Below are 72089 nucleotides of genomic sequence, written 5' to 3'. Positions count from 1 at the left end.
GGATAGTGAGAGAGACAGAAAGGTCTTCCTTTGCCGTTGGTTCACCCTCCAATGGCCGGCACACCGCGCTGATCCGATGGCAGGAGCCAGGTGCTTCTCCTGGTCTCCCATGGGGTGCAGGGCCCAAGCACTTGGGCCATCCTCCACTGCACTCCCTGGCCACAGCAGGGAGCTGGCCTGGAAGAGGGGCAACCAGGACAGAATCCGGCGCCCGGACCGGGACTAGAACCCGGTGTGCCAGCACTGCAAGGCAGAGGATTAGCCTAGTGAGCCGCGGCGCCGGCGAGTTGTCTGCTTTTATGAACTCATTTGTCTCCTCATTGCCCCTTAAAGCAGGCAGGTGTATGGAGCATTTGGGAAAGGAATGCTGGCTGGGTTCCAAGAGCTTGGAATTCAGCCACCGGCCTCAGCCTCAGACTGCTGTGTGGCTTAGAGGGGGCCACGTGGCAAGAAGCAAGTGTGTGTGAGCGGGTGGCAGTGTCACAGCCAACATCAAGAGAAAGCGGTGCTCTGTCCAGCCCATTTGTAGGAAGACCTCCAATTCACCCAGGAGTCCTCGTGGGGTCCACTGTGGTCATGTTTTCTGTTTGCTCAGCCTCCCTCTGTGGAACTAGTTCCCTTCACTCTTGGTCCATATGACTCAGGTAGGGGATGGGCAGGTGACCCAGACCAGGCCAATCAGAATAGTCTATGTTCCTGGACACATGACTCTGGTTGGACCAATCAGAATTCATCTAGGACTTTTATGAGGTTTTGGGGCTGTTGAGCTGGTGGAGTGTAAGTTACCTTTGCCATCATTTGGTGAAAGCTTGCCTGGGAATACCACCAACGCAGAAGAAGGCAGGTCTACAATTCTGAGAGATGGAATCCCCGGATCACATGGCTCCAGTACCTAAGCCAAGGCCACTCTTCCCTCTACTCCAACTTGGTTTTAATTTCTATAACTTAGAAGGATTCTATTCCATAACTGAAGTGTATAACCTTGGACAAGCTATATTTTTCAGACTCAATTTCCTCATAGGTGAAATGAGATAAAACATGCCCCACCAACAGCTATTAAGATAGCCAGTCATCTGACCAAAGATATGGTATTTCCTGGGTTGCACTAATCATGTTTGCATCCTAGTTTCCTCCTGTAAAAACAGGGCTAACAGAGCTGCTTAACTGGGGGCCAGCGCTGAGGTGTAGTGGGTTAAGCCACTGCCTGCAGTGCCAGCATCCCATATGGGATGGGTTGGGTCCTGGCTGCTCCACTTCCAATCCCACCCCCTGGGAAAGCAGCAGAGGATGGCCCAAGTGCTTGGGCCCCTGCACCCAAGTGGGAGACCTGGAAGAAGCTCCTGGCTCTGGCCATTGCCGTTGTTGCCATTAGGAGAATGGACGGAAGATCTCTCTCTCTCTCTTTCTCTGTAACTTTCAAAAAAAAAAAAAAAACAGGCCGGCGCCGTGGCTCAATAGGCTAATCCTCCACCTTGCGGCGCCGGCACACCGGGTTCTAGTCCCGGTCGGGGCGCCGGATTCTGTCCCGGTTGCCCCTCTTCCAGGCCAGCTCTCTGCTATGGCCAGGGAGTGCAGTGGAGGATGGCCCAGGTGCTTGGGCCCTGCACCCCATGGGAGACCAGGAAAAGCACCTGGCTCCTGGCTCCTGCCATCGGATCAGCGCGGTGCGCCGGCTGCAGCGGCGGCCATTGGAGGGTGAACCAACGGCAAAGGAAGACCTTTCTCTCTCTGTCTCTCTCTCTCACTGTCCTCTCTGTCAAAAAAAAAAAAAAAAAAAAAACCTTTAAAAAATCTGCTTGGGGCCAGTGCTGTGGCATAGCAGATAAAGCCACCACCTGCAGTGCCAACATCCCATATGGAAGCCGGTTTGTGTCCCGGCTGCTCCACTTCTGATCCAGCTCTCTGCTATGGCCCGGGAAAGCAGAAGATGGCCCAGGCCCTTGGGCCCCTGTCCCCATGTGGGAGACCTGGAAGAAGCTCCTGGCTCCTGGCTTTGGATCGGTGCAGCTCCAGCTGTTGCAGCCAATTGGGGAGTGAACCATTGGATGGAAGACCTCTCTCCCCCCCCCCCACCCTGTGTAAATCTGACTTTCAAATAAATAAAAAAATCTTTTTAAAAAAATCTGCTTATCTTCCTAGGAATGGGAACAATTGGGAACAATTAAGACAATGATGTGGAAATAGATCTGAGCAGTTACATAGGAACTCTTCTCTGCAAGTGCAACTGTACTTTTACAAAAGCTTTTGAGATGACTATATATTCACACGCAGGGATATGAAGCAGTACAGAAAGTTCTCGTACACCCTGCACTCAGTTTCCCCCAGTAGTAGCTGTCGCTACCCCATTCGTGGAGGAACGACACAGGACCCTGTGCTGTTCTTTCGTCTGCTCGGCCCTTCCCGGGTTAGCTGCCGTTCCCTCATTCGTGGAGGAACGACGCTGTCCCGGGTTAGCTGCCGGCCCCTCCACCTCGTGCAGGGGCGGCACCCCCCGCCGCTTTCCCCGCTTCCGCGGAGGAGCGGCACACCGCCGGCCGGCTCTTCTCGGGGGCTGCACAGATGTTATCCGGGTGTTCCTGGTGCATGTTGTTTCTCTCCTCCTTTATAGTCCTCTTCCACCAATCCCAACTCTGCTACCCACACGCCGAGTACACTGCTCTCCTCCAATCAGGAGCAGGATCAGCTCCTGCAGGTTACTGGTTGAACTGGAGGCAGCTGTGTAAAAGTTGTTTACTCCTCTCCCAGCGCCATATTGTGGGAGAGCAGAGGCATAGAATAAGTCTTAATTCCAGTAACTTAGTCTAGTCTCAGTTGCTCCCCACAGTAGCATCTTGAGTAACCATAGTATAATAGCACAATCAAGAAATTGGCATTGATGCAATACAGTGAGCTTATTCAAATTTTTTCACATTTACACACACAGTTGTGTGTATGTGTGTATGTATACTTACACAATGCACAGTGAGTTCATAACAAAGTTCTCTTGTGTCATCCTTTTGAAGCCACAAACAACCCCCACCCCACCCCATGCGGGCCCCCTGACAGCTGCTGACCTGCTCTCCCCATCTACAATTTCATCATTTCAAAAACATCCTGTAAATGGAACCCTAAGGTATGTGATTCTGAGGCTGGCCCTTCTCAGAGTCACTCCACCGAGATCCGTCCAACTTCCGCGGATATACTAGTGTGTTTGACCACAGCTAAAGGAAGTCTCGAGTCTCTACAGTGTTTTTGTTTTTTTGGCCATAACAAAGTCTCTATGAACATCGTGTGTAAGTTTTCACAGGAACACAAGTTTTCATTTCATTGGGATAAATGCTCAAGAGTGTAATTAGTAAGTACATTTTTAGTTTCACTTTATTCAGGTAATTAATTTTTCCATTCCCTCTTTCTTTAAAGATGTATTTATTTATTTGAAAGGCAAAGTCACACACACACACACACACACACTAAGGGTGGGGGGAAAGACAGAAAGAGCGAGAGAGACAGACGTAGAAAGAGACAGAGATCTTCCATCCTCTAGTTTACTCCTGAAATAGCCACAATGGCCAGGACAGGGCCAGGCTGAAGCCAGAAGCCAGGAGCTTCTTCTGGGTCTTCCACATGGGTGGCAGGGACCCAAGTACTTGGGCCATCCTCTGCTGCTTTCCCAGGTGCCTTAGCAGGGAGCTGGATCAGAAGCAGAGCAGCTTTTGGTCTTCCTGTTGCCTTACATTTCTTCATTTTCCCCACTTTATATTTATTTTTCTTGACTTTTTCAAAAGTACCTTTTAAAGTTAGTGGTTTTGGTTCTAGAGATGAGTCACTTGATGAGTCTCCTGTTTCAACAATTTCAGGTAAATGAACAACTTCTCTAATTGGCTTTCTTTGCCTCTGTTAGGTGAGGAAGGAACACACTGAATTTTAAATATGCTGCTACTGTTAGGTAGGAAGTCAGTTATGAGCTTATGTGTGTGTGACATGAAGGCCTAGAGAGAAGACATCTATGTCCAGCATACGCTGCATCTCCAAGTCATCCTGATGGTGTTTCAGGGGCAGCCCAGTATTCACATCCTGCCCTGCCCTGACCCCTTCTACCTGATAACTCTCAGGTGCAGCCCAGTATCTGCATCTCAAACACCCTGCTCCCTTCCTCTGGTCTGATAACATTTGCATCCATAAAGTCCTTTGTTTCAGACCTTCCAGAGAAAGCTCAGGGAGAAGTTTCTTAACATTTGCATCCAAAAAGCCCTTTGTTCCAAGAGGAGCAGAGGTGGGGGAAGCAAGACCCATCTCCTTAAAAACCCCCAGCCTCAACCGGACTGTGCGCTCAGCCCTCTGCCTCTCTGCTGGGCCACCCGCCTGGTCTGGTCAGGTGTAATCTCTCCACTCAACCTTACTCCCCATGCCCCCACCCCCACCCCAGTCCCAGCAACTGCACTTTCTCTCAGGTCCTGTCTGGAGAGGTGCCCATCCATTCTTGCAGATGTCCCTACCCTAATAAACTTTGCTACTTCTACTTTCCACTACTCTGTCTCACGCCTGAATTCTTTCTTGCGCGAAGACAAGAACCATCCAATTTCTCCGGGAACACTACCAGATGACATCACTTTGATTTTCAACTTCCATAGCTGCATTAGATGTCATGCAGTCAAGAGAAACCATTTCTGATTTGTCCATCACTTACTCTTGGCCTTAAGCACTTTTCTTCTCCAACCTTGTGACCTTGATACTAGGTGGGTGGAAACCTCCGGTAACTCCTTGGCTCCTGCTGGGAGGAGACCAGAGCTGGGAGTGCCATCTTGATCCCCTGAGGGCTTCTTTGATTTTTCTCATCAGCATTTTGAAACTTCTTAAGGTGTGCTTTGTCAGACTTAGAACTAAGTATTTAATTTTGTTTCAAGCAATTAAAAATTGTGTTGACTTTTTTATTTCAGTTTCCCCTCTATTCATTGTCAGTCCCTAGAAATGGTAAATAAATCTTTGTGTGTTGATTTTGTAGTCCTGAAACCTCACCAACTCAGTGATTAGTTCTAGGAGGATTTTGTTAGATTCCTTGGGATTTTCCATCGTGGTTGTACACCAACAAAAACGCTTTGATTTCTTCCTTTCCACTCTAAATGCTTTCTGTTTCTCTCTCTTGCTTTATTGCAATGATGAGAACTTCTAGTGCTATTCTGAATCAGAATAGTGACTGCAAACAGCCTTGTTTTGTTCCCAGTCTTAGAAAAACAGCAACCAGTCTTTCACCAGCAAGTATGACCTTGGTATTAAGTTTTTCACTGATGTTCTGTATAAGCTCAAGGGAGTTGCTTTCAATTGCATATATACTGAGAGATTTTTTCATGGATTAGAGGTGACGTTTGTCAAATGTTTTTCTGTGCTAATTAATATGATCAGACTTTCCTTCTTTAGCCTATTGACATGATGGATTTTACTGGCTGATTACCAAACGTTGACCCTGTCGTGTATATTTGGAATAAATCCAATGACCACACTGCTGACTTCAATTATGTAAAATTTTATTGAGAATTTTTTTTTTTTGACAGGCAGAGTGGACAGTGAGAGAGAGAGAGACAGAGAGAAAGGTCTTCCTTTGCCGTTGGTTCACCCTCCAATGGCCACCGCGGCCGGCGCACCGCGCTGATCCGATGGCAGGAGCCAGGAGCCAGGTGCTTTTCCTGGTCTCCCATGGGGTGCAGGGCCCAAGCACCTGGGCCATCCTCCACTGCATTCCCTGGCCACAGCAGAGAGCTGGCCTGGAAGAGGGGCAACCGGGACAGAATCCGGCGCCCCAACCGGGACTAGAACCCGGTGTGCCGGCGCCGCTAGGCGGAGGATTAGCCTAGTGAGCCGCGGCGCCGGCCCTATTGAGAATTTTTGTCCATTTTCTAACTGGGTTTTTCTTGCACTGTTGAATTTTGTAAACTTCGCATATTCTAGATACAAGTTCTCTGTCAGATATTTGGTTTGCAAATATTTTCTCCCAGTCTGGAGGGCTTGTCTTTTCAACTTCTTTATAAGGTCTTTTGCTAAGCAAAAGTTTAAATTTAAGTAATTAATTAAACATTTTATTTATTTTATGGGCTGGTATTGAGGCATAGCAGGTAAAAAAAATATTTGTTTACTTGAAAGTTGGAGTTACAGATAGAGGGAAGGAGAGAAAAAGAGATCTTCCATCCTCTGATTCACTCCCCAAATGGCCGCAATGGCTAGGGCTAGGCCAGGCTGAAGCCAGGAGTCAGGATCTTTCTCCATGTCTCCCACATGGGTGCAGGAGCCCAAGGACTTGGGCCGTGCTCAGCTGCTTTCCTAGGCATATAAGCAGGGAGCTGGATGGGAAGTGAAGCAGCCAGGTCTTAAACTGGTACCCATATGGGATGTAAGTGTTGCAGGCAGCAGCTTAACCTGGTGCACCACAACACGGGGCCCCTAATTGATTAATTTTAAAACTTACTATTAAGTTAATTTAAAGAAGGCCTAATGCATTTTCTGCTGTGGACTGAACTGTGTCCCTCTCCAAATTCCTTCAGTTGGAGTTTGCAATACTAACTTGCAGTATGGCTGTATGTGTAGACGGGGCATGTGAAGAGGTGACAGAGGTTAACTGAAACCGAAAGGATGGGGCCCTGTATGCATGAGGGCCGATGCCTTCTCACGAGCGAGGTACTCTAGATCTCTGCCGTGTGAGGACACAGGGAGAACGCGGCTGACTCCAGGCCGGGAGGAGAGCCCTCACCAGAAACTGAACCCTGGCAGGCCTTGATCTTGGTACTTCCAGTCTGCAGAGCTGTGAGAAAATGAACTGTTGTTGAAGCCCGTCCCTGCCCCGCCCCCAAGCCAGGGTATTCTGTGTTGGCGGCCTGAGCTGATGAATGCATAATCGTTCCTTTTATGGGCTGAGATTTTGGTGCCAAAAATCCACGGTTTGAGACTAGGAAGACTGCAAGTTTTGGGGTCACAGAGAAATCAACCTCTAATTCGGTAGTTTCAGGCTTGTAGGAAGGACGTCCTGTATCAGAATAGGGGTCCCTTCGCACCCCAAGTCACCCCTTACTGATTCTGTCAGCCACCTGCGTAAGTGAAGGCTGTGTGGAGCCCACAGTGATACAAGAGGAGTTGGATGCAGTCCAATGTTGGTATAAACGCTCCAAGTGGGAGAAAGTGACTCCAATCATTGCAGCTGTCCCTAGGGAAGATGATTCCCTTCTAGGTCCTTCCACATCCATTTTCTCAACTGGTCCTCATTCCTTTGAGTTGAAGAGATGTTGATAGCCCATTTTATGGAGGGGTAGACTGGAGCCCCAGTAGGTTAATGGAAACAGGAAGTGACTTTCAACCAAGAATTGTCTATAGGAATTAGCCACTGCTTTTAGAAATAATCAAAAGAATTATTCAACTCAACCAGCTAGCACCCAAGAGGGATCTTTAGTGCCACACCCTGAGATAACTGATGGGTTCCAAGGGGGGTTCTCCTGGGTCTCACAGGGGAAAGAACCTGTGCCACAGGGGCACCTGTCTTTCTTGTGCCGGCCTGCGGCACAATGAACTGGGTTTCCTGAAACAGAGAGTGGGAATGCGGGGACAAGGACGCAAAAAATGGAGCCAAGACAAGTCCTGATCAAGGCTCGTTTATTGAATAAATCCAGTAGTATTTAAATATGGCCAATTGTTTACAAGAAGGAGCACAAAAGATTTACATATCAAAAAGGCTCTTAAGGTTACAAAGAGTTCCCAATAAGGTTCTTAATTATTGATTACAAGGGTACAATAAAACACTTAGGGGATAAATGCAGGTTACAGGTGTGACTGATTATCTGTATCATCTCTTGTGAAAGGTTTAGGTTCTTCCTGTCTCTTCCCGGAATCTCCCTAGCCCAATTGTCTGTGCCGGGAAGTCTCCATTCATATGTTTAAGTGTAAACAAAGGGAGTGACTACCTGTGGCTGCCCACACTTTCTCTCCTCTTCTCTGCTCCATTCGCTGGGCCTCTCACACAGGATCCACCTTGGTGCCCCAGGCTTAGCTGTAGAGCAGAGCTCATCTGAAGCAGTTCCGTGTGCCTTCCTGAGGAAGTATGATTGGCCCAGAGCCTTGGCCATGGGTGGCAGAGGTGAACTCAGCAGAGCTTCTGTCATAGCAGTGGAACTGGAGAATGGAACTGAACTGAAGTGAATGAAACCGAACACATCTGCCCCATTTTACAGAGGCAGGTGCAGAAGTCTCGGAATTCAGTGCATTGCTCCCCAAAGCCCACATTAGTCGAATTGCAGCTTACTCAGCAGAGCAAGTGAATGACGTCAGGTCGTTCTGTTTGCAGCCAAGACGGTCTCATGCTGGCCCTGGCATGCTTGATTGACTTCAGGGAAGAATTCCTCATATGGAATCTTTTTGGGTAAGGGTAACGGCTTATGCTCAGCCTGTTGCAATTGGCCAGTACATTTACAATGGCGCTGTGTACAGGGTTTTTGGCTGGAAGCAAAAGTTCTAGTGAAAAGAGAGAGCACCAATTAAAGAATGTTTTTCAATGTATTTTGGGCACAGATAAGTAAAGCCAAACGCAAATTGGTTTACTGGAAAATACAGAGGAAGCCAAGGTGCACCTGACTCCAGCCACAATGGAGAGAAAAGATGCAAAGAATCTTGTAGAAGCCCTCTCACTCCATCTCTCCATTTTTCTTCATCTTTATTAGCCACAGGCTCTGCTCACACGGGAACAATGGGGGTCACAGCTCTCAGTTTACACTGTCTTCAAAGCTACTGTACCCCATGATACAAGGGCTCAAGTAGAAGCCCCAAGCTGGGACGCGAACAGCCCAGCTCAGGCCTAAGCCTTTCCTGCACCAATCATTGCATTGCAGAGAAGCAGCAGAGATAACCTAATTGATCAGGCTAGGGGACGCTTCATTGGTTTGGGGGGCAGTGTCAGCCCTACCCAAACTACCTGAATGCTTTCCTCCCAAGAACACAGAACACGCCGACATGTCTCAGCGCATGAGCACAGTCCCCGAGCACCTCAAGTGATTCTATTGTGAAGGTGGGTTAAGAAGATCAGGATTTTGTAAACGGTGAAGTTTGTGTGTTAAGTCAGGAGATAATAGCCACATCCTCTGCCTGGTAGCCAGCAGCCCTAACAGTAGATGTGTTCACAAATACCAGCCAATCACCACTGAGTTCCGTGTATTGTCTCCTTCGATCTTGGTCACTCCCCTCAGACGATTGTCTGATTTCCACATCATGGGTCAGGAAACTGGGGCAGAGAAAGTCACCTGCTTAATTTAGTGCCTAATGACACTCACACCTAAGTCTGTCTGACTTCTGAACCCACATACTCAACCATTTTCTTTTTTTTTTTTTTAAAGATTTATTTATTTACTTAAAAGTCAGAGTTACACACATACACACACAGAGAGAGAGGGGCAGGAGAGGAGACAGAGATCCTCCATCTGTTAGTTTGTTCCCCAAACAGCCATAATATCTGGGGTGGGGCTAGGCCAAAGCCAGGAGCTTGGAACTCCACATGGGTCTCCCACATAGGTGGCAGGGGCCCATATACTTGGACCATCTTCTGCAGCTGTCCCAGGCGCATTAGCAGGGAGCTGGATTAGAACTGGTGCTCACATGGGATGCCGGCATTGCAGGCAGAGTGGCTTAACTTGCTGTACCACCATCACTGGGCCCCAACTCAACCATTTTCCAAACACAAGACCATGGTTACTCAGGGTCACTCAGCGCCAAAGAGTGCTGGTGGGACCTGGAGTTGAGTCATCTGGTTCACAAGCCCACTGTCCTTCCATCACAGCACCCTAGGGGCTGCCTTGAGCGGGGACCAGGGCCACGCGGGATCCCAGACGCTGGAGTTACCATCTTGAGTGCCCTCAGCAAGGTGTGCATGCTGCTGGCCCAGAAGCCTTCCTTCTGCGCAGACTCACAGCGACTCAGCAAAAATCCAGGAGGGCTTCCTGTGTCCCAGGCGCTGAGCTACCTCCAGAGCATGCAGCGATCAAGGTAGGCCTCTGCTTCAGGAAATTTACTTTGTGGCAAAGGAGAAAGGAATAACAGAATTCCTGTACGTGGTGCCTTGAAAGTTTTTATGGTGGCCAGTGCTGTGGCACAGCAGGTTAAAGCCCTGGCGTGAAGCGCCAGCATCCCATATGGGCACTGGTTCTAATCCTGGCTGCTCCACTTCCAATCCAGCTCTCTGCTATGGCCTGGGAAAGCAGTGGAGGATGGCCCAAGTCCTTGGGCCCCTGCACCCCTGCACCCATGTGGGAGACCTGGAAGAAGCTCCTGGCTCTTGGCTTCAGGTTGGCGCAGCTCCAGCCATTGCAGCCATCTGGAGAGTGAACCAGCGGATGTAAAATCTCTCTCTCTCTCTCTCTCTCTCTCTCTCTGTCTCTACCTCTCTCTGTAACTCTTTCAAATAAATAAAATAAATATTTAAAAAAGTCTTTAAGAAGGAAAGGACGCTGATCAATGCCGTGGTGCTCAGCTTCAGAGCTGAGTAATTTAAATTGGGAGTCAAGAAGGACTCTCCAAAGAGGGAACAGCTGAGCTGAAATCTGAACAACAAGACAGTGGAGAAGTGGAAAGAAGGGTCGAGTGGGCAGAGCGAACAGCCAGGGTCAGGCCCTGGGGCAGGAGCACATGTGGGGTTTTCCAGAAAAGCTCGGGAGCTGGGGAGGCTGGCAAAAGTAGTCTGGGAAGAGAAGGAAGAAGCGTAGGGCTTGGTGGGCCTGGAGCCTCAGCTGTGTTCCTGGTGCGGCAGGAGGCTCTGGGCAGACACAGCAGGGAGTGGTGTGGATAGGGGCCTGGTGGCTGAGACAGAGACTTAGGGAGCAGCGGCTCAGGAAAGCGCCTGCGGACGGGGGCCTGGAGTCGGCCCCTCTGCCCAAGCACGCCTGTCTTTGTAGAAAGTTGCCGAGTCCCTCTCACAAAACCCATTTTTGCAGCCCCTTGGGAGGCGTCACTTTCTTTTTTTGCAGTTCTGAAGCGAGCTGTCTGCCACTTGGGGATTCTCTGATTTGTGAACTCTCTAGCGCTGCCTCTTCACAAGGTGCAAGATTTCAGAAGCTTCTAATGAGCTGAGGACGGGGAGCTGAGTCTGGGGACAACGTGCACTCTGATCTGTGAAACATACAGTGGTCCCTTCACTCAGCGCGACTCCAGGCCCTGAAGACGGCCCAGGCCACCTCGGCTGGTACCCTGTGGCCCATGCTCCTACTGATGGAGCCCAGCTCCTGTAGAGGAACCAGCCATTCCCAGAATCCACTTGATGTCCTGCTTCCACTTTGTCCAGCTGAGGAGTCCTGAGAAAAGCGGTCAGTCTCTGCACATCTCAGCACCCTCACCCACTGGGAGGAGTTGTCTGACTCCATTTCCTGTTGCTCTGACAGAGCAGCAAAGACTGGGTGACTCATGAAAAGCAGAGGTGTATTGGTCACAGTGCTGCAGGCTGGGAAGTCACAAGAAGACGGCGTCAGTGCGTGGTGAGGGCCTTCACATGGCAGCAGAGCACAGTGGAAGGGAGGGAACAAGCAAGCGAGAGAAACAGGGACCGAACTTTCAACAAACCCACTCTCTCGGTAACGCTAATCCATTCCCCAAGGCAGAATCCTCGTGACCCAGTCACCTCTCAGTATGGTTGCGATGGAGGTCCAGTTTCCCACGCAAGAACTTTGGGCACATGTGCCCACGGTGGCAGGGATTGATGCCTGTGGGGCAGGGTGCAGAAGTCCTTGGTGGGACTGTTGTGATTGTTCTTGTAGCAACTATGGGAATGCTCAGACACACATTACAGTCAACTGTAGGATCCTAATCTAACAGTATTTTCTATTTTCTTTCCCCCAATTGTTTCTAACAGATGCATTTGATAAAAAGAGTAATTACTAGTGGTGTACATTGAACAGTTACCAAGGAGTGACTTCACTTCCCCTTCCACCCTGTAAGCACCTTACGTGCCTTCTATCATGAAATCTTCACAACCCTGCTAATCCCTGGAGACAATCAGGAACTTCCCCCAGGTCACCCAGCTAATGGGTGGCTTGTGTCTTAGAGAGCCAGTTCTGTGATGTTGAGCAGGACATAGGAACCTCATGTTTTTCACCCAAACCTTATATTGTTGACATGTGCTCTAAATAGTCTCAAACAAGCTCTAGCTGCACGGGAGTAGAACATACTGCTATTTCTAACCTCATCTCCAACAGCAGCACAAATGCCCTCTGCCTGGGAGAGTGTTGCGGTGCAGTGGGTTCACTGGCTGCTCGGGGCGCCTGCATTCCATGTAGGAGTGCCTGGGATCAAGTCCTGTCTCTTCTTCTGATTCAGCTTCCTGCTAATGATGACGCAAGTACTCTAGTCCTTGCCACCCACATGGGAGACCTGGGTGGCGTTCCTTGCTGCTGGCTTTGGCCTAGCCTGGTCCTGGCTGTTGTGGGCGTTTTTGGAGTGAGCCAGCAGATGAAAGATCTCTCTCAAGCAAATACAAACAATTTCAGATCCTCTATCACCTAAAGCCTCGCCATGGCCCCGGTGTAGGTCGGGCTTGTATCAGTCAGGGCTCCCCAGAGGAACAGGAATCCAGGGCTGTAATTCAGTCCGAACTCGAAGGAGGATCAGGGGAGCTGATGACATAAATCCCAGGCTGAAGGCGGGAGAAGATGAAATGAGATGTCCCAGCTCCGCAGTGAAGTGGGAGAAAAGGGTGACATCTTCCTTCTGCCGTCTGCTGTATCTGGGTCCTCAACAAATTGAGCGAGGCCCCCTCACTTTGGGGCGGGCCGTCTGCCGTATGTAGTCCACTGATCCCAATGCCAATCTCAGAAACACCCTCCAAGACACATCCAGAAATAAATGACATCCTGTGGTCAGTCGAGTTGATGTGTGGCACTGACATCCCAGGGCTTTCCAGGGAAGTGTGAGAACACAGGCCCCCTCCCCAGAACAGAGTTTGCATTGGGAATGCCTGTCTCCAACGCAGACTTCCTCTACTTTCACTGTTTTAGGTGGGAGGTGTGGCTCAGTTCTGGCCAGGAGAACACTCGGCTTCACGCTCAGCCTGGCCACGATGCCGCCCCCGTAGAGGGCTTGCGTCACAGCAGCCTTCTTCGATTTCCGGCTCCTCTGGGCTCTGACCATTCTGGGGACTTAAGCCTCCTGTATACCCGGAGTCCTCTGCCTCATGGTCCCTCCTCAGAGCTGGTGGTGGTGGGGCCTGGCAGCAGCAGTTTTCGACAGTCCATTTGTGCCTGGTACAGGAATACAGTCAGCGACGCTGGGGATGGCCCAAGCGAGCCTTCTCTCCTGTGCCTTTCTGCTCCTCCCCGACCCTTGGATGATCTGACTGCTCCATCACTCCGTCCCTGACACCAGCCACAGGCTTTGAGCACGTGGGCCAAAGCAGCCCAGGGCCTCAGAGTTCTCCCAAGTCTCCTGTTGCATGCTTAGAAGCCACGCGATGCTTTGCATGTAAAGAGGCTTCTCCCGTTTGCCATCAAGTTCCTTTGACACTCCAAGATGTCAAGTTCAATGTTCCGTGTCTGTGGTTTTGTTTCTGCTTCTACCCAGCACACTGGCAACCCTGGAGAGTACCCAGTCACCAGGAGCTGCTACTTACAGAGGATCATTCATTCAATCATTCATTCATTCACTCCACGTGCACTGGGGGACCCAGCCGTGTGGAGGATGGCGCACATGTTAAGCTCATCAGTCCCGAGTTAGGCAGGTTGTGTCCAAGCCTCTGACCATGTGTGAGCTGTGTAGCTGCAGGCCCACAGCGTATCCTCTCTGAGTTGCAGCTGCATTATCTAGAGCTTGAGGGCTACAGGAACACCTGCCACGTTAGACTTGGAGAATTAAACGAAACCACGCCTGCGAACCATTAGTATTTTCAATACAATGTTCCTTACAATGCTGAATTGTGTCATATGACGACACAAGATGACCTCTTATGTAGAATTAGCTGAAGTGCCAAGCAACAATATTAAGCAGGGGAACCAAACCAAAGATAAAGGTATTCTTTCCTGTGCAACCCATAAGCACCCATTGAGTAACTTGTCCTTTCATGCAGGGTCAGTGGCTTGGCCCAATGTCTTGTTCTTTTGACTGGAACTGTATTCTTCCCTACACTAATCACAAGGGTGATAAATTCAGCTTTCTACTATTTAGATGCTCAAAATGCAGCAAAGGTTTATAGCCTTGCACTGAGCAAGCCTCCTTTGAAGAACCGGATTTTCTCCCAGTTATGCACATTTGTCTTGCCTACACTTACGTCAATGCCATTGTTTTATAGGCACTCATCTCTCTGGGATCTTTTCAACAACAAAGCTCTTTATTTTTTCACACTCAAATTTCATTCATTGGTAAGTAGTGTAAAATGACAGCAAGAGATCTGGCTGCAGTGGGTTTTGGGAGAATTCCTCTTACCCTGGGGGAAGAGCCTCTCTTCTTGGGCAGCCCGGGACGCTCTAGAGACACCCTCCCTATGCCCCAACCATCAGTACAGCATAATGTTAGATTCCAGGGGGCATGAGCCCAAATGGAGATCCATAGGCCACGCTGCTGAACATTTACAAGTTACAAATACAGCTCTCATATAAAAATTAATCTGCCTTATTCTCCTGACAAGCCCAGAAGGGCACCTTTGAATGTCAAGTTCTTGGCCTCCTTAGGGCTCTATCCAGCTTTGAGGTCTCCAGCTCAGCTCTGCCCCCTTTCTCTTCCCACCTCCACTCCTCCTACAACAGTGGCTGAGAAAGCACTAGAAGTCCCAGTTGTGTTCCCTGCAATCAGCAGCCCATGGGCCACCCTCACAAGGAAGCCCAGGCCTACAGACAGACAGAAGGGGCCAGAGCCCTTGGGAGCAGTGAATGCTGGGGTCTCAGGAACACCAAACATGGGCCAGGCCCTGGGTTGGCAAGCATCTTTCTTTTTTTATGTTTATTTTTTAATGGAAAGCTTTTATTTAATAAATATAAATTTCATAAGTACAACTTTTGGAGTATAGTGGTTCTTCCTCCGATACCTGCCCTCCCACCTCCAAACCACCCTACCTCCTACTCCCTCTCCCATCCCATTCTTCATTAAGATTCATTTTTAATTATCTTTATATACAGAAGATCAACTCTATACTAAGTAAAGATTTCAACAGTTTGCACCCATACAGACACACAAAGTATAAAGTACTGTTTGAAGATTAGTTTTACTGTTAATTCTCATAGTACAACACATTAAGAACGGAAGTCGTACATGAGAAGCAAGTGCATAGTGACTCCTGTTGTTGATTTAACAATTGATACTCTTATTTATGATGTCAGTGATCACCCAAGGCTCTTGTCATGAGCTGCCAAGGCCTCTTGAGTTCACAAACTCCGACCTTATTTAGACAAGGCCATAATCAAAGTGGAGGTTCTCTCCTCCCCTCGGAGAAAGGTATCTCCTTGTTTGATGGCCCCTTCTTTCCACTGGCTTCTCACAGACACCTTTCCTGTAGGTCATTTTTTGCCACACTGTCTTGGCTTTCCATGCCTGAAATGCTCTCACAGGTTTTTTAGCCATAGCTGAATGCCTTAAGGACTGATTCTGAGGCCAGAGTGCTGTTTAGGGCATTTGTCATTCTATGAGTCTGCTGTGTGTCCTGGGCAAGCATCTTTCTAAGTGGTCACTTGGTCAGTATTTCAGATCTTGCAGGCCACGTGGCCTCTGTCAATACTCTCTGGCTACTGCAGCGTTAGGGCAGCCTAATATCAGGCCAACAAATAAACACAGCTGTGTTCTAGTAAAACTTCATTAATGGACCTCAAAAATGGAATCCTATGTCATTTCACATGTCTTTCTTCTTGGGATAGTTTAACACCATTTAAAAATGTATAAAAACCATTCTTAGCTCTTGAGTTGTATGAAAGCAATTGGGCTACAGGAGTGGTTGACAGACCCCTGGGGGATCTAGAACAGGCATGTGGAATGTTGGCCTGCAGGCTGTAGAGCAGAGGCCCAGGAAGTCATTTCTTCTGGCCCTGCCAAGGCAGCCCCAGACAGGACTTGAAATTCAATACATCTATTGCAGGCTCATTTTTAAGTTGATAATTTTGTAGGCTTGTGAAAGATGTTATAGATAGCCAAATGGCCCTTGGCAAAAAGGTTCCCCTCCCCTGCAGGGGGTGAGGCAGGAGCTCTGGGCTGATACATCCCACAGAGCCCTGGACCAGTTACCCTGCGGGTAGGCGGTGGGGCCCTCAGGGGCTGGGGCCCAGGGCCCAGGGCCAGAGCCCTGGTGCTGCTTGCCTGGCACCAGCAGTCATGGGCCTTTGCCCAGGCTACCAGAGGGAGGGCTGACTGAGGGAAGCTGCTGTTGCCAACAGGAGCTGTTTTCACTGTGATTCTGGGCCAGGCCTCTTGCACCACTCACCTCTGCCCCCTCCAACCTGCCATTTCCCATGCTTCCGGCCTCCTCCCAGGCCGGGTACTAGCTCTCATTTTCTGTGATAAATCGAGCCAAGGTTCATGAACTACCTGATTTCTAGAAAATTCACTCTGGGACTCCTGGGCCAGATGGGCTTCTCCCTGCAACTCCACGGCCCTTCCAGGGAACACCGCCAATGCCAGATCGCGTCTCGAGGGCATGGGGAGCCCTCTGTGTGTCCTTCCTTCCTCCTGCTCAGGGGACACACGGGAGGGCCTGCTCTAGGGGGAGAGCCCCCTTCTCACTCGTCATTTCAGCTCGGAGCCTGGGTGTAAGCCTTTGTCTTAGACGCCGATTGCCAGGGGTGCTGTGGTGGTTGCTGGCTAATCTATTTTCCCTTCGCTTGCTTACAAGCAATTTCTAAGGCTCTTGTGGAAATCATTGTTAGTCATCCCTATATTTAGCCTTGAGCTGAATCAATTTGATGGCTTCAAAGCAGAGAGAACACACACACACGCACACACACACACACAGAGCTATTTTGATAAGGATGCACTTTTCCACAATTTTCATTTTAAAAAATAGCAGTGTATACTCTGGAGGTGGGTGTGATCTTTGATAACAGATGTAGCCCAAGAAAAGTATTTAAGATCGCATTTATGTCTAACTGACCATGCAGTGACAAGCTGCCTCCCCCTCGGTTTGACTCAAATTACCATGGGAACAGCCTGGCTCTTCAGGGAGGGGCTTCGGAGGCACACGCATCTGGCAGACTGCAGTGTCTCCCCGGCCCTGCTTCCCCAGGGATTGGGCTCATTCATCTCTTCCCCCAGAATCGCCAGTGGCTCTCCAGACCAGCCTCCTCAGGGCCTTGTGGGGTCCCTGGGGGTCCTTGGGTAGGACATAAGGAAGCAAGGCCATTGGTGCAGGATCCTGACATCAGCAAGCCAAGCACTGACCAAGCTCAGGGCAAAAGACCTCAATCCTTTTCTTCCTGTTGCAGCCAAGAGTTTGGGCAAGTCCCACCTGGCAAGTGTGCTCAATACAGGTGGACCCACCAAAGCACGAGGCCTTCGTCCTGCCTCTGGCTCTCGCCCTGAATATCCTCTTTCCTGACCCTCAGGAAGCCATCCAGAGGCTAGAGGAGCTGTGCCCCAGGCAATCCCCCCAACAGAACCTTCCGCTGCCAGCCCCCATGCACCACCCAGTCCTGCAATCACTCAGCACCTATACCAAGTACCAGGGTGCTACAGAATGCTCATGGAAAATGGCACTGCAAGATAAACAGCCTCTGTCTCTGTCCCTCTGCCTTTAAAATAAAAGGAAATAAATCCTCCGGGAGGCCTTCCTGTTTGCACATCCGCATCTCTCCCTTAGGCTATGCAGCCCACAAGGGCAGGGGCTGTGTTTATTTTGTTCACCTGGCACAACACCTGCCCCTGCCTGAGTCCTTTATATTTTCTACAGGTACAAGTTGGAGAATGAGAAGACACAGCCCTCACCCATGACGACTCATACCTGGCGACCTGGAGGAGTCGGATCAAAGGTTTCTAGAGTTCCCACCGCAGCAGGTCAGCTGGCTGGTACAGTGCCTTCTTCCCCCAGCCCTGGAAGGCGACGTTTGCATGAGCTGGCTGGACAGCACTTTGCTCTCCTGAGGATGGGCCGAGCTTGAAGTGCGTGTGATCACCATTAGCGGTCCTGGGCTCAATACCTTTCAGAAGTCCCTTAAGGAAACCCGGTCCCAGTCTCTTAGCGAGGCCTGCCTCTCTTGTCTCAGAGCCACAGGCATTTCCTCTGTCACCTGCTAAGTCCCTGTTATGTCATCCCTTCCAACCGGGTCTCTCTAGAACAAGGCTCTTGTTCCTGGCCACCCCTGGAATCACGTGCGAAGCTCTGACATGTCCTGGTGCCCAGGACACCACACACCACTTCCCGCGGAGACTCTGCTAATGGCACTCAGGCACTCCGAGCTCCCAAAGGTCTCCCGATGATGCCAATAATCAGCCAAAGCTGAGAACCCTGGGCCGGGGGGTAGGTTCCAACACGGGCATGTTTGAAAAACTCCCAAATTGACCAGGCAGCTGGGGTGGCGAGACTGGACACCAAGTCACAGCCCCTATGTCCTGCTCGTGTCCAAGTACCAACAACAGCATTTGTGAAGCAGTCACTGTTCTAGGGGCTTCATGTGTATTAACTCAACAAGAATAACGATAACAGTTAGTGCTTATTTCATACTGAGCATGCTCCAGGCACCTGCACGGATGAGGCAAGTAACAGACAGGTTAAGTAGCTTGCCTGAAATCTAGGGGTGGGTGGTGATGTTTGAAGAGACACCCAAGTTACCTAGCTCCAGAGCCTGAGGGCTTTGGCTAGGGCCGCCTGGGTGAACGTCCAGCCTGCGGCCATATAAGGCCTGCAGGGGCCAGGGCTGCTGCATAGCGGGTGAAACTGCCACCACGGTGCTGGCGTCCATATGGGTGTCAGTTCGAGTCCTGGCTACTGATACAGCTTTCTGCTAATGCACCTGGGAAAGCAGTGGAAGATGGTCCAAGTCCTTGGGCCCCTGCACCTGCCAGGAAGAAGCTCCTGGCTCGTGGCTTCAGACCGGCTCAGCTGCAGCCATTGTGGCCACTTGGGGAGTGAATCAGCAAAGGGAAGACCCCTCTCTCTCTCCCTCTCTGTAAGTCTGTCTTTCAAATAATAAATAAATCTTTAAGGAAAAAAAAAAAAGGCCTGCAAAATCGTATAGTCTGGCCCTGCCAAGGCAACCAGAGATAGGACTCAGATTTCAATAAATCTATAGCAGCTTTCTTTTTTGAATGATATAAATATGCGAATGGCCCTTGGCAGCAAGGTGGTTTCCAACTCCTGGTAGACAGTGTGCTGGGAGAGGCTGCTGGGAGAGCCACGGCCACCTGATGAGTGACTCACTTCCGGGAGGAGGGGGCAGGTCCCCGCTGCAGCAGAGAGCTCAGCAGTGGGCCCAGGAGAGGCGAGTGCTCTGGATTTGCAGTTCCACACGGGAGCAGGCACGGAAGACGCACTCCTGGGGTGCACTTCCTCTCTCCCTAACGTCTGCGCCAGCGTGAACACCCAAATACTCCCTGCGACGCTGCCACAGGGCACCCACACAGGGGAGACTCCAGCCTGCTGTCCATTTTCTCCATCCGATAACTTTTAGAAACTTTACAGTGCTAGAGCAGAGAGGTGTTTGGGGCTGGAACCTGTTCTTTCCTGCCTCCTGGGTCAAGTGAGTGCCTGGGCTGCTCTGCGAATCCTTTCCAGGAAGGTCAGGGGACAGACAGCCCTGAGGCTGGGCTGCATCTGTCTCTGCTCTCGCACCCTCCCTAACCACGTTCTACTGGAAACAGCCCCTGAGTCTGTTCTGGAGGTGCGTCCCTGTCGCTCCCTGTCTTCGTGGAGGAACGACACAGGACCCTGCGCTGTTCTTTCATCTGCTCGGCCCTCCCCGGGTTTGCTGCTGGTTCTTCCCGGGTTGGCTACTGTCCCTTCCACCTCCATGGAAGGGTGGTTCCCCCTGGCCACTTTCCCCACTTCCGCGGAGGAGCGGCACACCGCCGGCCGGCTCTCTCGGGGGCTGCACAGGTGTTCCTTCAGATGTTCCCTGGTGCATGCCGTCTCTTTCCTCCTTTATAGTCCTCCTCCGCCAATCCTAACTCGGCTGCCCACACGCCGAGTACGCTGCTCTCCTCCAATCAGGAGTAAGTCCTACAGTTTATTGGTTGAACTGGAGGCAGCTGTGTAGAAGCTGTTTCTCCCTTCTCAGCGCCATATTGTGGGAGAGCAGATGCATAGAATAAGTCTTAATTCCAGTAACTTAGTCTAGTCCGAGTTGCTCCCCACACATCCCTGCCTTGCTCAGGCCTGTGGCTCCCCTGTGCTGTCCCACCCATCTCCCTGAGCCCTGGAGGAGGGAACACTCCACCTGGTCACGACATCAGACCAGGGGTGGGCATGGGATCCTAGCAGGCTTAGGCTGCTAGGCGGAACACACAGCTGGGTGATTCCTAATCAGCAAGGTTTATTTCTCACTGCCCTCGAGGCTGGGAGATCCAAGATCAAGGCACTAGTCCATCCAGGGTCTGGAGAGGTATTTGTGTCCTGGTGCACAGACAGATGGGTACCTTTTCAGTGTCCTCATTGGGGGTGGAAGGGGGAAGGGGAGAGGGAGTTCTTGGGTCAGTCTTTTTTTTTTTTTTTGACAGGCAGAGCGGACAGTGAGAGAGAGAGAGAGAGAAAGGTCTTCCTTTTGCCGTTGGTTCATCTTGGGTCAGACTTTTACAAAGACCAGACTCCTCTGTGAGAGCGCCATCCTTAAGACTTAACTACCTTCCAGAGGTCCTACTTCCAAACATGCTCCCAAGGAGGGTGAGGTTTTAATAGATGAATGGCGGCGAGGAAGGACACACGCATTCAGACCATTGCCACGGCCTCTGAGCCAGGCTGCTGGCATTCCGACTCTGGACCTGTGATGGAACAATTAAAATGAGAAGTGCTCTTCCCGGGGATAGCTGAGGATGTGAGATGTAAATGTGGAGTGCTGGCAGCCAACCTGACCCCCGAAGCTAAGAGCTACGCTGAGAAGAGAGAGCATGAAATAGAGCTAGGGCAGGACCGAGTCCTGCAGACCAAGTCTCGGCCTCCAGATCCAGCTGAGTCTGGATCCACCCACACCTTTCAGTTGCACGGATCCAGAAACCATTTCCTCGCTACGTCGGATTGAGTTGGGTCTCTAATGGAAATGAAAAGGTATTAACCCCAGCGTTGTCTGGTGCTGGCTGTTTGGTCTCTCAAAGCCTCCCTGTTCTCATCCATAAAATGAGAATCAGGCCGTCTACCCCATGTGGTTGCTGAAAGAACTAGGGGTGATTTTTAAGTACAGCGAATGTTAGCTCCCCCCTCCCCCCGCCGGTGCCAAATATAAAACTGAAATCTGGATCGAAGAGACACAACATGTGGTAAGGATTAAGAGAAGCTATAAACGTACGACGAGATGACCCTTGCCTCAGGAAACTGGCACAAAGAGTTCAGTCGCGAGGAATAAGAAAGTGCAGAGCCCAGTTAGGAAATTAGCAAGCGCTCTGAGAGATCACGAAACTCCCACGATTCAATGCACTCGCCCTGCGAAGTCACCGCATCTCTCAGCAGACTCCAGCGGGCCTGGCCTGCAGCACGGGGAATCAGGAAGAGGGCGGCAGAAGAGAGGGGAATGGTAAACGGGAGCCCCCTGGTCTTCACCCAGCTGACTTCATTTAGGCCCTTCTCACGCAAGGTATTCACCTGCTAGTGTTTCTGCTTGTTGTTGTTCTTGCTTCTGTTTTGGTTATTATTCTTCCATTCAACAGCATTTTCTCTCTGGAGAGATATAGATATCGAGAACAAAACAGATCCCCTCCTATTCACAGAATATCAATTTTGAGGGGCCTGCATCGTGGTGTAGCAGGTAAAGCCACCACCTGTGATGACCGCATCCAATATGGATGCCGGCTGTTCCACTTCTGTTCCAGCTCCCTGCTAATACTCCTGGGAAAGCAGTGGAAGATGGCTCAAGTGCTTGGGCCCCTGCACCCACGTGGGAGACCTGGAAGAAGCTCCTCGCCCCTGGCTTCAACCTGGCCAAACCCTGGCTGTTGTGGCCATTTGGGGAGTGAACCAGCAGATGTAAACCACGCCCTGCCCCCAACTCTGCCTTTCAAGAAAAAAAAGAATATCGGTTTTGAATGTAGATTTTAAATCCATATGTATGTTGTACTGGGCCTACCTGAAGACTAGTCACCCAAGAAGGAACTTGAAAAGCCCATCAATGAAGACCCAAAATGTTGCTTGGTCGTCCTAGATCAGCATTCATTAGTTACTATTCATGCCCAGCACCAACCTGAGAATCACAGTGAGGCACAGGTGGCATTAGCTGCTTCAGGTCGAGATGATGAGCAGGGCCTGGGAGTCTGCCTGCTGAGGGAGCACCCACATGGTTCTGGAGCAGCTGAGTTGATGGCCTCACTGCACTACAGAGGCACTGCAAGGTCTGCATCCTGAGAACCAGGAAGCTGGGAAAGGCAACGGGCCGTGTGGACCAGAGGTTACTGCAGCCACCCAGGCAAGACATGGTGGGGGCCACAGCAGAGGGGCTGCAGGAGGATGCAAAGGGAGGTTCTTTTTCTTTTCTTTTTTTTTTTTTTTAGAGATTTATTTATTTGAAAGGCAGAGTTACAGGGATGCAGAGACAGAGAGAGAGAGAGAAAGAGAGAGAGAGAGAGAGAGAGAGAGATCTTCCATCTGCTGATTTATTCCCCAAATGGTAACAACAGCCGGAGCTGGGCCAGTCTAAAGCCAGGAGCCAGGAGCTTCTTCTAGGTCTCCCACGCAGGTGCAGGGGCCCAAGGACTTGGGCCATCTTCTACTGCTTTCCCAGGCCATAGCAGAGAGCTGGATTGGAAGTGGAGCAGCCGGGACTCAAACAGGCACCCATGTGGGTTTCTGTAGGCGACAGCTTTACCCGCTATGCCACAGCATCGGCCCCTGGAGGTCCTAATGTTGTAAAGAAGTGATAGAACTAATGGATGCTTGGATGCATGAAGATGGCAATGACCAACACAGGATTCTTACGTCTCTAATTTGAAAATAAAGTAGCATAGGACCTCCTCTACCATCAACCAAGTAGCTGAGTGCATTTCCTGTTTGCTCCTAGTAAAAGATTCATTGAGAGGCATTTCGTCAGCCCCATTCATCAGTCCAAGGAGTGGAGTTATCCACCGGTTCCAGTGGCCAGACAGGGAGGAAGTGCACAAAGGAGCTGATCAATCTTCTCAAACCAAATCTAAAACCAACGGACAAACACACAGCAATCTAAAACAAAGACCTCACTTCCTCTCTACATATTAGGCCTCCCGATGATAACAACAGTTACTACAGCAGTCATTTATGAGGCAGCCACATCAACCATGCCTTGTCATTTAATGCTCTCAGTAGTCCTACCTGATAGCCACTCTTATTTCCATTTTGCAGATGAGAAAACAGAGCTTCAGAGAGGTTGGTTAACTTGCTTATGTTCAGAGTGAGCTGGACTCACATCTCTCTAATCCCCACACCTCTTGTGTTTAAAGGCTTCTACCAAAGAGGGCTCCTTCGCAGCCTCTCCTCAGGATGCCCTTCGATGGCTACTGGTTGTCTGTTTCTCTGAACCTGAGGTAGGTAAACAAGAGGACATTATGCTGGTTGAAGAAAAAATGTCCACGTGTTTTTGGTCAGGAGCTGTGGCTTTTCCTTTCCTAACAGCATTTTTTGCATTTCAGCATGTTAAGTCTTTTAAAAAAAGCAATGAGATTGGAGACCGATTTGGGTAATAAGGATCCTTCTCCTGATTGGAAGTGGTCAGATAGGAGTGAAGGCCCCCATGGCAAGGGGCGGGCGTTTGGTGCAGTGGTTGCACTGGGGACACCCACATCGCACGTCAGAGTGCCTGGGTTCAAGTCCCAACTCCGCTCCTGAATCCAGCTTCCTGCTAGTGCGCACCTGGGAGGCAGCAGTGATGATTCAAGTAAGTCCCTGCTACCTGCATGGGAGGTTCACATTGAGTTCCTGCCTCCTGGCTTTCGCCTGGCCTTGGCCTGCCTGCGGTGGGTGTGGGAATGAACCAGTGGATGGGTGATTTCTGTCTTCCTCTTTGTCTCTCTCCATCTTTCCACCTTCCAAATAAATAAAAATAAAAATGAATCACAGGCCTGTTGTGGGACTGAAAAGGCAGCGATTGTAGTAGGATTTTATGAATGAGCAAAAAAAAAAAAAAAAAAAAAAAGATGCAGGTAAAAGACTGAAGCTGAAACAAAATGCTTGCCAGGCTGCACAAACCTGTTTGTGTCAAGATTAATGCCCACAGGGAGACTCTAGGCCCTGAGACTGGTGGTGACCCTCAGCCTCTGGGTACCTGGTTCCGCTCCTCTAGGCCCCATGGCTTCCATGGTTAACTCTCCTGTTAGCATGCAAGAGGCAGGCAGGCTCCACGCTGCTTCGTCTGTGCACACTTCCTTACCTGGCGCTTCCTCAATTACAGAGCACAGAACACGGGGAGCCAGTAAGTAATTCATAACTTCGTTGCTGGCTTACATTTTTGTGAGGTAAGGGGGAAAATATAACACAGCTAAGGGAAGGTATTTATAGAACCGCATAGTGAATCAGGGATATTAATAACACCTGGGACTCACCAAGCATCCTCGCCTCCAAACGCTTTGATAAACAAAACAACGCACGCTTGCCACGAGCCTGGGGAGAGACAGGGCCGCGTGTGTTAGTCACAACCCCCAGGTCACTTGCGGGTTGCTTGCTGTTGGCTCACATCTGAGGAGCACATCACCAGGGCAGGCCTCATGCTGGGCACGATCTGTGAGCAGTGTGCCTCTTGAAAAATGATAGGTTTTCTTTTTGTTTTCATAGGAAAAGAAATGAGGGCATGGATATGAAGCAACCTGCCTGAGGTCAATCACCCGTGGTAAGCTGAGGATCCGACTGCAACCCAGACCTGCCTGGTGCACTTGGCAGTGTGAGGGAACCTCAAAGACTTCATGCAAGGATGCGATTGAAACATAGGTCTCGGGGCCAGCACCATGGCTCACTTGGTTGGTCCTCCGCCTGCGGCGCCGGCATCCCATGTGAGTACCAGGTTCTAGTCCCGGTTGCTCCTCTTCCAGTCCAGCTCTCTGCTGTGGCCCGGGAAGGCAGTGGAGGATGGCCCAGGTGCTTGGGCCCTGCACCTGCATGGGAGACCAGGAGAAGCACCTGACTCCTGGCTTCGGATTGGCGCAGCGCTGGCCGTGGCGGCCATTTGGGGGGTGAACCAATGTAAGCAAGATCTTTCTCTCTTTCTCTCACTGTCTATAACTCTACCTGTCAAAAAAAAAAAAAAAAAAAAAAAAAAAAAAAAAAAAGATAGGTCTCTGGGGTTGCAAGGAATTGAAATCCATGCATGATTTTTTTCACAGTACACATTTTCCATGGTCACTTTCAAGTACCCTCATGTGAAGTCTTCAAAAGTTTGAAGCATTAGCAAGAATGGAGACTCCCACTGCCTGAACTTCCATGCTCCGACACAACGTGAAATGTAGAGGTAGAAATCAGGGGTCTGGTCGGGATGCTGACGCCCACCGCCTGAGTGACCCTGTCTGGGAAAGCTTCCACACTCCCATCTGGAAAATGGGGACTACTGGGAGCTTTCAGTTCAGACCATGATGCACTACTGGGCAGCTGACTCAAGTCTCTCCTTAAGCAACTACAAAACTGGAAAAAAACGGAAACAAGTCTTTTCAACCACTGGACGTCTGGAGTGTGGGGCTGTGATCCCCGAGAGAAGACTGCATGGAATGACTCCACGTTTATGCTAGATTTCTGCCCGATAGCACTTTTTTTTTTTTTTTTTTTTTTGACAGGCAGAGTGGACAGTGAGAGAGAGAGACAGAGAGAAAGGTCTTCCTTTGCCGTTGGTTCAGCCCCCAATGGCTGCTGCGGCCGGCGCACCACGCTGATCCGAAGCCAGGAGCCAGGTGCTCCTCCTGGTCTCCCATGGGGTGCAGGGCCCAAGCCCTTGGGCCATCCTCCACTGCACTCCCGGGCCACAGCAGAGAGCTGGCCTGGAAGAGGGGCAACCGGGACAGAATCTGGCACCCCGACCAGAACCCCAGGTGCCAGTGCCGCAGGTGGAGGATTAGCCTAGTGAGCCGGGGCGCTGGCCCCGAGAGCACATTTCTAACTGGGGCATGGCAGTGGAACGGCAAGAATAAACAGTGTTTTCATTGGACAGAAGACAAATAGTGGGTGGGTGCCATTAGGGAAACTGGAATCTGAGAGGGAAGATGCCAAAGAAGAGGAGGTGATGCACGAAAAAAGTTTCGGACTGCGTCCCAGGCCTGGCAGGTCTGTGGACAAACACTAGGCTATACACGCACAGGAGCATTTCCCCGAGGCTGTGCAGAAAACACCCCCTGGGAGCTGAGAGGTCAAGACTCCAGACATGGCACAGTGCTGGGAAATGCTGGAGGTCTAACTAGTCAGAGGGAGGAGACCTCACCAGACAGGGAAGAATCCTACATGCTCAGCTGAGACTTCAGAAAAGCTGGTCATGCCGGCGCCGCGGCTCACTAGGCTAATCCTCCGCCTTGCGGCGCCGGCACACGGGGTTCTAGTCCCGGTCGGGGCGCCCAATTCTGTCCCGGTTGCCCCTCTTCCAGGCCAGCTCTCTGCTGTGGCCAGGGAGTGCAGTGGAGGATGGCCCAGGTGCTTGGGCCCTGCACCCCATGGGAGACCAGGAGAAGCACCTGGCTCCTGCCTTCTGATCAGCGCGGTGCGCTGGCCGCAGCACGCCGGCCACGGCGGCCATTGGAGGGTGAACCAACAGAAGGAAGACCTTTCTCTCTCTCTCTCACTGTCCACTCTGCCTGTCAAAAAAAAAAAAAAAAAAAAAAAAAAAGAGAGAGAGAGAAAGAAAAGAAAAGCTGGTCCTCTGGTAAGGGCTGCTCCAGGCTGTACTAGCCAAGCCGAAACCCAAGTGCTGCCCGTAAATTAACTGCTTGCCAAATAAAACTCAGCACAGCACTCGTTAGGGAAAGGAAATGTAATTATGTAATTCAGGTCCTCAGCTACCTTGCACTCACGATGTACAGCATGCAATAAAAAATCACTAGAGAAATTAAGAAGTGGGAAACACCCTAATACCAGAAGTAAGACAGCCAACAGAATCAGGTGCAGAGATGATACAGAGAGGAATTAACAGATAAGAAATACTGAAAAAAAAAAACCTGTTTCATATTTGCTTAAGAATTTATAAGGAAAATGTGGATATAATAAGCAAATAAATGGGACCCTAAACAAAGAAATTGATGTAAAGTTTAACATGTGCATCATTGTGCTCTCAGAAGTAAAGGCAAGATATAATACAAAATACTGAAAATACAATCACTTTTTTCCCCAGATTTGAAGAATTGTATCAAATTAACAAATTCAAATCCAGCAATTTCAAAAAATCCTGAGTATTATCAAAAATGAAGATTATGTCTTAGAATATCTTAGTAAAGTTTCTGAATACCAAAAGCAGAGAAAAATTTTTAATCAGGCAGATACAAAAGACACATATACATAACAAAACAACAAGAAGAAGATCTGATGGAAAGACATCAGAAAGAAAACAAAACCAATCTAGAATTCCATTTCCAGAAAATATGTTCTTAAAAAACAAAGGTGAGGGGCCCACGCTGTGGCACAGCAGGTTAACGCCCTGGCCTGAAGTGCCGGCATCCCATATGAGCGCGGGTTCGAGTCCTGGCTGCTCCACTTCCGATCCAGCTCTCTGCTATGGCCTGGGAAAGCAGTAGAGGATGGCCCAAGTCCTTGGGCCCTGCACCGGCGTGGGAGATCCAGAAGAAGCTCCTGGCTCCTGGTTTTGGATCAGCGCAGCTCCAGCTGTTGTGGCCATCTGGGGAGTGAACCAGCAGATGGAAGACCTCTCTCTCTCTCTCTGCCTCTCCTTCTCTCTGTGTAACTCCAACTTTCAAATACATAAATAGATCTTAAAACAAAACAAAACAAAACAAAAAGGTAAACTAAGGCAGTTTTTTCTTTTTTCAAGAATTTGCTTATTTATTTGAGAATCAGAGTTACAGAGAGTGAGAGGGAGAGACAGAGAGAAAGGTCTTCCATCCACTGGTTCACTCCCCAAATGGCTGCAACAGCCAGAGCTGGGCAGATCTGAAGGCGGGAGCCAGGAGCTTCTTCTGGGTCTCCCATGAGTGTGCAGGGGCCCAAGCACTTGGATCATCTTCTACTGCTTTCCCAGGCCATAGCTGGATCGGAAGTAGAACCCACTGGGTTGCTGGTGCTGCAGGAAGAGGCCTAGCCTACTATGCCACAGAGCCAGCCCCCCCCCCCCCCCCCCCGTAAGGCAGTTTTAAACTAAACAGAAGCAGGAGGAATTTGCTGATAAACTATACCACCAGAAATATTAAAGCAGGTTCACTGCCCGAAGGGAAACAAACTCAGATAGGAACTTAAATGTACAAAAAAGAATAAAGAGAGAAAGATGGCAAATATAGCATTTTTATTTCTTAATTTCTTTAGAGACAATTGACTCTTTTAAACAAAACTAATGAGACTATATGGTGAGGTATACAGCATTTTTAGAATTAAAATACAAAAATAATAGCGCAATGATGGGAAGGAAATAAATGGATGATTATTATAGTATTTTTACATTTATAAGAAACATTGTTTGTTTGTTTGTTTTTACTTGAAAGGCACAATGACAGAGAGACAGAGATTTTCCATCTGTTGGTTCACTCTGCAAATGGTTGCAAACTTAGGGCTTGACCAGGCCAAAGCCAGGAGCCAGGAACTCCATCTGGGTCTCCCGTGTGTATGGCAGGGGCCCCCTCACTTGGGCCATCTTCTGCTGCCTTCCTAGGTGCATTAACAGGGATCTGGATCAGAAGCAGAGAAGCTAAGACTCACCCAGTGCTCTGATACGGGATCCTGTGTCGCAGGCAGCAGCTTAACCTGCTGCGCCACAATGCCGGTCTGAGGCATGCTAGTAACGAAAGACAGACTGTGGTAACTGAAGAATATATGTTTTAATCTCCTGAGCAACCACTTAAATCGCAAGCCAATAAAAGAGATATAATGGAACGCATAAAAATTTTAAATTAATTCAAAAGAATGGATGAAAAGGGGAAAGAACAGATACATTAAATAGAAAACAAATAGCAAAATTGGTTAAACATTTCGATTAAAGAGTAGAGCTTGTCAGATTGGATAAACAAGACAAGGTTCAATTCTAGGCTATTTACTAGGGCACACTTCATAAACAAAGGCACAGTCATAAACAAAAGAAGGGGAAAAGCTATATTATGCATCATGAGTTACAAGAAAGCTTGAGTACTTATGTAAATATGTCGAGGTGGAAGGAATATTACGAGATAAAAGGAATATTTCATAATAATAAAAGAATCAGTTCAAGAAGACAAAACAATCCTATTTCTCTACACTGTTAATGAAAGAGCATAAAAACACAGTCAACAAAGGGCCAGAGAGAGAAACAGACAAATCCACAACCATGGTTATTATAGTTACACTTGCCTGAGTAACTCATGGGAGGAACAGGCAAAATATATTTGAAAATAAATGGTATTTATAGAACACAATATTCCACTTCACACACATTTGTTTCAGACAGATACAGAACATTCACCAAAGCAGGTGATACACTGGACCATGAAAGAAGTCTCAATATATTTTAAAATACTGAAAGTTCAAGGTGCATTTTCTCTGACCACAAGAGAATTAAATATAATGAAAATTATTTTTAAATTAATTTTTAAATTAATTTTTTATTTTAAATTAATAAAAATAAAAATATTAATAAAAATTCCAGATATTTGGAAATCAAAGTACAAATATCTGAATATCCTATGTGTCAAGAAATCACAAGTGTCTTTAAATGAGTGATAAAAATAGAAATCTGAGGTATGCAGTTTAAGAGGGCTTAGAGGAAAACGCATAATATCAAATGATTATGTACAAGATGTTGTTTTACCACAACTATATAAGATACTACGGGTGATGGTGAGTTTTAGGTGTCAGCTGGGCTCAGGAATCCTTAGAGCAGTGGTGTGGCCCCTCTGGGCATGTCTGCGAGGTGTCTTCAGAGGAGACTGGCCTGTGAGTGGGTGCAGTGAGCGGGGAAGAGCTGCCCTCCAAGTGGGCAGGCACTATCTAATCACTGGGGCCAACAAGAGCAAAGAAGAGGTGACTTTCTTCTGCCCTGGGACTGTTTCTCCTGCATGTCAGAACTGCAGGCTTGCCAGCCTTCGGAACCCAGGGCTTCCACCAGGCCTTCGGCCTCCCTCAGAGAACTGTGCCGTCAACTTCCTTGATTCGGAGGCTTTCCAACTTGGACTGAGCCCTGCTACTGAGTCTCCAGTTTGCAGAAGACCTGGTGTGGGGCTTCTCAGCCTCCATCATGGTGTGAGCCAGTTCCCCTAATAAATCTGCTCTTGTATCTGTATATCTAGATATTTCCAAATCTTTACCTATATCCATACTTAGTTCTAGATCTGTATCTATTTCTCTATTGGTAGATATTTTATTTCTTTTTTTTTTTTAAGAATTATTTTCTTTATTTGGATGACAGAGTTACAGAGAGAGGTAGAGCCAGAGAGAGAGGTCTTCCATTCTGCTGGTTCACTCCCCAAATGACCACAACGGCCAGAGCTGAGCTGATCCGAAGCCAGGAGCTTCTTTCTGGTCTCCCACATGGGTGCATGGGCCCAAGGACTTGGGCCATCTTCCACTGCTTCCCCAGGCCATAGCAGAGAGCTGGATCAGAAGAGGAGCAGCCGGGACTCGAACCAGCACCCATATGGGATGCCGGCGCTTCAGGCCAGGGCTTTAACCCACTGTGCCACAGCACTGGCCTCTATTGGTATCTATTTTATATCTGTGTCTCTGGAGAACACTGCCAACAGGCTAACGGCCTCAAGGCATTGGGGGTGGGAGAGGAGAGAAGACAGAACAAACAAATAGAAAAAGATAAGAAAAGAAAATGATGAAGAGAAAGCAAACAATAAAGGCAATAAATGGTATCAACTACTGGTCCTCTAAAAATAAAATGCGCAGCTCCACAGCCAGACTAATTTAAAAAGAGAGAAGGAAACTGTCATTCTTAGCGATCAGAGGAGCCATTACTACAAACTTTACAGACAATAAGAATATGATAAAGGGATATTACGGAAAATGTATGCCAATGGAATAAACATTTTATAGGTGCTAATAAACTCCTTGAAAGACATAAATATTAAACTAAGAAAAAATTAAAATCTCAATTTCCCCTCATTTTCTAAAGAAGTTGATTTTCTCACTAAAAACTTTCCCTCAGAGAAAACTCCATAACCACATGACATCACTGCTGAGCTGTGTCCAGTATCTAAGGATGACACAATCCCTCACTTACCTGTGTACATAGGACAGAAATCTTTCCCTAAAACAAAGGAGTAAACACTTCCTAACACTTCCTACCTTGCTACCAAAGCCTAGAAGATATAATTTTATAAATTAAATTTAATAAATCCAGTTTCATTAGTGATAGCACGGCAAACAAAAATGCTTTGGCATAAATTTAACAAAAGATACTCAAAATCTTCATCTTGAAATCTTCAATATATTACTGAGAGAAATTAAAGAAGACCCAAACAAATGGAGTGAGATAACCTGTTCATAGATTGGAAGGTTCAGTATTTTTGAGATTTCAGTTGTCCCTTATCCATCCACTTTTTGTTTTGGTAAAAAGTGAATATGAATCAATTTGATAATTTACATGGAAATAAGAAAGCGCCTAAAGTAACCAGAACAATGAAAAACAAGTTGGAGGCTGCATACTACCTGATTTTAAAACTAATTAAGTTAGAAAATCAAAATGATATGATATTAAGAACCAAACTGAAAAACACATAAATGAAACAGAATATAATCTAGATAAAGGCAAACATAAACATGATCAATTTATTTTTAACAACAAAAAAGCAATTCAATAGGAAAAGGAGTTTTTTCTTCTTCTTTTTTTTCAGTAAATGATACTGAAACTGGATATTCATACATAGGATGAAAAGAACTCTGATACCTACCCCAAGGCCATTTACAAAAACGAACCAAAGTGGGGCTGGTGTTGTGGCATAGCAGGCAAAAGCCACCACCTGCATCACCTGCACCCTATATGGACTTCGTGTAAGTCCCAGCTGCTCTGCTTCCAATCCAGCTCCCTGCTAATGCGCCTGGGTAAGCAATGGAAGATGGCCCAAGTCCTTGGGACCCTGCACCCATGTGGGAGACCTGATGAAGTTCCTGGCTTCTGGCTGTGGCCTGGCCCAGCCCTGGCCATTTCAGCCATTTAGGGAGTGAATCAGCAGGAGGAAGAGTCTCACCCTCCCTCTTTCTGTCTCTCTCTGGCCCTTCCCCTCCCCCCCCAATGTAACTCTGCCTTTCAAATAAATAAAATAAATCTAAAAAAAAACTTACTAAACTTGGATTGCAGATCTAAATGTAAATGATGAAACTACAAAACTTCTAGGATAAATATAGAAGAATATCATGGCCTTGAGGATAGGGACAGTTTTTGTTTTTTTTTCAGTTGAATTCTACCAAAATTCTCTCTTGCTCCTTAAAAGGCACCATGGGCAACAGAAAATATTCTCAATACATATATCTGACAAAACTACTGTTTCCAGTATATCTAAAAAACTGCTATACCTCAATACTAAAAAAATCCCACAATTTGTAAAAAGCTTAAGACTTGAACAGATCTTTTTACAAAGCAAGATATACAGATGACCAATAAACATGGGAAAAACTGTTCCCATCTTTAGTCATCAGAGAAATGTAACTAGCACCACAGTGACACTACTTACTATAATAACCATAATTAAAATGTCATGCAACACCAAATATTAGTGAGAATGCAGAGCAGCTGGAAGTTTCCTTCATGATTGACGGGAGAATAACATGATAAAACTGCCTTGGAAAAAGTTTTTGGGAGTTTCTTATAAAAATTAAACATTATCTCTCTTATGCAAATTTTATTCCTATATAATATACTGAGAACTCCCAAAAATGTGTGTCCACACAAAAAGGAAATCTTCACACAGAATGTTCCCAGCAGTTTTATTCATGATAGCCAGGAAAAAGAAACTTATATGTACATCGTATGTGTAGACAAATTCTGGAATATTCATACAAAAGATGGGTATGATACTCATCAGTGATAAAAAGAACAAAACATGCATAAATCTCAAAACACAGTGAACAAAGAAGCCAGACATAAAAGGGCACATCCTTTCATGGAAGACAAAGTAAAAGGTAAGCTTATTTAGCTGCAAAAATAAAAAAATTAAAAATCCATTTGCAGGAGATATCTTCAAAAAGTTTGTGAAAAATGTGTATTATTATGAAAAAACCTATGAATGAATTTTAATAAATTTGAAAGAGATACAGACAAGTCCAAGTCTACAGCCTTGATGTTTCTTGTGGACAGGGAAAGTGGGTGCTGGGATGGAGGGGAGACCTAAGGTTACCTTTTGGGGGACACCAGTGTTCCCTTCTGTGTTAGGAATGAGTTACAGAGGTGTATGAATTTGGCAAGTCATTTTACTGTGCAGTTAAATTCTGTGCATTTCACATGAGGTGTCCTTAACCAAAGTGATGCAAATTGATTGAATAAATAAAACAGCAATTCTTTCTCTCTCTCTCACGTAAGATTACACGTGATACACTCTGGAGCAGTTCTGGTGTCCAGCAAGAGGTTAATGCTTTCTGCAGATTCCAGAATCACTCAGAGTAAGGCAACACTGGAGTTACTGTGCTATCTTGGGACTCTTGAACCAATGCCTTTTGGCAGAAGACAGAACTACTAAACAGCACTGAGGTTCCTTCCTTCCTTCCTTCCTTCCTTCCTCCCTCCCTCCCTCCCTCCCTCCCTCCCTACCTTCCTTCCTTCCTTCCTTCCTTCCTTCCTTCCTTCCTTCCTTTTTGACAGGCAGAGTGGACAATGAGAGAGAGAGAGAGAGATACACAGAGAGAAAGATCTTCCTTTTGCCATTGGTTCAGCCTCCAATGGCTGCTACGGCTGGCGCATCACGCTGATCCGAAGCCAGGAGCCAGGTGCTTCTGGTCTCCCATGGGGTGCAGGGCCCAAGGACTTGGGCCATCCTCCACTGCCTTCCTGGCCCATAGCAGAGAGCTGGCCTGGAAGAGGGGCAACCGGGACAGAATCCGGCGCCCCGACCGGGACTAGAACCCGGTGTGCCGGCGCCGCAAGGTAGAGGATTAGCCTATTGAGCCACGGCGCCGGCCTGAGGTTTCAAAGGGGTTATGTGAAGGGGTGCCCGATGTGGTGGCACTTTCAGAAGCACCATCCTATCTCACCCAGTGAGGCTGGTGGCTCTGGCTTTGCACATTGTCCCACAACCCCCACCCATCTTGTTGGCTAAGCTTGGGGGATGAATCCCAAGGGCCTTCTAATCTTGGGGAAAACCACTTGCCTTTATTGGGATTTGCTGAGGGAGTGAAGCAAGGAGGCCTGGATTGTGTAGGGCTTTGTCCACAAATCAGAAGCTGAGAGGTCTGCTTTATTTAGTTCCTCAGTGCAGTAGGGCTGATTCATTTGGCCTCATCACCTACAGTGAATACGTAACTGCTTCCTCTTTCTGTGCCTCCCTCCCACCAGTAAGAAGAACTGATGCTACGTTCGTGTCCTCATCTATTTATCTACTGACGAATGATATGAGCGCATATTTATGGGGTACACTATTATTTTTCGATGCATGTGTACAATGTGTAGTGATCACATCAGGGTAGTTAGCATTTCAGAAATCATCATTTGCAGCCCTCAAACTCTTCTCTAGTTGTTTTGAAATGTAGGAGGGGATCTTCAGAAAGTTGGCAGAAAATGCATATTTATTAAAAAAAAAAACTGTGCATGGATTTCAAAATTTTTCGAACTGAAATAAGCTTACCTTTTAGTTCCATTTGCCACAAATCTTTAAAAATACCCTCAGGGAATTAACTGTAGACAATGCAACACCAGAACTACTTCCCCTGCCCGTCATCTACCTTCTCATTGCCTCCTTCATCCCCCCACCCCTTCCCATTGACCATCTTCAAGGAGACATCGTGCCTGAGAGCCCACCTTTGGGGCAGCATGCCTTCCTCCTGCGATTCTCTTAAAATGCGTATGTGCCTTGCTGACTCCCTGCCAATGCACAGCAAGACTGGGGTTCAAGGGAAGCCTTCTGGAAGACCCTTCTCTGGACCTGGAGTGTGCTACAAAGTCCCCTTTGAACCCCAATAGTAGGTGAGCTCTCAGGGTAAAAAAAAAAAAAACAAAACCCATCTGTCTAAAGGGACAGATTTCCTGGACCCAAGGCTCGCAGGAGCCAGGCTGTTTGATCACTTTGGCCACTGGCATCTCTAACAGCCCATGAAGAACTAGGACAAGAACACAGCACCTTTGCTGTTCTTCTCCTTCATGACCAGAGGACTACTGGGTTTCAGTTCAGCTCTTGGAGTTTGGCAGCTGCAGTGTGGGGCTATGGAGAAGTTCGCACACAGGACAATTCCTGTTTAATCCTCAGCTCTTCCACTCGCTGCTCAGACAACTTACCGTAGGCTCTGGGCTTTGGTTTTCTGATTTGTAAAGATGGGGACAACACAACCACTTGTTGCGAAGATGAAATGACATAAGCTCTGCCTAGCAGGGGGTTTTTCGAAAGTTTTTGGACCACAAACCATCAGAGTTTAAGTGTGCACAGAAAATAGCACAGAGAGGTATAATTGACACAAATGCACTACAGGCATTGTACTAATTGCCTTATTTATTTATTTATTTATTTATTTTTTAAAGAGCCACAGAGAGAGGAGGAGAGCAAGAGAGAGAGATCTTCCATCCACTGGTTCAATTCCCAGAATGCCACAATGGCTGGGGCTGGGCCAAGCCAAAGCCAGGAGCCATGAGCTTCTTCTAGGTTTTCCACCTGTGTAGTAGGGGCCCAAGCACTTGGGCCATCTTCTGCTGCTTTCCCAGGCACATTAGCAGGGAGCTGGATTGGAAGTACAGCAGCCAGGACAAGAACTGTTGCCCATACGGGATGTGGGCACTGCAGACGATGGCTTTTACCCACTATGCCACAACACCAGCTCCAGACTGCCTTCTTTTGTTTGCTATCTATTTCTATTTTGTTATATTCTATTCTATTTTAGTTTTTTAATGGAAGTCAACATTTTCAGCCTACCAATCATTTTAAGACCCACCCCTGAGGGGCAGGCATTTGGCACAGCCAGTTTAAGGCTTGGGACTCCCTCATAGTGTCTAGGTTCAAGTCTTGACTCTGCTCCCAACTCCAGCTTCCTACTAACGTGCACCCTGGGGAACAGCAAGTTTTGGATACAGTCGCTGGGTCTCTGGCACTCATACGGAGACTGGGATTGATTTCCCAGCTCCTGGCTTTGGCCTGGCCCAGCTTTGGCAGATGGGACTATTAGGGGAGTAAACCAATGGATGGGAGCTGTCTTTCTGTCTCTCGGTCTTCCAATAAATGAAATAAATAGATAATTTTTAAGAATACCCACCATTGAGAAACTCTATTCTAGTCCATGCTTGGCTTGCTTAACAACCTCAGGGACTCCCAGATGGAGAGGATCGAGATGAACAAGAGTTTTGCAGTCAAGTCTGCTGGCTGCTGGTGGCTGAAGGCAATGCTTGGTACTCCTTGGCTGTTAGCATTATCCCACTCCAGTCTCTGCCTCTCTCATGTTCTCGGCGTGTCTTCCTATCATCTTCCCTGTGTGCACGTCTATCTCTGTGTCTCTTCTCCTGAGAAGGATACCAGTCATGGTTGATCCAGTGCCACCCTATTCCATTATGGCGCCATCTTAGCCAATTGTATCTGCAACAACTCTGTGTACCAATAGGAGCCCATTCTGAGGCTCTGGAAAAGACAAGAATGTTGGGTGTTTCTAACAGGAGCTCAAGGTTTCTTGTTTCTAGCAAGAGTCGAAGGGGTGGTCAAATAATTGGATAATGAAACCTGTGGAGATTGGCAATTCAAGGTCATCTACTGGACTGCTCTTCCCTCCCTGAGTGGTCTGAAGTTTAAAGCCATTAAATCCGGAAAGCTTGGGTCTTGAGAGTTAGGGGAAAGTGTTTTATTTTATTTTATTTTTTTGGACAGGCAGAGTTAGACAGAGAGAGAGGTCTTCCTTTTCCGTTGGTTCACCCTCCAAATGGCCGCTACTGCACACTGCGCCGATCCGAAGCCAGGAGCCAGGAGCCAGGTGCTTCTCCTGGTCTCCATGCGGGTGTAGGGCCCAAGCACTTGGGCCATCCTCCACTGCACTCCTGGGCCACAGCAGAGAGCTGGACTGGAAGAGGAGCAACCGGGACTAGAACCCAGGGTGCCGGCGCCGCAGGCGGAGGATTAACCAAGTGAGCTGTGGCACCGGCCGGGAAAGTGTTCTGTCTGGTACCCAGGTAGCCACCCATGAAACCTGCTTATCTCAGAAGCGAGGAGGCAAAACCCCTCCATCTGGCCTCTGATGCAGCAGCAGGGAGAGGAACCAGCTGCAAAGGAAAGAAAGGCCGAAAGGGGCCAAGCAGAGATGAGGTGCAGTGAATTATGCAGAAAGAGAGGATTCCAGAAAAAAAAAAAAAAAAAAGCCCAACCTGTCAAACACACCCTTGATAAGCTTAACAAAATACACAGCCCCTGTGTTCGGGAGAGATAAATGAGCTGCAGGAACTGAGCTCTCTAAAAGATGATTTATTCACCTATCATTCACCGAGCAGCCCCAAATGCAGGGGAAGTGGCGAAGAGCTGAGGGCCTCTGATGAAGAATTTATTGGCGTGGTTTGCAAGACAGTCCCAGGATGTTATAAGCCCATTTGTTTTCCAATTTGTAAATCAAAGTGTTCTGGGTCAGGTCTGAGAGCTGAGTCTGATGCTAAGAGCTACAGTGAGTAAATCAAGACAAAATTTGCTGTCGGGAATTTAGCCAGCCAAGTATAAATTCAGTTTCTCTCCAGTTTCCTGCAGCAGCCGTGTCCCTCCTCTCACAGCTTCCGGCCTCCAGCGCCAGTCACTATGGCTCTGAGGATGGCCACAGCCGTGTTGCAGAAATCCCTACCCAGACTCTGCTGGGCCTTTTGGGCTCTGAGCTCCAGGGTGTGTCAAATCCTGGCTTCTGTTTTGGGCTTAGGAGCTAGGTAGAGGCCTAAGGTGTTCAAGTCTGGGCCTGTGGGATCATGTCTACCCTGTGTTGGCTTTTTAGGGCTGCACCTGCTTGGATGAAGGCCACCGGGGACTTCCCTGTGCCTCTGCTATGGTTTGGATAAGCTTTGGCCGTGATCTCATGAGGAGTTTTACACTCCAAAGTCCTAAGTTCATAGAACTAAGAGAGTGGAAACTTAACCCTATGAAGGTATTTAGAGGTGAAGCCTAATGGGAAGTCCTTAGGTCACTGGGATGTGCCTTTGGAAGGTAGTTCCCATGAGAGGATTGTTGTAAAAGCCTGACTGTGGCCCAAGCCCCTCTCCCTCTGCATTCTGGCTCGCTGTGTGATCCTTTCTTGACTTGGATTCCAACAGTCACTGTGGAGCCCTTGCCAGAGCCTGTGTCATGCCATTTGGACTTTCAGCCTTCAGAACTGTGAACTAAATAAACCTCTTCTCTTTATAAAGTTAGTTGCCTCGGGTATTTTGTTGTCGTAGTGAACAGCTCACTAACACAGCCTCTCAGCTCCATAGTGTTAAAGGCAAAGAGGGGGAGAGGGCTGGCACTGTGGCGCAGTGGGTTAAAGCCCTGGCCTGAAGTGCCTACATCCCATATGGGCGCCAGTTCGAGACCCGGCTGTTCCACTTCCAATCCAGCTCTCTGCTATGGCCTGGGAAAGCAGTAGAAGATGGCCCAACTCCTTGGGTCGCTGTACCTACGTGGGAGACCCAGAAGAAGCTCCTGGCTCCTGGTTTCGGATCTGCGCAGCTCCGGCTGTTGTGGCCATCTGGAGAGTGAACCAGCAAATGGAAGACCTCTCTCTCTGTCTCTACCTCTCTCTAACTCTGTCTTTTGAATAAATAAAATAAAATCTTAAAAAAAAAAAAAGGCAAAGAGGGGAGAAAATGAAGTCTGGCAGAAACTGTGGCAAAAGAACAATGACAATGCCAGCAAGAGCAATAGCGCTTATCAGCTGCTTTCTGTGGGCCTGGCACTCTGCTCAGCACCTCATGTGTATTAACTCATGCATTTTCTCTCTTTTTTTAAAAATGTTTATTTTATTTATTTGAAAGAGTTACAGAGAGGCAGAGGCAGAGAGAGGTCTTCCATCCACTGGTTCACTCTCCAGATGGCTGTAATGGCCAGAACTGTGTCAAGCCGAAGGCAGGAGCGAGGAGCTTCCTCTGGGTCTCCCACGTGGGTGCAGGGGCCCAAGGACTTGGGCCATCTTCCACTGCTCTCCCCGGCCATAGCAGAGAGCTGGATCAGGAAGTGGAGCAGCCGGGATTCAAACCGGTGCTCATATGGGATGCTGGCACTGCAGGTGGTGGCTTTACCCAGTATGCCATAGCACCGGCCCTCACTCACTCATTTTCAAACCAACTCTTCATAATAGGCACTATTATTCTCTTTTCACAGGTAAGAAAATGGAGGCACAAACAGAAGGAGCTCAAAGCATCCTTTCATTAATTCTTGGACATCTTGCAAAGCCTGGGACTTCCTTTTTACCAGACCCCAGTCTTGAGCCATGAGGGACCTCAGGCCAGGCCTATGGAGCACATGGGCTGAATTCAATTAGAGGTTTTGTAAACAACCACAAGAGGAAGGTCCCTGCCAGATAGGAGGACCTCTCATTATTTTTTTAGTTGCAACCATCATTATAAAGCTGCTTGCCTCTGGGATCTCCTCTGGTCCCATAGCTCCCAATAACTAAAGTAGACCCAGAAGCAGTAAGAGCACCAGGGGCATCGCGTGAGGCAGAGTTAACAATATCCACGGCTGCACACAAATCCTTGTCGCCAACAGGCAGAAGCCCTGTGAGGAACCTAATCACAACCTGAGACTGAGCCCTGGCTGAGCCATCAACTTTGGTATCGGCAGGAAAGTTCTAGGAAGCCAGGATTAGGACTAGAACAAGAAGCATTTCTGGCAGTTTGGAAGATTGTATGCATACCCCAAGCTATTCCCTTGCAGCAGTCATGAGGAAGGGAATGGCCAAGCCACTATTCCTTGGCTGCACATGGAGCAAAAGATACACTCCAGAAACTATGCCACAGCCCACAAAGGGTAAAGATAACTAACTGACCCAGGACTCAGCACAACTTCTGACCAAGAAGTGTTTATGATGACCCAGAACAGTGCCTAGATAGTTAAGCTAAAAGATAAAACAAGCAAGGACATCAGGGACTGTACTGTGCATAGATAAGGACTTCACACAGTTATTGCAGCTAAGTCACTGAATAAATGAACAAATGCCTAAGCAAACAATAATGACAATATCAATTCAGATAGCGGAGAAGACAGAAGCTCATTATCCGGAGTCACTGTAATATATTATCTAAAATATCTGGTGCTCAAAAAAATTATGAGGTATTCAGAAGTTATAAAACTTTTCCAAAAAGGATAACATGGCCCGTACTCAGGAATAAAGGCACTCAATAAAACTAGGAGGGGGCTTAGATGTTGAGTTTCTTAGCAAAGATTTTTAAGTCAGCTTGTATAAATATGTTCAAAGAAATAAAGGAGATCATGTCTAAAATATAAGGGAGATTATAACAATGATATTACTCAAAGAGAATATCAATCAAGAATGCAATTTACGTGCTACTCTGCCCAGCATTAATGTTATTTTGAGGTTCTGGCACTGGGCAGTGCCTGGCGACCCTCGAGACCATCCCAGTCCAGGAACCAGGGTTGAACTTGCAACTCCGGCTCCTGACTCGGATATTGGCTACATCATCCACTTTGATCAAAGAGGATTTATCCCAGGGATGTAAGAATGGTTCAATATATACACATCATTAAACAGCACATCAATAGATCAGAGAATATAATCATATAATCATCTCAATAGATGCAGAGAAAACATTTGATAAAATATAACCTCTTTTTATGATAAAAACCTTAAACAAATTAGGTATAAAAAGAACACACCTCAACATAGTATGACAAGCTCACAGGCAATATAATATTGGATGGGGGAAAAGTTGGAAGCATTTCTACTAAAATCTGGAACCAGACAAGGATGTTAGCTTATAGTTTTGGAAATCTTAGTTATATTTATCAAGCAAGAGAAAGAAATAAAAGGTATATGAATCAGAAAAGACAAGTCAAAGCATCCCTGTATGAAGATGACATGATTCTATATAAATAAGGGATCCAAAAGACTCCACTAAGAGACCATTAGAACTGATAACAGAATTCAGCAAAGTTGCAGGATATAAAATCAACATACAAAAGTCAATAGCATTTTTGTAGATAAACAATGGTTTGGCTGAGAAAGAAATTATAAGAACAATCCCATCCACAAAAACTACAAAGAAATTGAATTCCTTGTGATAAATTGAACCAAGGGTGTAAAAGACCTTCACAATGAATATTACAAAACACTAACAAAATAAATAGAATAAGACACCAAAAAAGAGAAGGATATTCAATGGTTTGGAAGGATTAATATTATCAAAATATGTGGACTGGCTGGTGCAGTGGCTCACTTGGCTAATCCTCCGCCTGCACCCTGGGTTCTAGTCCCAGCTGGCGCGCCGGGTACTAGTCCCGGTTGCTCCTCTTCCAGTCCAGCTCTCTGCTGTGGCCCAGGAAGGCAATGGAGGATGGCCCAAGTGCTTGGGCCCTGCACCCGCATGGGAGACCGGGAGGAGGTTCCTGGCTCCTGGCTTCAGATCAGCACAGCACCGGCCCTAGTGGCCATTAGGGGAGTGAACCAATGGAAGGAAGACCTTTGTCTCTGTCTCTCTCTCACTGTCTATAACTCTCTCTCTCATTGTCTAACTCTGCCTGTCAAAAAAAAAAACAAAACAACAACAACAAAAAAAAAAACAAAAAAAAACTGGATTACCCAAAGCATTTTACAGATTCAACACAATCCCCATCAAAATTTCAATGGCATTCTTTATAAAATGAAAAAAAAATCCTAAAATGCATATGGAAACACAAAAGACCTTGAATAGCCAAAACAATGTTGAAACACAATAAAAACAAAGCTGTAGGCATCATAATACTAGATCTCAAGATATACTACAGGGCTATTATAACCAAAACAGCCTGATATTGGCATAAAAATAAATACATAGACCAATGGAACAGAATAGAAAAACAAGAATTAAACCCATGCATCTACAACCAACTTATCCTTGACAAGTGTGTGAAAAACATTCCCTGGAGAAAGGACAGACTCTTTACTAATAAATGGTGCTGGCAAAACTGGATTTCCACATGCAGAAGTTTGAAAAAAGACTCCTACCTTATACCCTACACAAAAATAAACTCAAAATAAGTCAAGAATCTAATTATAGGACATGAAATTACTAGAGGGAAACAGGGTAAATACTCCAAGATTCTGGCATAGGCAATGAGGTTTTTTTTTTTTTTTTTTTTTTACTTCTAATTTTTAATTAGTTTTTAACAGATTGAATGTGATTTGTAGATACAATTCTAAGAACATGATATTCCTTCCTCCCTCTTTCCCCCTCCCTCTACCCTCTTTCCTTCCCCCTTTCTTTTTTTTTTTTTGTTTTTGAGATAACACATTTTTAAAAAAAAACATTGCAGTAAAAAGGCTTAATACTTCACTGTATAAGTTTAACAAGTAAAAAGCAAAAAGCCCTTAGTTTAGTAGGAATATAGAAAATGGCTCTAAATAATTGAATAGAAAAAATGACTACTTCTCCCATATATAAACAGTAAATTTTAAAGCAATCACAACCCATTAAAACTATAGTAGTATAACATTCTTGTGTGTTTTTTTTTTTTTTTTTTTTTTTTTGACAGGCAGAGTGGACAGTGACAGAGAGAGACAGAGAGAAAGGTCTTCCTTTGCCATTGGTTCACCCTCCAATGGCCGCACCGCGCTGATCCAAAGGCAGGAGCCAGGCGCTTCTTCTGGTCTCCCATGGGGTGCAGGGCCCAAGCACTTGGGCCATCCTCCACTGCACTCCCTGGCCACAGCAGAGAGCTGGCCTGGAAGAGGGGCAACCGGGACAGAATCCGGCGCCCCGACAGGGACTAGAACCTGGTGTGCTGGCGCCGCTAGGTGGAGGATTAGCCTAGTGAGCCGCGGCGCCGGCCAGTAGTATAACATTCTTAACCAGTGATTTCAAATTATATTTGCAGCGATACTGATACACACAGAGATTTCTTTATTCCTTCTTTTTTGTTTGTTTTTAAATTTTAGCTCCTATATAAGGGAGAACATGTGATATTTATCTTTCTGGGTCTGACTTATTTTACTCAACATGATGTCCTCCAGTTGTGCCCATTTTGCTGCAAATGGTAAATTTTTTTTAAGCCCTAGCAAATTGCTTCTTGGGGAGGCAGTTTTTTTTTTAAGGTTTATTTTATTTATTTGAAAGACAGAGTTACAGTGAAATAGTAGAGTCAGAAAGAGAGAGAGAAAGATGTCTTCCATCTGCTGGTTCACTCCCCAAAGGCCAGAGCTGAGCTGATCCGAAGCCAGGAGCCAGGAGCCTCTTCTGGATCTCCCACGTGGGTGCAGGGGCCCAAGGACTTGGGCCATCTTCCACTGCTTTCCCAGGCCATAGCAAAGAGCTGGATTGGAAGTGGAGTAGCTAGGACTTGAATCAGTACCCATATGGGATGCCAGAACTGTAGGCTGGGGCTTTAACCCACTGTGTCACAGCACCAACCCCTGTTTTTTTGTTTTTTGTTTTTTGTTTTTTTTTTAATAACTGAATAATATTCCATTGTGTGTATATATACCACATTTTCTTTATCCATTCATCAGATAATGGACACCCTGGTTGGTTCCAAGGCAATGACTTTTTGGATAAGATCCTAAAAGCACAGGCAATGAAAGCAAAAATAGACAAATGGGATTACATGCAACTCAGGGGCTCCTGCACAGCAAAGCAAACAGCAGAGTGCAGAGACAACTGACAGAGTGAGAGGGGATGTTTTCAGACTGTCGCTCCCCGTCTTCGTGGAGGAACGACACAGGACCCTGCGCTGTTCTTTTGTCTGCTCGGCCCTCCCCGGGTTTGCTGCTATCCCTTCCACCTCCGTGGAAGGGCAGTTCCCCCTGGCCACATTCCCCACTTCCGCAGGGGAGCGGCACACCGCCGGCCGGCTCTCTCGGGGGCTGCACAGGTGTTCCCTTAGATGTTCCCCTTAGATGTTCCTGGTGCATGCCGTCTCTCTCCTCCTTTATAGTCCTCCTCTGCCAATCCCAACTCGGCTGCCCACACGCCGAGTACGCTGTTCTCCTCCAATCAGGAGCAAGTCCTACAGTTTATTGGTTGAACTGGAGGCAGCTGTGTAGAAGCTGTTTTTCTCCTCTCCCAGCGCCATATTGTGGGAGAGCAGATGCATAGAATAAGTCTTAATTCCAGTAACTTAGTCTAGTCTGGATTGCTCCCCACACAGACCAATGCACGTGATGAAGGATTAATATCCAAAATGTACAAAGAGCTCAAGAAATTCAACAAGAAACAATCCAGTTACAAAACGGTCCAAGGATCTGCACAGACAATTTCCAAAAGAAGAAACACAAATGGCCAACAAACGCAGGAAAAGATGCTCAGTATGAACTACAATGTGGCCTCAACTCCCTGCTTTTAGAATGGGTGTTATCCAACAGTCGAGAAAGAACAATTGTTGGCAAGCATTTGGAGAAGAGGGAACCCTAATACACTGTTGTGTGGAAGATTCCTCAAAAAAAAAAAAACAAAAATAGATCTGCTGTGTAGCCCAGTTATCTCACTTCTGAGAATATAGCCAAAGAAAATGAGGTCGGCATATGCAAGACACACCTGCACTCCTGTACCTACTGCAGTCTAACTCACAATAGCGAAGCTATGGAATCCCTCTCAGTCTCCATCAGCGCATGGCTGAGTAAACAAAATGTGGTGTATAGATACACAATAGAATATTACTCAGCCATAAAAAGAGTAAAATCCTGACATTGTATTCTGGGTGGAACTGGAGAGCATTATGCTAAGCGAAAGAAGTTAGACACAGAAAGACAACTATCACATGCTTTCTCTCCCGTGTAGACGTTAATAGGAGAATGTGTGGATTCGCTATTATTTGCCATGTAGATATTTATAAATTCTGTCTGCACTGAATTATAGCCCTCACTTTATTATCTTTGTCATGAATCTCATGATATGTGATATTACCACTGGTTTCAAGGAAAGAAGTATGTATATGTGTATATAATATTTACATATGACGTGAACAGGACAGAATAGTAAATAGTACTACATCTAAAGAGCTTTTTTCTTAAACAATAGCTTATTTACTAACCAGCCCATAAAAATAGTAAAATTACTTACCCTGAGAGACCTGGTGTACAGTCCAGTCTGTTTTTTTCTGACACCTACAGGCAAAGGCATACATTTCGGAGCCAGCACTTTTTACGTTTTGAGAATGAGGATGGGTCAGTTTGTTTGAACAGCTGGGAGGATTATTCATCACCACGGAAGCCATTTTACAACGTACAAATCCCCGTTTCCAATTTTAAGTAAAGGTAAAAGGCCATTCCTGAGAATGCGTTGCCCAGCTGAAGCACTCTCGGGATTTCTTAGTCTGTGATTAATACCGGGAACTGCTGCTATCATCCGATACCCACGGGGGCCGTCTGGAACGGCGCTGGCTTTGCACCATGCAGCCAGCATGCTGGTCAGGGGGTCAAGAAGCACGCAGAAAACGAAGCTTCTCTTAACAACACCCTTCACTCCTGGTCAGACGGCGCCTCCAGAGCGGCGATGCTGCTATGAGAGAGGGCCTGGGTGCACCTTCCGGCGGGGTGCAGGCTGTCTGGGCCATGAAGGTGCCTGATGCCGTGGGCAGCAGGTCGCTGTGGAGAGCCCGGGGTTCTGGCTCTGGGAGGTGCAGCTGCATGACGCAGTGGGTCTCTGGAAAGTGAGACCCGGAAGTCTGGCAGGTGCTGCTGCCCATAACAGGCCGAGCTGTCCAGCGCCGAGAGGCTGCCCCAGGGGTGCCCGTCGCTGAAGACCTGCTGGGGAGTGGCCGCCAGGGCCTCGCTCGACCCCCGCGCGGAGGGCGCACGCGTTGGCTCCCACTCGCTCCGCGCTCTGTGGTGCGGCCGCCCGGGTCTCCCAGGCCCGACCGCTGGAAATGAAACAGGCCCAGCAGCGCCAGCAGCTGTCCTGCGAGAAAGTGAGTGGCTCGTGGGGTCGAAGCCGCAGGAGAGGGCCTGGGGAGAGAAGCTGGCCCAGCCACGGTGGAGGCGCTCTGGGAAATCTCCGTCCCCCTGTCCCGGAAAAACTCTTTGAACAGAACACCTAGCCTTCTGCACCACCAGGACACCCGGAGTGCCCGAGTGCTTCCTAAGCAGCCAGGGGCGGAGGACTCCTAACCGGCCAGGGCCACCAGACCACTGGGCCCAGTAGCAGCACCACAGCACGGGCGCCGCCATCTTGGCGATGGCACGAAGGAAATGCGCAAAGAAACTTTTTTTTTTTTTTGACAGAGTGGGCAGTGAGAGAGAAAGAGAGGTCTTCCTTTTCCGTTGGTTCACCCTCCAATGGCCGCTGTAGCTGGCGCACCGTGCTGTTCCAAAGCCAGGAGCCAGGTGCTTCCTCTTGGTCTCTCATGTGGGTGCAGGGCCCAAAGACTTGAGCCATCATCCTCCACTGCACTCCCGGGCCACAGCAGAGAGCTGGACTGGAAGAGGAGCAACCAGGACAGGATCCGGTGCCCTGACCTGGACTAGAACCCGGTGTGCCGGCAGATTAGCCTATTGAGCCGCGGCGCTGGCCGCAAAGAGACATTTTCTAGTGGAAGTTATTTCATATGGTATTCTGTCATCGGGAAACTGCCAGCCTGGTAGAGGGATGCGATGGCTTGCTGAACACAAAATGTAGGCACTGGGGTGAGCATGGCGTGTCCATCTTCTGGGAGGCGGTGTATTGTTCTAAACCACAGTGTATGATTTCTGTATGTCACTGTGTTCTCAACATGCCATGTGTGTGGGTTGCCGACTGTTATGGATTGAACAGAACAGAACTTGACCCCCGAATTGATGCAGTTATTTCAACCCCAAAGTCTTACCTTGACAGTCAATGGATTGCTGCTAATTGTTGGATTAAGAGGCTGGATTTTTTTTTTTTTTAAGATTTATTTATTTATCTGAAAGTCAGAGTTACAGAGAGGCAGAGATTGAGAGAGAGAGAGGTCTTCCATCCGCTGGTTCACTCCCCAAATGGCCCCAACAGCCGGAGCTGCGCTGATCCGAAGCCAGGAGCCTCTTCTGGGTCCCCCACATGGGTGCAGGGACCCAAGGACTTGGGCCATCTTCTACTGCTTTCCCAGGACACAGCAGAGAGCTGGAATGGAAGTGGAGCAGCCGAGACTCAACTGGCACCCATGAAGGATAACGGCACTGCAGGCAGTGGCTTTACCAGCTATGCCAAAGCGCCGGCCCTGACAACTGAAGGTGGTACCTTTGGTAAGTGATTGGATTGAGTTGTTAGCATGGAGTCCCATGTTCAAATTGTAATGGCATTATAAGGAGGAAGAGTATGCGCCCTGTCTCTCTTCTTCCTTGTTCATCATCTGATTATTCCTCTATATACTGCCATTGCCAGCCATCACCAGACACCAGATTAATGGAGCCACCCAGTCTCAAACTGGGAACCTCCAAATTGTTAATTTTATTTTTCTTTCTATAAATGGAAACCACTTGTACTTTTTTTTTTTTTTTTTTTTTGAGAGGTAGAGTTACAGAGAGAGGGAGAGACAGAGAGAAAGGTCTTCCATCTGCTGGTTTACTCCCCAAATGGCCACAATGGCCAGAGTTGTGCTGATCAGAAGCCAGGAGCCAGGAGCTTCTTCAGGGTCTCCCATGCAGAAGCCAGGAACCAGGAGTTTCTTTCAGCTCTCCCCCGTAGGAGCAGGGGCCCAAGCAGTTGGGTCATTTTCTACTGCTTTCCCAGGCCATAGCAGAGAGCTGGACAGGAAGTGGAGCAGCTGGGACTCAAACTGGCACCTATATGTGATGCTGGTGCCACAGGCATAAGCTTAGCCCACTACACCACAGCACTGGCCTCTCATCTTAGGTATTTTAGAATCGTGGGGATGTGGTGGTCTAGTTTCCAAAGGGGAATACTTTCAAGGGAACGCAAGGAAAGATCCATTGAATTATAAGTCTTTCCAAGGCAGATTATGGTCAGGCATGAAGAGGAGCTGCCAAAGTTGAGAAGGTGGGAAGAATGGGGAGGAACTATTAATGGGTTTCTTTTGGAGATGATAAAATATTATAATAGTTGCACAACTCTGAATATACTAAAAAAGAAGAATTATATGATGCATGAATTATATCTCACCAAAGTTGTTGCTTAGCAATCCTGGGCTAATTGCATAGAATGACCGATTGCTTTCCAATAGAAAGCCTCATGTGTGCAGGATTTCATCGGGCCACCTATTCCTGAAAGCCGTCCCATCAACGCGTCTCTCTAGGGACTTCCTGATGCTTTCCCACAACCCCCTGCTTTAACTCTGTGTCATTTATAACTCTTGTCCCTTGAGACCTCCGTGTGCCAAATCTTCTCCTGTTACCAAATATCAAAATTAAAAGAAGAGTTTAAACAAACACATTAAGGGCCTGGGCATCATGGGGGCAGCTCACTGGGTGTGGAGCCTGAGTAGCCGGAAGCTGGTGACTTAGGGCTGCAGGGCTTCTGCCGGCTGGGAACGGGAGCTGTTGGGAAAGGCACTCTCTGGGTTGCCTCTGGGCCCACCGTGAGGTGCCTGGGCTCTGTGTAGCAGAAAATGTCATGTGTATTTGTGATAGAGGTAAACGAGGAGCCCTCCACCAAAAGGGAGCACCAGCCATTTGAAGTTTTGACAGCTGAACGTGTAAGTCACAAGGCATTAGATGCAGATATTTACGGTGCAATTCCAACAGACAGAGTGGCTAGAACTTGTTGTTACGATACTGCTTACAAAGGTCAGCCATACCTTTGGGCTTGGCTTGATAGAAAACCCAACAAACAAGCTAAGATTTAAAATTTTTCTACATTCAAAAGAATTTTTTTGGAGTATTGAGGAGGACTTCAAAAACCTCTTGCAGAGTGCTGGATACCAGCGAAGGAAATAGAACAGTTAAATGGGAATCCAGTTCCTGATGAAATGGACACATTCCTGGCTGGGTACCAGTAGGAAAAAACAACAAACAGTATTGCTGGCATTCCTCTGTGGTTAATTATGAATTTGAAATTGCCTTGGTATTAAGGCATCACCCTGAAGATCTTGGACTCTTGAAAGTTAGTGCAGTGCCACTAGCAGGTGTCTTAGAACAAACACTGGAGCTTATAGGAGCGAATTTCAGTGGAAATCCATGTGATCCATTGGCATCATCTCAGTTTATGCTGGCCAATTCCAGACACTTACATGAATTCAAAACCAGTTGTTATTAATATGAACTTGAACAATTATGTGCCTTTGATATTAAGTGTTTAATCACTTTTCAAAAATAGATAATCAGAAATTTGGTAGGCTTAAAGATCTAATAATTGATGTATAAATTGAAATGCAATTAAAATTAGCTTTATTGTTGTATTTGAATCATAAATATTCTCTATTCAAGAAGGTAAAAATATCATGAAACATTAATATGTCTTCTAATATTTGAAGAAAAGAATTTTCCAGATGGAAATATTCCAAATTTTATTTGGCATCAATAAATTTTTTTTGACAGGCAGAGTTAGTGAGAGAGAGAGAGAGACAGAGAGAAGGGTCTTCCTTCCGCTGGTTCACTCCCCAAATGGTCGCTACTGATGGCGCTGCACCAGTCTGAAGCCAGGAGCCAGGTGCCTCCTCCAGGTCTCCCACATGGATGCAGGGCCCAAGCACTTGGGCCATCCTCAACTGCCTTCCCCGGGCCACAGCAGAGAGCTGGCCTGGAAGAGGAGCAACCGGGACAGAATCCAGCGCCCCGACCGGGACTAGAACCCGGGGTGCTGGTGCTGCAGGCAGAGGATTGGCCAAGTGAGCCGCGGTGCCGGCCAATATCAATGAATTTTTTATCCCTGGACATAAAAATATAAGTAACAGTAAGCTCCAAAGCTTGTACAAAGGATAAATTCTGTCTACTGTAGCTGGGTGATAATTTAAGGACAACACTTAACAGAATTTGCGAATCTTTACATATATATATATTTATATATAAGTATATACAAAACCCCAGTTTTAAATGTTAAAATTGTTCAAGTTTACCTTTATACTCTTATACTCTTTAAAAAAACTTAATTGAAACATTATGAATGTAGAGAAACTATTTTATTATACTATTTCTATTTGCAATAACTTAAAGTCTTCAAAATATACTTTTACTTTTTTTTTTTTTTTGGACAGGCAGAGTGGACAGTGAGAGAGACAGAGACAGAGAGAAAGGTCTTCCTTTGCCGTTGGTTCACCCTACAATGGCTGCTGCAGCCAGTGCAGTGCGCTAATCTGAAGCCAGGAGCCAGGTGCTTCTCCTGGTCTCCCATGCTGGTGCAGGGCCCAAGCACTTGGGCCATCCTCCACTGCACTCCCTGGCCACAGCAGAGAGCTGGCCTGGAAGAGGGGCAACCGGGACAGAATCTGGTGCCCCGACCGGGACTAGAACCTGGTGTACTGGCACCGCAGGCGGAGGATTAGAATATTGAGCTGTGGCGCTGGCCACTTTTTTTTTTTTTTTTTTAAGATTTATTTATTATTTATTTGAAAGGCAGAGCTACAGAGAGGCAGAGAGAGAGAGAGAGAGAGAGCGGTCATCCGTCTGCTGGTTCACTCCCTAAATGGCCGCAATGGCTGGAACTGTGCTGATCTGAAGCCAGTAGCCAGGAGCTTCCTCCGGGTCTCCCATGCTGGTGCAGGGGCCAAGAACTTGGGCCATCCTCCACTGCTTTCCCAGGCCATAGCAGAGAGCTGGATGATGGGAAGTGGAGTATCCGGAACTCAAACTGGTGCCCATATAGGATGCTGGCACTGCAGGCAGCGGCATTACCTACTATGCCACAGCGCTGGTCTCCAAAATATACTTTTATAAGTTAAAAATTCCATAGAATTTTATTAAAAATTCCAACTTACCTTTGTCAAGGTACAGTGTAGAGAGGAGGAAATATTTCTGTTGGGTTTTGCTTAATCTCCAGAATTTTTTTTAAAGATTTATTTATTTATTTGAAATCAGACTTACACAGAGAGAGGAGAGGCAGAGAGAGAGAGAGAGAGAGAGGTCTTCCATCCGCTGGTTCACTCCCCAGATGGCCATAACGGCCGGAGCTGCACTGATTCGAAGCCAGGAGCCAAGAGCTTCTTCAGGGCTCCCATGTTCTACTGCTTTCCCAGGCCATAGCAGAGAGCTGGTTCAGAAGAGGAGCAGCCGGGACTAGAACCGGCGCCCATGTGGGATGCCACGCTTCAGGCCACGGTGTTAACCTGCTGTACCACAGCGTCAGCCCCAATTTCCATAATTTTAACTACAAGGTTAATAAATAAAACTACAGGTACCGATGGCCCTTAATAAATAGGGAAATTATCCGGACTTCCATCTTCTTTTTCAGACTGTTCAGAACAAGTACCAGGGCTAGTTAATTCAAAGCCAAATTGCTCAGAAAGTTTTTTTTTAACTTATTTAATGAATATAAATTTCCAAAGTACAGCTTATGGATTACAATGGCTCCCCCCCCCCATAACGTCCCTCCCACCCGCAACCCTCCCCTTTCCCACTCCCTCTCCCCTTCCATTCACATCAAGATTCATTTTCGATTCTCTCTATATACAGAAGATCAGTCTAGCATACACTAAGTAAAGATTTCAACAGTTTGCTCCCACACAGAAACATAAAGTGAAAAATACTGTTTGAGTACTAGTTATAGCATTAAATCTCAATGTATTGCACACTAAGGACAAAGATCCTACATGAGGAGTAAGTGCACAGTGATTCCTGTTGTTGACCTAACAAATTGACACTCTTGTTTATGGCATCAGTAATCACCCTAGGCTCTTGTCATAAGCTGCCAAGGCTATGGAAGCCCCCTGAGTCCACTGACTCTGATCATATTTAGACAAGGCCATGGTCAAAGTGGAAGTTCTCTCCTCCCTTCAGAGAAAGGTACCTCCCTCTTTGATGACCTGTTCTTTCCACTGGGATCTCACTCGCGGAGATCTTTCATTTAGGTTGTTTTTTTTTTTTTCCCCCAGAGTGTCTTGGCTTTCCATGCCTGAAATACTCTCATGGGCATTTCAGCTGGATCCGTATGCCTAAAGGGCTGATTCTGAGGCCAGAGTGCTGTTTAGGACATCTGCCATTCTATGGGTTTGCTGTGTATCTCACTTCCCATGTTGGATCATTCTCTCCCTTTTTTATTCTATCAGCTAGTATTTGCAGACACTAGTCTTGTTTATGTGATCCCTTTGGTTCTTAGTCCTATCATTAGGATCAATTGTGAACAGAAATTGATCACTGGGACTAGTGAGATGGCATTGGTACATGCCACCTTGATGGGATTGAATTGGAATCCCCTGGTATGTTTCTAACTCTACCGTTTGAGGTAAGTCAGCTTGAGCATGTCCCGAATTGCATATCTCTTCCCTCTCAGAAAGTTTTTTTTTTAACTTTTCTTCTAAGAGAAATTTTTTTCACTTCTTCCTTGTAATGATACAATTCAATTTCTTCAAACAAATGAAAGATCAAAATTTTCCAGTTCTTTCTTCAGCTCTTTTTATTTCCTCCTAAAAGTCACATACATGAATACAGTTTTTGGTTTGAACTAAATACATTTAATTGCAAACATGAAAAGCAATGTAACCTGAACAGTCAATTATAGTTATACAGGCAGAGGTATTTTCTTAAGATTGTTAATAAGGTTTCACTGTATAACACAAATAAAATAACTTACTGTCAAGTGATCTGTAAGTTATGCTAGTCTTCAACTAACAATTTTTCAGCTCTTAGATTATGGTGGCGTTTAATCTTTCAGATTACTTTCAGATACTGAATGAGTAAATGAAAAACACTTTAATTATTCTTTTTTTTTAAGATTTATTTATTTGAAAGACTGAGAGAGAGGTAGAGACAGAGAGAGGTCTTCCATCTGCTGGTTCACTCCCCAGATGACTGCAATAGCCGGAGCTGGGCCAATCCGAAGCCAGGAGCCAGGAGCTTCTTCTGGGTCTCCCACATGGGTACAGGGGCCCAAGGAGTTGGGCCATTTTCTACTGCTTTCCCAGGCCATAGCAGAGAGCTGGATCAGAAGAGCAGCAGTCGGAACTAGAACCGGTGCCCATTTGGGATGCTGGCGCTTCAGGCCAGGGCTTTAACCCACTACGCCACAGCTCCGGCCCCAACTTTAATTATTCATAACATGGATATTGTTGTGGTTGAGAGTTTTTAAGTTAGGCTTCATTTTTAGTTCCTTTAAAGTTTCTAATTTTTAATGAGTATCGATCAACTTTTTGTAAATCTATTTATGATCAGGGAAATCCTGGGACTTCTGACTAGTCAAGGTAGACATCTGGTGATGACAGATAATTTGAGCTTTCATCATTATTTATAATCCCAGTCATTCCTTGCTATTCTATTACTATACCCATACTGTTTTGTTCATTTACATTGCCCTAAAAGGTATAATGCATAGCAGAATTTTTCAGGGAAACTATGACCTTAAGAGAAGATTCCTAAGCAGGAAGTTGAAGACACTGTCCCCAAAACTTAAAGTAAAGAAGTATCAAGTAATGAGCTACATTTGCTATAATTAAAAAGTTAATTTACTCTTAAAAAACACATTAAAATAACCATCAAATATTTAAGAGGCAAAATGTTCTTTGTGGGAGAATATTTAAAAGCACTTTAAACCATTAAATGGTATCCAATGATAGATGCTGTGGATATTATCATTTTTGCTAGAAATGTTACAGGGCCATAAAATCGTAAGAGCTAATTTTATAAACCACATGAGAATGTCAGACTCATGACTTAGCTGCCTTTATTAAAGCATTGGCCGTTATTCTGTATATTTGCCGGGAGATGAAAGTCAGGAAAACATCATCCTTCACCAGGGGGCTAGCAGTCAAAGGAAGTTTACAGCCCACTGTGGACTCTGGAGTGGTCTCTAAGGATGCCATGTGTATGAGTAACACTTTTCTTTTTTTAAATATTTATTTATTTATTTGAAAGAGTTACACAGAGAAAGAAGGAGAGGCAGAGAGAGAGAGAGAGAGAGAGAGAGAGAGTCTTCCATCCTCTGATTCACTTCCCAAATGGCTGCAATGGCCAGTGCTGGGCCAATCTGAAGCCAGGAGCCAGGAGCTTCTTCCGGGTCTCCCGTGTGGATGCAGGGGCCCAAGGACTTGGGCCATCTTCTGCTTTCCCAGGGCACAGCAGAGAGCTGGATTGGAAGTGGTGCAGCTGGGACTTGAACTGGCTGGCGCCTGTATGGGACGCCAGCACTTCAGGCAGCGGCTTTACCCGCTACACCACAGCATCAGCCTCAATGAGTGACACTTTTAAAAGGATGTGAAAGTTGTAATGAAAAGATAAGTTTATTTTGGCGTAATTTTTTCAAACCCATCCATACAAAGGGCCTTCAAAATTTATAGACACAAATCATGAAAAAAATAAATAAAAACTATGCATGGATTTCAAAGCATTTTTACACCAAAATCAACTTTTCGTTTCATTTGTCCATGAACTCTTTGAAGTCCCCTCGTACACTTTGGTGTTGCTAATCAGCCCCAGCCTTCTCACCTGGCTGGGGCAGCAGCACAGCCCTTGCCCAGTGATCTAAGCAGCCTCCCTGTCAAGTGCAATTGGAAGGAAGGGGATCTCCACATGCCATCCCTGGCCTGGGCATTGGAGGCCTCTGGTCCCAGACTACACACACAGGGGAGTTGTCTGGGTCAACTTGGTACAATCTGCAAACCTCCTCCAGATGCTACTGAAATGGATGGAATGGTCCAAGTCAGGCACAGGTGTCCTGCCTGGAACCTCATTGACCTTGTCTGAGCCCTGGGATGGGTGTCCTGTGTGCCAGCCCCTTCATACATTTGAGTCTCAGAGGACCTGGGGGTGGAGGGATGCAGACACCTTCATCTTTTTCTCTACCTCTCAGGCCACCCCGATTGCTGGGGATGTCCCGGGCCTGGAGATGGAGCCAGCAGCCCCAGGAGCTTCAGTTTTCTTGCTGGTCAATAAATGTCACGTGGGCCAGCACTGTGGTGTAGTAGATTAAGCCTCCTCCGCCTGTGGCATTGGCATCCCTTATGGGCGCTGGTTCATGTCCTGGCTGCTCCACTTCCAAACCAGCTCTCTGCTTATGGCCTGGGAAAGCAGTAGAAAATGGCCGAAGTCCTTGGGCCCCTGCACCAGCGTGGGAGACCCAGAAGAAGCTCCTGGCTCTGGCTTCAGATCAGCCCAGCTCTGGCTGTTGCAGCCATTTGGAGAGTAAACCAGTGGATGGAAGACTTCTCTCTGTCTCTCCCTCTCTCTGTAACTATGCTTCTCAAATACATAAATAAATCTTTAAAATAAATACCCAAATAAATAAATATCACACAGTTTGACCATGTTTTCTCTGCAAAGTGATCACTTGCTCTTACCTTCCAAGCAAGAAGAGTTGTAGATCAGACAACAAACAACCCTACAAGGACATTTGTTAAAATGTGGTGAAACCTTTCTTGGACAAGGAGTCCTGGGCTTAAATTCAGCCTGAGGAATTTGGCCTAAGAACTTAAAATCTTCATGAGAAGAAGAGAAAACAGTCAAAAGGCAGGCACCTGGGCCAGCACAGGGCACCTCAGTAGAGCATAAGAAGGGAGTTGGGTGTGACATGGCCCCTCTCGGTGAGCGTGTTGGGGCCGCTTGTTAGCATCGCTAACTGATGTTCACATGTGGGGTTTGGCCAAACAACCAGAGAGATGTCAACACATCCAGAGGGAACCTGAACCAGAGAGGAAGATGGCTGTGGCTGCCAGGGGATCTCCTCACGTGTCCCTTCCTCCGGGCTCTCATTGCTGCCACACTTCACCCCCCGACCTCGCAGGCTCACGCATTCCCACTGCTGAGGCTTGGGTAGGGTTTGAGTGTCTCCCCCAAAGGTTCGTGTGCTGGGAGCTTGGTCTCCAGTGCAGTGATGTTGAGGGGCAGAACTTGTAAGAGGCGGAGCCTTGTGTGGGGTGATTAGGTCATGGTGGCCCCATTCTTGAGAAGAGATTAATGTTGACCTGTGGATATGGTTAGTTCTTGTGAGAGTGGTTTGTTAAACGCAAAGCCACTCCGCATGCTTGGGCTCTTCTGCACTCAGCTGCCTCCCTTTCTGCTTCTCTGCCGTGATGTGGCACAGCCGGAGGAGCCTTGCCAGGATGCCGGAACCATGCTGTTTGGACCCAGTAACCCACAAAGTTGCGAACAAATTAACCAATTTTATATTGGTTAATATAATTATTATAATCATGATATAATTTATATAAATTTAATATAATTATTTAAAATTTATATAATTTATTATAATTTATTTATAAAGTGCCCAGCCTCTGGTATTCTGCTATAGCAACACAAAATAGACTAAGACTCCCACATAGCGACATACACTCACCACATGTGCACAAGTACATGAACACACACATTCTCTCACCCATGCCATGCCCAAGCACCTGCCCTGTCAGTTGTCAGCTCCTCTTGCATCTCCTTGGCCGCACGGCCTTCCCCTGCATAGTCTGGGTCCTCCCATCCAGGCACAGTCATCTGGTTACATTTTCATTCCAGTGAACTCCTGACCGCCCCACTCCTTCCCCTCATCAATGCATTTGTTTGCGAGTCCTTGGCACTGCTTCTCCTCACTCTCAACCAATGCCGTCTGGAGTGGGTCCTTGGGGCACACGCCAACCACATGCTCTTGACAAAATTTCAGCAAAGTTCAAACTCTCAGATCAAGGGTCTCCTCTGGTTTTTAAAATTTAATTTTTTAATTTGCGAGGCACAGAGAGAAAGAGAGAGTGTTCTCATTCACTTATTCACACCCTGAATGCCCACAATGGTTAGGGTTGGCCAAAGCCGGGAGCCAAAAACACAATTCAGGTATCCCATGTGAATGGCAGAGATCCAACTGCTTGAGCCACTGCCACTGTCTCCCAGGGACTGCACTAGCAGGAAGCTGGAGCTGGGAGCTGGGACTCAAACTCAGGCCCTCTGATGAGGGATGCAGTGTCTTAATCAGTAGGCCGAGAGCCCGTGCTCTCCTGGCTCTTACTCTGTTCAGACGCTCAGCTGCTTTGGACCATTTCTTAGACTTTGGCCTCCCTATTCCCGTGGATGCTTTTCTCCTGTTCTCTGTCTCTAACCACTATTTCATGTTCCTCCACTGGGTACAGAGGTTTGTCTCTCCCAGAACTCCACACAGAGCCTCTCATCTCTCGACCTCCTCTAACAGAAAGTCTTCCTTCCCTCCTGCAGCGTGGAGTCAGATCAGAATCTCCATAAATAAAGCCGAGCTCCAGATCCCAGATTGCAAACTGCCAGCCCAACGTATCAGGTACCTTAATCTCAGCCTGTTCAAAACGGAACTTTAAAGAACTTCCCCTCCAGTTAAATATTGTGATGGAGAAAGGGGAAACCTTTTACATCACAATGCAAGTCAATCCCAAAGAGAACTAGGTTTAAAAAAAATATTTCATTTGAAAGGCAGAGAGACAAAATAGAGGTAGGTAGGTAGGTAGGTAGAGAGAGAGAGAGAGAACACTTCTATCCACTGGTTCATCCCTCAGGTGGCTGCAATGTTTGGGATTAGGCCAGGCCAACACCAGAAGCTGGAAACTCCATCTGAATCTCCCAGGTGAGTGACAGGGACCCAAGTATTTGGGCCGATCTTCCCTGTTTTCTCAGATGCATTAGCAGGGATCTAGATTGGAAGTGGAGCAGCCAGGACTCGAACTGTCGCTCTGATATGGGATGTCGGCATCACAGTCGGGGCAGCTTAATCTGCTGTGCTACAGCGCTGGCCCCGAGAGAATTAGGATTCTGAGCTACTTTTCTGGAACATAATTTACCATGGCTAAGGATTTTCGAGCTATTCTGTTCTCTTCCCTATGATAATTACGTATTATTGCTATTCTGTCTCATCCCGTTCACACACCTGATGCCTGGGTAGGGTGACAGGCTGTCTTTGTGATAGATCAGGTTTGTGCTGTACCACCCTCTCCCCTCCACGTCCATTCTCCATCAGCAGCCAGCTCATCTAAAGCTTCCCTGCCCACTGTCCTCTGTCTGACCCTGAGTGGAGCACCTGGGAGCACCGCGTTAGGCATCGGAGAGTTTCTGGACCAGGCCGTCAGGTGCAAGGCGAGGCGTTTCCCTTCTGTGTCTTGGCGGAGAAAGGGAGTGGTTTGGATTCCGCCCTTGTTTTCTCTCCTTGTTTTCAGAGGGGGAAGGAAAGGCAAAAACATCTCCAGCGCCTCCAGCAAGAACCGCTGTAGCAACAAAGGAAGTTGAGTTTCTCACCCTCCCCGGTGCCTGACGTGTTTATTCACAGAGAGACAAGCCGCGGAGTGAAAGCCCGCGCGAGGGTTTAGGAAGGGTGTTTATAGCCTTATTACAGCACAGCCAGCACGCACGCAGGGAGGCGAGATCATAAACTGCAGGACGCGCTTCGGAAATCACAGGGCTGCCTCCGAGTGGGTGGAGGATGGGAGAGAAAGGTGCATGGGGGTGGGGGCGGGGAGGGGGAAGCCAACCCAGGCTCCCACCACCCCTCTGCTGGGTCTGCTGTCCTGGGGTCCCACACAACACCTGGCCCCTTTCTGTTGCCTTCAGAAAATTGATATAGGGTGACTGTAAAGAACAGGAATTGAGGCAGGGAGAGTTCTGTCCGTAAAATCGGGTTTGTAATGAAGAACAACCGCCGAGACCCCTCAGGCCTCCTGCTGTAGGTATTGCTTCTGCGATGGATGTCAGTCAGTCGATAGCTGCTCCCCTGGGGTGAGACCTGGGGCCAGCTGCCCTGGGGGACCCCAGGGACAAGGCCTAGGTGCTGAACGGAGGGGTGCTTGTCACATTCCTAAACCGCTGGAAGGGACCCACGCTACTGCTTGGTATCTTTAAGTCAAAAAATTAAGGAAGGGGTAGTGGCCAGCTAGGTTCCAGCCTCAGGAAACTCCTGGGAGGAATGAAGCCTCGGGCTCATGACGGCGCTGGGGCTGACGGCTGTTCTGGCTACCGCTTGTCCTGCACGAGTGCTGACTCGGGTTCCCAGCTCCTCCAAGGACTAGCGGGCAGGTCTGAGCAGGCGTGAAACCTCACCAGGCCTCTCTCTCCTCTACCGGAAAAGGAGGAGGAGGCCTCCTATAGGATTGTAGGACTTTCTTTGTATTTTTTTCATGATGTTTATTTTTTGTTTATCTGAAAGGCAGAGTAAGAGAGAGAGGGAGAGACCTTTTATCTGCTGGTTCACTCCCAAAATGTCTGCAACAGCTGGAGCCTGGCCCAGGCCAAAGCCAGGAACCCAGAACTCCATCCAGGTCTCCACATGCAGGCATTCAAGTGCTTGCACCATCACCTGCTGCCTCCCAGGCACATTAGCTGGAAGCTGCATAGGAGGCGGAGGCTGGATCCCAGGCCTTCCTGTAGGGGGTGCTGGAGTCCTAAGCAGTGGCATAACGCTCAGGGCCACATGCCTGCCCCAGACTGTAGGATTGTAAAGCAATGTGTATGAAGTGCTTATGTCAAAGTGCCTGACAGAGACCCATGCACACCTCGCACAGAAAAGTTTGGCTTTGACCCTTTCTTGCTGGTCTCCAGCAGAAACAGCTGCAGGCTGCTCTCTGCTGAGTCTGCTCGGCATCTCCCTCCCTCCACGGGCACCTGACCAGCCTGGCCCGTGAGCACGTCCGTCCCCTTGGCGAGGGGACAGACAGGCGACCCCTTTCAGGGAAGCTCCTGTCTCTGGAATTACTGTATTCTCTAAGGGGATGCTGAGGGGGGCGTCTCAGCCTCCTCCCTAGGGAGAGCCCGTCTGAGCATAAACCCAGCAGAGAGCTCCAGCCTTCGAGTCCTCCAGCGCAGCTGAGCAGAGAGCTGGCCCCAGCCCCGGAACGTTCCCTCTACTGGGCTCAGGAATCTTCCAGCTAAAGCTTCTGCAAGTTGGATTTCTGTGTCTTGCCGTAGCAGGGCCCCGGCTGACACATCCCACCCTCCTACAGGACATGAGTGCAGGTGCCCCCCAGTAATGATGGGGGGGTTCTCAGTCCTGATTATGCACCAGCGACTTGGTAGGAAATGAGCTGTTTCTGATATTAATCCTGGACTTCCGAGGAAGGCAGCCAGAGAGCCAATGTTCACATTTTGATGCTAAGAAGCCTTTTCCATCGGCCCTTAATTCGAGTTAATTCTGTGTCTGATAGTAGGTGCCGCCTCCCATTGCTGTGCTCCCCCTCCCCCGCGGAAACATCAGGTGTGTGCACGCAGTTCTTGGGGATGCTGTCCCCTGGCCAGCCATGGAGGGGATGGGCCAGCCCTCACTGAGCCTGTCTGTGTGCCTTTCTCCATCCAGTGGGGATTTCCCTAACACCCAGAGCTGCATCTTTTCTCCAAAGGGCACCCTGCAACTGCACCTGTGCTTGGCCAAAAGCCTTCTCCTGTGTGAAGGAGGAAGGAGAGAAATCCTTTTGGGTATAATCTAGTGGAAGATAAGGATGGAGTATGTGTACAATTTAAGTCAGGACCTGTTTTGTTGTTTCTAAAGATTTATTTATTTATTTATTTGAAAGGCGGAGTTACAGAGAGGCAGAAGCAGAGAGAGAAGAGTTCTATCCACTGGTTCATTCCCCAAATGACTGCAGCAGCCAGAGCTGCGCCGATCCGAAGCCAGGAACCAGGAGCTTCTTTCAGGTCTCCCACATGGGTGCAGAGGCCCAAGGACTTGGGCCATCCTCTGTTGCTTTCCCAGGCCTATTAGCAGAGAGCTGGATTGGAAGTGGAACAGCCAGGACTTGAACCGGTGCCCATGTGGGATGCCAGTGCTGCAGGTGGTGGCTTTACTGGCCACACTACAGCACTGGCCCAATACCTGTTTTAAACAGCCTGGTCTCTGATAATGGCCACAACCACAGAGCTAGTAGCCCAAGGGTCTCAGGTGCTAACCAGGCCAGCTGGCCTCTGGAGTCCATGGTCTTGCCCCATGTCACCTGTTAGCCTGATCCAGTCCCTTGGTCAGTGCCTTCTCACCCCCAGCATCTGAGACTCCTTCAGGTTCATAACTCATGAGTACAGTTCATAGGAACACAGGCTACAAGATAGAGTCTTGTAGATAGACTCCTACAGTTCATAGGAGCGCAGGCTACAAGATAGTGTCTCAGGATAGGGTCCAGGAACCATCCTTGCCTTGGAGAGAATAGGTTTGGGGTGGGGAGACCTAGATCATTCCAAGGTTCTCTCCAATCAATGGAACCAGACCCCAGTGGGCCAGGAGCCAGGGAATCTGCATTTTACTCGGCCCCTGAGGCATTCTGAAGTTCACTAGAGATTGAGAATCTCCATGGCGGTGGGGCTAGGGTTGCTGCCTGCTTTCTCTGCCCTCCTGTGTTAAACAGTGCAAATCAGACCCAGGGGGAAGCAGGGGCTACCCTGTCATCTGTTGGGAGCCCCCCCCCCCCACCCGAGAGGCAAGGCAAGAAGGAAGAAGGGCTCCTCCCCTGGGCTGGCGTTATAGAAAACCCTGCTTCAAACACCCTGGATCGTGAGGGCTGGAAATAGTTATTATTTTTGCCCTCATTACCTTCTTTCCCTATTTAAAGTGTGATCATTGTCAGAAACTGCAGCCTCACGCATCCCTGCCATCGCCTCGCACAATAGATACTAAAAATAGGGCTCTGCCTCTGCGCTCCACAGAGTCCTGCAAGAGGAGAAGTGTGCTGCACATGCGATCGGAGGTCTGGTCCGGCCGGTCTGCTGACGTCTGTTTTGCCTTCCCCGTCCCCAAATAGCCTTCCATTCTTTTCCCGAGTGACCTCATTTTCCTGATGAGCACAGCCTTGGAGCACTGGGCAGGGGGCAGAGAGCAGGCCTGCCTCCGCCACTCTTCCTGGGTTTTGTCATTTGACTCCTGGTGCTGTCACCTCTGGGGACAGAGTGGGCCTGGAACCGTCCTGGTTGCCAGCAGATGAGGCACAGCTGTCCTCACCCTGCCTGCCCTTGGCCTTGGGCCAGCCAGGTGGGACATGCTCTGGAGGTCAGAGCTGAGGCACAGGCTAGCTGTAATGACGTCCACAGCGGGACTTCACATGGAATGTGCCAGAAAGGGGGATCCACTGAGTGTGAGCACTGCTAGGGATGAGGCTTGGTGGCCGGATGATGGCAGTTGAGCGAGGGCAGACGTATTGCTGCCGCGGGGTTATGGCAAAGGCTTACTCCCGAAATAGCATGGCTTCTTTTTACGTTCCTGCTGGCATCTGCCCATGGCACCCACTCCCAGGAAATGGTGGGTGGGTCTGTTTGTGCCCACGGCAGTGAGTGAGAGCCATTTCACCCCCTTGGGAAAAGAATGTGTACAGGCACCGACTGCAACACGGGGAAGGGCAGGTGCATTTGTGGAATTACCCCATCCTCGTGGGCTTTGCCCTCTGTGGTGTGGCTCTGCTGTGACCACTGTGCTCTGGCACAAGCCCTTGGGCTGGGGGCTTCCCATCCCCCACTAAGGTGAAGCCCTCCCCAATACCTTCAGGAGCCCCTTAACTCCTCTAACCTGCTGTCCAGAAGCCAGTACGTCCCAGGACTGCTGTGGGCTATACTCCAGGATCAGGAATTCCAACCCTTCCACAGCCACCCCTGTCTGCAGATGGTTTTTCTAGTCTCTGCAGTCCTCACCTGAGCTGTTCATCTGCGCATGACCAAATGGGCTCAGGGAGTTAGAGTTGACTCCACTACGGTGTTGTTATTATCCTGAGGATTCAGTCATTCATGTTAACCCAGATCAATGTCCATCATTGTCATACTAGTCCATTTTTCTGTCGCTATGACAGAATACCTGAGGCTGGGTAATTTATAAAGAAAAGAGGTTTATTTAACTCAGTTTCAGAGGCCAAAAGTCCAAGATTAGACAGCCCCATCACCACTGATTCAGCCTTTGGTCAGTTCTCCTGGAGCATGGCATCACAGTGGAGCACACGTGGAAGAAGTCACGTGGGGAGACTGGAAGCCAGCAGGATTCAGAGCCAGGCTTGCTCCTTTTAAATGACCCACTCTCACGGGAACTAACCAGGGTCCTGTGAGAACAACATTCATCCCTTCTGAGAGCAGTCCCCAACCACCTAGTGGCCTCCCATGGGGCTCCTTTCTGAAGGTTATACCACCTCTCAGTACCACTACACTGAGGACCAAGCTTCCAGGAGCCTTGAGGGCTACACTCAGGCCGCATTCAAATCATAGCCATTATTCCTGGTCTTTCCAGCATTCTCTTCTTGGTGCATCTCCGGGCATGCATCTCTTGGGTAGCTGCCACCATACAACAGATGTCTTCCAGGAAAGTTATGCATGAGAGGGATTTTTAAATCTAGCCTTGTGCAGAAAGCAGATAATTATCTTAGTCACTGTAGTTTTGTTTTCATGACTAATTCCCTGGCACGTGGCTTACCTGTGCAAACTTTCACTGACTTCCCAGAGATATGCACAGTCGCATACTCACACACACCAACTCTTGTAGTTATTGACAGCTATGTAAGAAACCACTCCATGTGTACCCACTTTGGACAACCATTTTATTATTTCCCATGACTCAGCATGTTGACTAAGCCTTGGCTGGAAGCTTCCTCTCCATTTCTAGGGAATGTCTTAGGAGCCTGTAACCAGGACCCTGGATGGCTCTGCTCACATGACTGGTTCTGTGCAGGGGTTGGAAGGAAGGCTGAGCATCCTCACTGAATTCATGTGGGAGTTCCACATGATTGGCATGGGCTTTCTGATGGTGTGGCAGCTGGCTCCAGGAGTGACGGCTCCTCTGTGCAAGTGCTTAGTAAGCCCTTGCTTGTTTTCCTCTTGCTAATGTCCTTTGCCCAAAGTTGGCCACATGGTTAAGCCTAGAGACATGACAAAATAGCGGAAGACTGGAATCCAAATGCAACAGTCTGCCACATCCATCACTCAACAAGTGCAGCCCACCTAGGGATTACTGAGTCTGGCACACATTAAACACCATATCTTGGTGTCCCCCTTTCTCAGCAAGGAAACTGGAACAGACGTGAAGCTGTACAGCATGAAAGGGAGAGCTGGCCAGCTCTCCTTAACAGGCAAATTCCCCATAGCACTCAAGGAAGTTTGAGCACAGTTTTGCTCCAAGGTTATTGTGATTTTTACGTGCACACCATTGTTCAATGTTTATATTCTTCAAATCACTGGATTTGATTGGTTATAACAATTTATAGTACCTCTGACCCATAAACTCCCTTCACAGTAGAAACAAGACTATTGAAGTTGCAAGTTGGTGCCTCAGTTTTCTGCAAATAGGTCCGCCTTGAGAAACCTCTGCCCTCAGGTGCTGATCTCACTAGCAGTTGTCTGGAAGAAAAAACAATCTGTTGACTGGAACGTCCTGTCTTTTGCACACAAGTGTCTATGATGTCTGACAACAGGTGCTCGAAAGACTGAAATAAAATGGAGAATTTGTTTTGTTTTAAAGTAGAATGGATCCTGTGTCCTGCAGATAAAATTTATGGTAGCTCAACACCTCAAAGACTCAATTCACAGGCAATTATTTTGTCTAACAGTAAGAGATAAGTGTCGCTCCCCCTCTTCATGGAGGAACGACACTAAACCCTGCGTAGGCTTCATATCCGAGTCACGGCACTATTATGTCGCTCCCCCTCTTCGTGGAGGAACGACACAGGACCCTGCGCTGTTCTTTCGTCTGCTCGGCCCTCCCCGGGTTTGCTGCTGGTTCCTCCCGGGTTGGCTACCGTCCCTTCCACCTCCGTGGAAGGGCGGTTCCCCCTGCCACATTCCCCACTTCCACGGGGGAGCGGCACACCGCCGGCCGGCTCTCTCGGGGGCTGCACAGGTGTTCCCTCAGATGTTCCCCTTAGATGTTCCTGGTGCATGCCGTCTCTCTCCTCCTTTATAGTCCTCCTCCGCCAATCCCAACTCTGCTACCCACACGCCGAGTACGCTGCTCTCCTCCAATCAGGAGCAGGTCCTACAGTTTATTGGTTGAACTGGAGGCAGCTGTGTAGAAGCTGCTTCCCTTCTCAGCGCCATATTGTGGGAGAGCAGATGCACAGAATAAGTCTTAATTCCAGTAACTTAGTCTAGTCCGAGTTGCTCCCAGTTGCTCCCCACAGATCCCCCTTTCTTTTTATTTTTGGCGTTGATACGTGCCTGTCTTCGGTGCCCCGCGGCACACACTTTGCTCTGCTTGCTAGAGTTGCCCACAGGTGCTTACAAGTCCTATCAATCAGGCAAACCGAATCCGGGGCCTCTCTTCGCCATGTTGTGAGGAGGTTTTTAGGCACTGATGCGTGCCTGAGTTCGGTGCCCTGCAGCGCATGCTCTGCTCTGCTAGAACTGCATGCAGGTGCTTACAAGCCCTATTAGGCAAACCGAATCCAAGCCTTCTCATTGCCGTATTGTGGGGAGACTTATTGGTGTTGATTCGTGCCTATCTTCGGTGACCTGCAGCTCATACTCTGGTCGAGCTGCCTGCTGGTGCTTACCGCCTTACTAATCAGGCAGACCGAATCCAAGCTCTCTCATTGCTGTGTTGTGGGGAGGCCTTTCTCTATTTCTCTATCTCCGGGCATTCCTATTTCTCCTATTTTACTTCTATCTACCAGCATTCCTATTTCTCTCATTTCACTTCTAGACTTCTGTTTCTCTTATCCCTGCGGCTTCCCGGTGCCCGCCCCGAGGCTGCTTCTCGGCGGCTCGCCCAGCGGCAGCTTCACGGCTCTGCGTGGCTTCCCGGCGCCTTGCCGCCCCGCGCTTCTCTCATCTGCGCGGCTTCCCGGCGCCCGCCCTGCGGCGGGCTCCCGGCTCTGCGCAGCTTGGCTTCGCGCGCACACTCCGCGGTCTCCACGCACTTCGCGCCCGCACCACGGCCTCACGCCAGCCCCGCATTCCCTATCTATTCACACCCCGTGCTCTCTCTGCACGCGGCGGCTTCCGCGAATGTTTCCGCCACCACCGGCATTCAGTCCAAGTTCCCTGGACTAACCTGGCGAATTCCAACCTGGCGGCCCACGTCTCTGCCTCTGGTTCCAGATTTTCGCCTTTTGCTCCCCGGGCTGACTTGAAGAATTCCAAGCTGGCTTACGTCTTCGCCTCGGCCTGCACTCGTGGCTTCATCCTCCCTAACATTTTTCTCTACCCGGTATGTTTCCCTAAGTTTTCTTCCAACAATATTCCTCCCTCATTTCTCCTGGCCTCTCCCCACAGTCCGTATCCAAGTCTAAGTTTCTTATAGGTTTCACTTTCACTTTCAACCTGCAGTCCGTATCTGAGTCTAAGTTTCTTCTTGCTTTCACTTTAAATCCTAACTTCTTTCCCACAGTCCGTATCCGAGTCTATGCCTAGGCTTTCAATAGCTTCTTCCGGCACCTTTTCTGTCCGGCTTTTCCCTAGGCTCTTTGCTAGTCTCTCTCTCTGGTATTTTCCACTTCTTCCCTCCTAGGTTTCCTATCCGAGTCACGGCACCATTATGTCGCTCCCCCTCTTCATGGAGGAACGACACTAAACCCTGCGTAGGCTTCATATCCGAGTCACGGCACTATTATGTCGCTCCCCCTCTTCGTGGAGGAACGACACAGGACCCTGCGCTGTTCTTTCGTCTGCTCGGCCCTCCCCGGGTTTGCTGCTGGTTCTTCCCGGGTTGGCTACCGTCCCTTCCACCTCCGTGGAAGGGCGGTTCCCCCTGCCACATTCCCCACTTCCACGGGGGAGCGGCACACCGCCGGCCGGCTCTCTCGGGGGCTGCACAGGTGTTCCCTCAGATGTTCCCCTTAGATGTTCCTGGTGCATGCTGTCTCTCTCCTCCTTTATAGTCCTCCTCCGCCAATCCCAACTCTGCTACCCACACGCCGAGTACGCTGCTCTCCTCCAATCAGGAGCAGGTCCTACAGTTTATTGGTTGAACTGGAGGCAGCTGTGTAGAAGCTGCTTCCCTTCTCAGCGCCATATTGTGGGAGAGCAGATGCACAGAATAAGTCTTAATTCCAGTAACTTAGTCTAGTCCGAGTTGCTCCCAGTTGCTCCCCACAGATCCCCCTTTCTTTTTATTTTTGGCGTTGATACGTGCCTGTCTTCGGTGCCCCGCGGCACACACTTTGCTCTGCTTGCTAGAGTTGCCCACAGGTGCTTACAAGTCCTATCAATCAGGCAAACCGAATCCGGGGCCTCTCTTCGCCATGTTGTGAGGAGGTTTTTAGGCACTGATGCGTGCCTGAGTTCGGTGCCCTGCAGCGCATGCTCTGCTCTGCTAGAACTGCATGCAGGTGCTTACAAGCCCTATTAGGCAAACCGAATCCAAGCCTTCTCATTGCCGTATTGTGGGGAGACTTATTGGTGTTGATTCGTGCCTATCTTCGGTGACCTGCAGCTCATACTCTGGTCGAGCTGCCTGCTGGTGCTTACCGCCTTACTAATCAGGCAGACCGAATCCAAGCTCTCTCATTGCTGTGTTGTGGGGAGGCCTTTCTCTATTTCTCTATCTCCGGGCATTCCTATTTCTCCTATTTTACTTCTATCTACCAGCATTCCTATTTCTCTCATTTCACTTCTAGACTTCTGTTTCTCTTATCCCTGCGGCTTCCCGGTGCCCGCCCCGAGGCTGCTTCTCGGCGGCTCGCCCAGCGGCAGCTTCACGGCTCTGCGTGGCTTCCCGGCGCCTTGCCGCCCCGCGCTTCTCTCATCTGCGCGGCTTCCCGGCGCCCGCCCTGCGGCGGGCTCCCGGCTCTGCGCAGCTTGGCTTCGCGCGCACACTCCGCGGTCTCCACGCACTTCGCGCCCGCACCACGGCCTCACGCCAGCCCCGCATTCCCTATCTATTCACACCCCGTGCTCTCTCTGCACGCGGCGGCTTCCGCGAATGTTTCCGCCACCACCGGCATTCAGTCCAAGTTCCCTGGACTAACCTGGCGAATTCCAACCTGGCGGCCCACGTCTCTGCCTCTGGTTCCAGATTTTCGCCTTTTGCTCCCCGGGCTGACTTGAAGAATTCCAAGCTGGCTTACGTCTTCGCCTCGGCCTGCACTCGTGGCTTCATCCTCCCTAACATTTTTCTCTACCCGGTATGTTTCCCTAAGTTTTCTTCCAACAATATTCCTCCCTCATTTCTCCTGGCCTCTCCCCACAGTCCGTATCCAAGTCTAAGTTTCTTATAGGTTTCACTTTCACTTTCAACCTGCAGTCCGTATCTGAGTCTAAGTTTCTTCTTGCTTTCACTTTAAATCCTAACTTCTTTCCCACAGTCCGTATCCGAGTCTATGCCTAGGCTTTCAATAGCTTCTTCCGGCACCTTTTCTGTCCGGCTTTTCCCTAGGCTCTTTGCTAGTCTCTCTCTCTGGTATTTTCCACTTCTTCCCTCCTAGGTTTCCTATCCGAGTCACGGCACCATTATGTCGCTCCCCCTCTTCATGGAGGAACGACACTAAACCCTGCGTAGGCTTCATATCCGAGTCACGGCACTATTATGTCGCTCCCCCTCTTCGTGGAGGAACGACACAGGACCCTGCGCTGTTCTTTCGTCTGCTCGGCCCTCCCCGGGTTTGCTGCTGGTTCTTCCCGGGTTGGCTACCGTCCCTTCCACCTCCGTGGAAGGGCGGTTCCCCCTGCCACATTCCCCACTTCCACGGGGGAGCGGCACACCGCCGGCCGGCTCTCTCGGGGGCTGCACAGGTGTTCCCTCAGATGTTCCCCTTAGATGTTCCTGGTGCATGCCGTCTCTCTCCTCCTTTATAGTCCTCCTCCGCCAATCCCAACTCTGCTACCCACACGCCGAGTACGCTGCTCTCCTCCAATCAGGAGCAGGTCCTACAGTTTATTGGTTGAACTGGAGGCAGCTGTGTAGAAGCTGCTTCCCTTCTCAGCGCCATATTGTGGGAGAGCAGATGCACAGAATAAGTCTTAATTCCAGTAACTTAGTCTAGTCCGAGTTGCTCCCAGTTGCTCCCCACAATAAGAATTTAAGACAAACTATACACGAATATGACAGTCCATAACACAAAAAGGGCAAGGTGGAAAAGAAATACTTTTTCAACTTTTTCTTACAGAAATTTGAAACATTTAGGTAAGGAGCCAGAAGAGTATAATGTACCTGTGTCCAGTTCCCAGCTTCTATATAGTTCTTATCAACTTAAAGCCAAACTTCACTTGTCTTTACTTTCTCCTTCCTCTCCACAAACCTTTGAGGCATATCCCAGATGTCATCATTACATTTATAAATTATCTCAAAATGATCAGGCTGAGTTGAAGGAGTTAGACAAAAAGATTTTGATTCTACTCATTTCAAGTTCTAGAATACGCAAACACATCTACTTTGACATAGACCTGTAACTGGGGATGGGACTGGAAAAGACTTGAGGGAAGGCTCACAAAAGGACAAGAACAGTTTAGGGGTGATAGAGAGGTTTGGATCCTGACTGGGGTGATGGTCTCACAGGTGGCTCACGTGTCACAGCTCACCTCATTGCACCTTTTACTTCCTTGCAGTGTATTATACATCAATCATAGCTGCATAAGTGTATTTTAATATACACATTAAAGTTGCAGAGTTGGTTTAAAAACAACCAGGAGCTTAAAAATTGAGTTAGATGCCTAAAATAATTTGCTCATTTTGTTTCTATTGACAGAAATATTTAAGGGTGTGAATTTTTTTTATTCTTTCTGCAGCTAAAACCTGCAGGTTACATTTCAGTTTTTTCAATAGTTATTTTCTAAAATTCCCCTTTTATTTTGATTTATTTGAGAGACAGAGAATTCCCATGCCCTGGTTCACTCCCAGAGGCCCCTGATGGCCAAGGCTGGGCTAGTACCAATGACAAGAGCCAGGAACTTAGAATGGGTCTCCCATATGGGTGGAAAGAACCACTGCTTCCCAGAGTCTTCATCAGCAGGAAGCTGGAGCCAGGAGTCAAACACAGGTGCCCCAGTCTGGGATAAAGGCATCGTAACAGACTCAACACCCACCCCCTAGGATTTCCTTTTTGATCTAATAATTGCTTAGAAGAAAATTATTTATTTTTTTTAAAAATTTACATAGAAGGATATTTCTGTTTCTCTGTTTTTAATGTCTAGTTTAATTGTACTATAATGAGAGGATTTTGCGAGTACTGTTTCTACTTTGAGGAATTTATTGAAATTTTCATCATGGCTGACTGTGTGATCTGTTTTCGTGGATGTTACATAGACCCTTGGGATAAAAAGGCAGATTCTCTGTTTTCAGGATGTAGATGTTGACAGATATCAGTCAGAGCTAATTCCTTAATTCCTTCTTATTTTTGTTATTTGACTAGCATGAGTTAATAGTTTTGAAAACCTTCCTACTGTAAGTGTTTCTATTTCTCCTTACATTGCCTAATTTCTGCCTTATGAATATTGTTGCTATGTGATTTTATGCAGAGATATTAATTCATTATTCTATCTTTGTTGTGTAATGTGCTCTTTAGCATTGTAACACTCCCTTCCTAATCTTAATGAATGATTTTTCTTTGTCCTGGATTTCCTCCTTTTTGAAGATAAACTGCTAACATTTGTTTGCTTTTTATTTGCATTTGCCTAGTACACCTGGGTCTATGCGTCTCACATTCAGCTTTTATTATTTATTTTAAATACGTCCTTTTTAACATTATAGAGTTGGATTTTGCTGTATGATATAATGTGAAAGTCACTTATTATTTATGTATGAGTTGAGTTAATCCAATTTATATCTATTGATATGACAGATAAGTTGATCTGAGATCTGCCATATTGTTTTGTTCTGTGGCTATAGTTATTTCAAACGGATAAGCAGAGTAAAGAAACGAGGATGAGAGAAGACCTTGTGAGAAGAGAACTGAGTTCTGATAATTGGGGGGATCTGTAATGTTGCTTTAATGTTCTACTGATTAGCTCTATAATTATATCACCACATAAACTCCTTGGTCATTTGCTTTTTTTTAAAAAAAGGTTCATTTATTTATTTTAAAGTCCAGAGTTACAGAGAGGGACACACACACACACACACACACACGGGAGAGGGGGTAAGTCTTCCCTCCCCTGATACACTCTCCATATGACTGCAATGGCCAGCACTGGGCCAGGTTGAAGCCAAGAACCTAGAACTCCATCCAGGTCTCCGATGTAGGTGGCAGGAGTCCAGGCACTTGGGCCATCTTCAGCTGCTGTTCCCAGGCCATTAACTGGGAGCTGGATCGAAAGTAGAGCAGTCAGGACTTGAACTGGCCCCCATATGGGATGCCAGCATTGTAGGCTGCAACTTTACTCACTATGCAACAAAGCCAGCCCCAATAATTTGCTTTTTAAACATTATTGGGTAATAATAAAATGAGTATATACAAGACTGCTTCAAAAGTTAGTAGAAAATGAAATTAAAAGTTTATTTTGATGCAGAAAACTTTGAAATCCATGCATAATTTTTAAATAATGTGCATTTTCCATGAACTTTCTGATGGTCTTCATAGTTTCTTCCCTTTCTCCAACCTCTCCTCCACTTTCTGACTTAAGTCAATACTATTATCTTTGCTAATTTTTACTTTGGGAGATATTTTGTGGCCCAGAGGGTTAAGCAGCTGCCTACAACTCCAGCATCCTCATATGGGCGCTAGTTCAAGTCTCCGCTGCTCTGCTCTAATCCAGCTCCCTGCTAATGTGCCTGGGAAAGCAGTGGAAGATGGCCTGAGTGCCTGGGGCCCTGTCACCCACATGGGAGATCTGGATAGAG

General features: G+C 47.8%; 1 pseudogene; it reads left to right on the top strand.

The window, feature by feature from the left end:
• The first annotated feature begins 48357 nt into the window (after positions 1 to 48357).
• Positions 48358 to 49717, top strand: LOC103347734 (RNA ligase 1 pseudogene; annotated as a pseudogene).
• Positions 49718 to 72089: the final 22372 nt, after the last annotated feature.

The sequence above is a fragment of the Oryctolagus cuniculus genome, chromosome 2 (genome assembly GCF_964237555.1).
Source record: "Oryctolagus cuniculus chromosome 2, mOryCun1.1, whole genome shotgun sequence".
NCBI classification, from domain to species: Eukaryota; Metazoa; Chordata; class Mammalia; order Lagomorpha; family Leporidae; genus Oryctolagus; species Oryctolagus cuniculus.
This window is presented reverse-complemented; position numbering and strand designations above follow the sequence as displayed.